The following is a 72089-nucleotide window of genomic DNA, read 5'->3' on the forward strand; positions in this document are numbered from 1 at the left end:
ATCTTGCTGCACGTTGTGCAATATGGTAGGTGACACGTTTGCACAAGCATCTGTGATACATCATCGTAGATCCTGCAATATTGGTGGAGGGGTCGCATACACCTGCTGCTTGATGTGATCTCACAGAAAGAAGTCCAATGGGGTCAGGTCAGGTGAGGAATATCAGCGAGGTACAGGGCAAACAGGAGAGGAGCCAGCACTGATCCCTGGGCCAGTCCGTTGTTTAAAGATTTCTTAGGGTATGTGCGCACGTTGCTTTTTACCTGCTTTTTACCTGCTTTTTTGCTGCTTTTTCTTCTGCGCTGTTTAATGCCAAAATGGATGTGTTCTTCTATTCAAGCAAAGTCTATGGGAATTTGGGTTTCTTGTTCACACTATGTTGTTCAAAATGCTGCCTTTTTGTGGCAGAACTTTGGTCAAAAACTCAGCTTTTCAAAGAAGCAACATGTCAATTGTTTTTGCCATTTGGGTTTTGCACTGCAAAGCTGAGTTTTTGACCAAAGTTCTGCCACAAAAAGGCAGCATTTTGAACAACATAGTGTGAACAAGAAACCCAAATTCCCATAGACTTTGCTTGAATAGAAGAACACATCCATTTTGGCATTAAACAGCGCAGAAGAAAAAGCAGCAAAAAAGCAGGTAAAAAGCAGGTAAAAAGCAACGTGCGCACATACCCTTACGACTGGTTGAATCGCCCATAATAAGATGAAAGGTTCGATTTGCAATCACATTAAGAAATACATCTTTTTCTTACATGGAATCATTTTCAAAAATGTATATAAAAGTCCTTCCCTCCGCACAGTATCATATGTGGCAGAGAGATCGATAAACGCCACTGAAACTTTCTTGTTCTTCTGGAATTCAGCTTCAATGAGAGTTGTCAAAGCTAAAACTTGGTCACTACAGTTTCGAGCAGGTCTGAAGCCAGCTTGCTCTATAGGCATTGAGTCGAAAATCTTTAAACTGATCTTGGTATATATTAAGCGTTCTAAGAGCTTATATAAGCAACTCAATAAGGCTATAAAGGAAGGATAGAACCAGCGAGCCAGGCTTGTGATGAATAAAAAATCTTTTTCTTTATTTCAAATATAGATTAACCCCTTTACGACCGCCGATACGCCTTTTAACGGCGGTAAATAAGGGTACTTTTTCCGATCCGCCGCTTTTTAACGGCGGTCGGAAAAAAGGGTCTAGCGCCCCCCAGAGTCAGAAAATTTCCGGGGTCTCAGCTGCCGGGGGTAGCTGAGACCCTGGAGATCATGATTCGGGCCGGTTTTTCCGGTCCCCGCTCACCTGATGACCGGTATACACCGTATACCGATCATCAAGTTATAGTAAATGACCGCGCCGGTAAAAAATGATTTATCTCCCATCTGGCATGATCAAACATGCCAGATGGGAGATAAATCTTTTTCCCGGTTCCCTCCGGTCCCTCGGTGTCCCCAAAGTGCCCCCCCCGACCCCCAACCCCCTCCCGAAAATCCAAGATGGCCGCGCGCACCGGCGATCACAGCAGCGCGCCGGCCGCATTTACAGTGTTCCTATGGTTTCTGTCGTATGTGCCATAACACATACGACAGAAACCTGCTCCCCAGGCCCTGCCGGGATCCCCCCTACCCCCCCCCCTGGTGTTCCCCGGTGTCCCCCGGTGTCATACATACCTGTCGCAGCTCTGATCCCCCGCGGCCCCCTCCTCCGGCTCCTTCTCAGCAGACTCCGGTCACATGAGCAGAGCGCAGCTGTCAGCTTCCTGTGTTCAGAGAGCTGTGCTGCTGCACGGAGTCTGCAGCTGTGACCCAGGGAGGGTGGGTGCAGATTCTTTGCACCCACTCTCCTCAAATGGAGGGTCTGCCCTCCTAGAAAATGGGGGATACGTTCCCTGAACGTGTCCCCCATATTCTAGAAGGTCCAGAGGCGACGTAGGACATCCAAATGGATTATTGTGGATTTTTTTTTTCTTTTCAATAAATTGGTCAATCAGGGAATGTTTGGGGGAGTGTTTTTTCAAATAAATTTTTTTTTGTTGTCAATTTTTTTTTTATTACTGTCAATTAGTTATGTCGGGTATCTGATAGACGCCGTGACATAACTAATTGCTGGGCTTGATGCCAGGTGACATTACACACCTGGTATCAACCCCATTCATTACCCCGTTAGCCAACGCACCAGGGCGCGGGATGAGCTGGGGCGAAGCGCCAGAATTGGCGCATCTAATGGATGCGCCACTTCTGGGGCGGCTGCGGCCTGCTATTTTTAGGCTGGGAAGAGTCCAATAACCGTGGCTCTTCCCATCCTGAGAATACCAGACCCCAGCTGTCAGCTTCACCTTGGCTGGTGATCTAATTTGGGGGGACCCCACGTTTGTTTTTTTTTTTAATTATTTATTTATAAATAATTAAAAAAAAAAAAACAGCTTGGGGAGCCCTCCAAATTGATCACCAGACAAGATGAAGCTGTCAGCTGTGGTTTGCAGGCTACAGCTGTCTGCTTTACCCTAGCTGGCTATCAAAAATAGGGGGGACCCCACGTCATTTATTTTAATTCTTTTTTTTTTTTTGGGCTAAATACAAGGCTAGGCACCCTTTAGTGTCACATGAAAGGCACTAAAGGGCACCAGCTTAGAATATGCAGGGGGGTGGGACGTTATATATGTTTGACATCTATCCATTCATCCATTGTAGCATTTTACGCTGTGTGCCCACAATCAGGGTTTGCAACGTTTTGGGCGCAGAGTGTTTTCCCTGCGTCCATAACGCTGCGTTGTGCAGTAGAAGCACAGTGGCAGGATTTTTAGAAATCCCGTGCCCACTGTGTTTCTTTTCTCCGCAGCATAAATCGACCTGTGGCGCAGCTTCCCGAGCCTCAGGATGTCAATTTATGCTGCGGAGATGAGTGTTCTTTGCAGGTAGAATAGAACTAAAGTCCACAGCAGCCTGAACCCAAATCGTGGGCATGGGCAGCTGCGTTCTCCCGTGGACAACACTCACATTTCTGCAGGAGGCTGACACTGGGTACTAGACGCCGTGTCGCTGGATCATGGCCACATAGCCTAAAGGCTACTTTACACGCTGCGATATCGGTCCCGATATCGCTAGCGTGGGCACCCGCCCCCATCTGTTGTGCGACACGGGCAATCGCTGCCCGTGCCGCACAACATCGCGCAGATGCGTCACACATACTTACCTGCCCGGCGACGTCGCTGTGACCGGCAAACCGCCTCCTTTCTAAGGGGGCGGTCCGTGTGGCGTCACAGTGACGTCACTGAGCGGCCGCCCAATAGAAGCGGAGGGGCGGAGATGAGTGGCCGGAACATCCCGCCCACCTCCTTCCTTCCTCATAGCGGCCGGGAGGCAGGTAAGGAGAGGTTCCTCGTTCCTGCAGCGTCACACATAGCGATGTGTGCTGCCGCAGGAGCGACGAACTACATCGTTACTGCTGCAGTAACGATAATCGAGAATGGACCCCCATGTCACCGATGAGCGATTTTGCACGTTTTTGCAACGATGCAAAATCGCTCATCGGTGTCACACGCAGCAACATCGCTAATGCGGCCGGATGTGCGTCACCAATTCCGTGACCCTAACGACTCCGCATTAGCGATGTCGCAGCGTGTAAAGCCCCCTTAACAGTGAGAAATTTTTTGCTACAGCAACAGTTTTGTGAAGTACCTGTGGATTCAAAATGTTTACTATACTCCTGAATAAAATCCTTGAGGGGTCCAGTTTCCAAAATGAGGTCACTTGTGGGGGGTTTCTGATGTATAGGTGCCCAAGGGGCCCTGCTAATGTGACATGGTGCGCGCAATTTACTTCAACTTTTCCAAAATTCAAATGGTGCTCCTTCCATTCCAAGCCCTCCCATTTATCCAAACAAAGGTTTTTGGCCACATGTGTGGTATCCCTGCGCTCACAAGAAATTAGATAACAACCTGTGGGGTACACGTTTTGTTGTTGCCTCTTGAAAAAGTGAAAAATGTGTCGCTAAATCAACATTTTTGTGAAAAAAATGAAAATTTCAATATGGCAACCTAAGCTTATCAAATTCTGTGAAGTATTCGTGGATTCAAAATGCTCAATATACACCTAGATTAAAGCCTTGAGGGGTCTTATTTCCAGAATGGGGTCACTTGTGGGGGACCTCCACTGTTTAGGCACCTCAGGGGCTCTCCTAATGCAACATGGCGTCCGCTATTGATTCCAGCCAATTTTGCAGTCAAATTGCACTCCTTCTCTTCTGAGCCCTGTAGTGTGCCCAAACAGTTGATTTCCACCACATACAAGATATCAACAAACTCAGGAGAAATTGCGCAATAAATTTCATGGTGATTTTTTTCCTGTTACCCTTGTGAAAAAAAAAGCTACCTGGTTGAAGTAACAATTTTGTGGTAAAATTTTATTTTTTTATTTTCATGGCTCAACGTTATAAACTTCTGTAAAGCACCTGGGGGTTCAGGGTACTCACCAAACATCAAGATAAATTCCCTGAGGGGCCTAGTTTCCAATATGGGGTCACTTGTGGTGTTTTTTTGCTGTTTACGTACCTTAGGGGTCCTCCAAATGCGACATGGTGCCCGCAATCTTTTTCAGCCAAATTTCCTTTCCAAAATTCAAATATTGCTCCTTCCGTTCCAAGCCCTCCCATTTCTCCAAACAAAGGTTTCAGACCACAAGTGAGGTATCACCGCGCTCATAAAAAAGTGGGTAACAAACATTGGGGTCACATTTTTGGAATTACCTCTTGAAAAAGTGAAAAAATTGATGCTAAAGCAACATTTTTGAGAAAAAAATGAAAATTTTCAATGTGACAACGTAACGTTATCAAAATCTGTGAAGTACCTGTGGATCCAAAATGCTCACTATACCCCTAGATAGAAGCCTTAAGGGGTCTAGTTTCCAAAATGGTGTCACTTGTAATGGGTTTCTGCTGTTTAGGTACCTTGGCGGACATGTAAATGCAACATGGTGCCCGCAATCTATTTCAGCCAAATTTGCTTTCCAAAATTCAAATATTGCTCCTTCTGTTCCGAGCCCTCCCATTTGTCCAAACAAAGGTTTCTGACCACATGTGGGGTATTGGCGCGTTCATAAGAAAGTGGGTAACAAGTTTTGGGGTTCATTTTGTTGTGTTATTTCTTCTAAAAGTGAATAAATTTGGGGTAGAGCAACATTTTAGGTAAAATTTTATTTTTTGCTTTTTTTCATTCCACTTTGCTTTAGTTCCTGTGAAGCACCTGAAGGGTTAATAAACTTCTTGGATGTGGTTTTGAGTACCTTGAGGGGTGCAGTTTTTAGAATGGGGTCACTTTTGGGTATTTTCTGTCACCTAGGCCTCTCAAAGTCACTTCAAATGTGATGTGGTCCCTAAAAAAATGGTTTTGTGAATTTTGTTGAAAAAATGGGAAATTGCTGATGAACTTTGACCCCTTCTAACTTCCTAACCCCAAAACATTTTGTTTCAGAAATTGCGCTAATGTAAAGTAGACATGTGGGAAATGTTATTTATTAACTGTTTTGTGTGACATAACTCTCTGGGTTAAGGGCATAAAAATTAAAAGTTTGAAAATTGCAAAATTTTCAAAATTTTCATCAAATTTCCGATTTTTTCACAAATAAAAGCAAAAAATATCGTTCTAAATTTATAACTATCATGAAGTACAATATGTCACGAAAAAACAATGTCAGAATCACCGGGATCCGTTGAAGCGTTCCAGAGTTATGACCTCATAAAGTGACACTGGTCAGAATTGCAAAAAATGGCCTGGTCATTAAGTACAAAACTGGCTTCGTCCTTAAGGGGTTAAAAATCTTTTCAAAGCAGCATAATTCAAATAAAGGCAGAGGTGAAAAATTACTGCTGTAGAGCGCACGGCAAGACGCGTTTCGGCTAAACCTTTATCATTGCCATGATGATGCCAATCGGGCGGAAGAAACGCAGCATGTAACTTTTTTTGAGCAGCGCAATCCGTAGGATTTTACTGCGCATGCTCTTTTTTTTTTTGAAATCACAAACTTTATTTTGTCTCTCGGTGGCCGAACGTTCAGCTGAGCGCCCGCCCGCCGACATGTGAGAACGCTCAGCTGAGCGCCCGGCCGCCGACATGTGAGAACGCTCAGCTGAGCGCCCGGCCGCCGACATGTGAGAACGTTCAGCTGAGCGCCCGCCCGCCGACATGTGAGAACGTTCAGCTGAGCGCCCGCGCGCCGACATGTGAGAACGCTCAGCTGAGCGCCCGGCCGCCGACATGTGAGAACGCTCAGCTGAGCGCCCGGCCGCCGACATGTGAGAACGTTCAGCTGAGCGCCCGCCCGCCAACATGTGAGAACGTTCAGCTGAGCGCCCGCCCGCCGACATGTGAGAACGCTCAGCTGAACGCCCGGCCGCCGACATGTGAGAACGCTCAGCTGAGCGCCCGGCCGCCGACATGTGAGAACGTTCAGCTGAGCGCCCAGCCGCCGACATGTGAGAACGTTCAGCTGAGCGCTCGGCCGCCGACATGTGAGAACGTTCAGCTGAGTGCCCGCCTGCCGACATGTGAGAACGTTCAGCTGAGTGCCCGCCTGCCGACATGTGAGAACGTTCAGCTGAGTGCCCGCCTGCCGACATGTGAGAACGTTCAGCTGAGCGCCCGCCCGCCGACATGTGAGAACGCTCAGCTGAGCGCCCGGCCGCCAGCTATTGAGAGTGATCAGCTGATCGTTCACAATAGTCTTCTGCCGGTAAAACTGTAAAGAAAAAAAAAAAAAAGCTTCCGTTGTTTTGTACGATCCGTTGCATCCGTCACACAACGCAGTGCTACGGAAGCCGTCCAACGCAAGTGTGAAAGTAGCCTAATGCAGAGAGGAGATGTTATCACACACTGCGCATTCTACAGCACCTGACCCATTCCTCCAGATGGCTATGTTCACACATCGCAGTTTTCTTCTGCATTTTTTATGCTTTTTTTGTTGCATTTTTGCTCTGTCATTTGTCTATAGTATATGTATAAACAGTTTCATTCACCACAAACCTACAAAACCATAGCAAAAAACGCAGCTGTGGTTTTGAATTTTTTCATTGCTCTCAATGGTGAAAAAAAAACAGCAAAAAAGCTGAAAGAGTTGACATGCTGCTTCATTCAAAAACACAGCAGTTTTCCATGTCAGTCAGTAAAGAGTATGCCTGTGTGCATGAGAATACTGATGTCACCTGTTTTGCCGGTTCTGTAAAAAGCATCTTTTTTGCATTTAGTTGCATAAAACCATTGAAAAAGAAATGCAAACAGAGCACAAAAAATCCGCGTGTGAACATCGCCCAACATCACTCAGATCGCTGAGTCACACATGTGTACACCGTATTCTGCAGGGTGGAAATCCCCCATAAAGCATTCGCACCAATTTCAGTGAAGATGGATGAGGCCTATGACAATCGCTGAGAACGATCTGTAAACCTTGGTGCACTTTGCACTGTGTGAACTCTGCCCGAGGCCGCATCAGCCAGACAGCACCTGTAGATGACACAGCCGCGCCAAGCAGAAACAATAACAGGAGTCCGGGGCCCCTCCCCCGCTGTCATCCAGCCCCTGCACAGCCTATCAGAAGCAGCACATTGCCTACACGTCCACGGGCAGCGACTCATCGCCACTTCCGGGTGTGCCTCGCGGTGCATCCTGGATGTTGTATTTCCCCGACTGCTCAATACGTGGCGTAGAGGCAAATGTAAAACTACAACCACCGTGATGCTCGGCGCGGGAAATGGGCGTGGTTTCTGGTAAAAGGGGCAGTTACGTCTGTCAACGGCTCCGACGCAGAAGGGGCGGAGCTTTAGCTGGCGGTGATCGGGGGTAGTGCTTCCGCATTGGAGACCGTTGCTTGTGGAGGGGCCGCCGGAGGATGAGCCAGCGGTGAGCGGGGTGCAGCCATGTCTCAGCAGCCGCCTCAGTCCCCGGCGCAGGCGCAGCAGAGGAGGAGAGATCGCCGCATCTTTTCAGGGACCTGTCCGGAGCCCAAGTGCAGGGCCCGGCTCTTCTTCCCGGCTCAGGGCTCCGCCAGTATCGAGTGCACCGACTGCGGCCAGAGACATGAGCAGAGGCAGCTGCTGGAGGTGGAGGAGGTGACGGAGCCGGACGTGGTGCTCCACAACCTGCTGAGGAACGCCCTGCTGGGGGTGGCAGGGACCCCCCGGAGGAACACTGACATGGTAAAAGTCATGGGGCTGTCCAACTACCACTGCAAGCTGCTGGCCCCCATCCTGGCCCGCTATGGCATGGACAAGCAGACGGGCAAGGCCAAGCTACTGCGGGACATGAACCAGGGGGACGTGTTTGACTGCGCCCTGCTGGGGGACCGGGCCTTCCTGATCGAGCCAGAGCATGTGGACACGGTGGGTTATGGGAAGGACCGCTCCGGAAGCCTGCTCTACCTGCACGACACCCTGGAGGACATCAAGAGGGCCAACTGCAACCTGGACTGCTTCATCCCCGTGCACGTCGATGGCGACGGCCACTGCCTGGTGCACGCCGTGTCCCGGGCGCTGGTGGGCAGGGAGCTCTTCTGGCACGCCTTACGGGAGAATCTGAAGAAACACCTGAAGGAAAACCTGGACCGATACAAAGCCCTCTTCCATGACTTCATTGACGTGGCCGAATGGGAAGACATCATAAACGAATGTGATCCATTGTTCGTGCCCCCAGAAGGCGTCCCTCTAGGTTTACGTAACATCCACATATTTGGACTTGCCAATGTCCTTCATCGACCCATTATATTGCTGGACTCCTTGAGCGGCATGCGCAGTTCTGGGGATTATTCGGCCACTTTCCTTCCTGGATTAATCCCGGTGGAAAATTGCAAAGGCAAAGACGGGCACCTGAACAAGCCAATCTGCATCGCCTGGAGCAGCTCCGGACGCAATCATTACATCCCTTTAGTTGGTATCAAAGGCGGTCCATTGCCAAAGTTACCCTTAAAATTGCTCCCCAAAGCATGGGGGGTGCCACAGGATTTAATCCGAAAATATGTAAAGTTGGAGGAGGATGGGAGTTGTGTTATTGGAGGAGACAGGAGTCTACAAGACAAGTATCTACTGCGACTGGTTGCTGCTATGGAGGAGGTGTTCATGGACAAGCACGGCATCCACCCCAGTTTGGTAGCTGACGTGCACCAATATTTCTACAGACGGACTGGAGTCATTGGCATCCAACCTGAAGAAGTCACCGCTGCCGCAAAGAAGGCAGTGCTGGAAAATCGCCTTCACAAATGCCTCATATGTGGGGCACTATCAGAACTACTGGTTCCTCCAGAGTGGCTGGCACCGGGTGGCAAGCTCTATAACCTGGCCAAGACCACACATGGCCATTTGAAGCCAGATAAGAATTACAGTTTTCCTCTAAATAACATTGTTTGCTCTTATGATGCCGTAAATGATCTTTTAGTACCTGACTTTACCTTGAGCAATTTAACCAGTTGCAATTGGTGTCGAGGGAACTCCGTGCGCAGAGTGAGGAGTGATTCATCCACCGTGTATCTGGATGGAGACAGAACTAACACTAGGTCTTACGGGGGCAAATGTGGTTGTGGCTTTAAACATTATTGGGATGGTAAGGAATATGACAACTTGCCCGAAGCCTTCCCTATAACACTAGAGTGGGGTGGAAGAGTCGTACGTGAAACGGTCTACTGGTTCCAGTATGAAAGTGACGCCAGCTTGAACAGTAATGTCTATGATGTTGCAATGAAACTAGTCACTAAGCACTTCCCAGGGGAGTTCGGCAGCGAAATTCTTGTACAGAAGGTGGTGAACACAATATTACACCAGACGGCCAAGAAGAATCCTGACGACTACACCCCTGTGGCTATAGACGGGGCTCACGTTCAGCGGATGGAAGATATCAAACCGGAACTGGATGCGGAATCCCAGTTACCAACAAAAATAATTATTACTGGTCAAAAGGCCAAAACTTTGCACAAAGAAGAGTTAAACATGAGCAAAACCGAAAGGAAAATTCAACAAAATATTTCAGAACAAGCGTCTGTAATGCAAAAACGCAAATCCGACAAGATTAAACAGGAACAGAAAGGACAAGTAAGATCATCCTCTCCTGGAGCGGTCAGAGATAGTCCTACATCAGGGCCTTCAACCCCCACAAGAACGCCTTACTCCCCAACCTCCTCCAAAGAAAAGAAAATCCGTATCACCACCAATGATGGCCGCCAGGCGATGCTTACCCTAAAGTTCTCAACAACGTTCGCCGAGCTGCAGGAAGGGATAGCCAAAGAGTTGGACATCCCTCCTTATTTACAGAGCATTCGCTATGGGTTTCCTCCAAAGGAGCTTCTACCTCCAACGGATGGCATGGAGAACGAACCTGTGCCTCTACAACATGGCGACAGAGTGACCGTGGAGATATTAAAGGCCAAAGAAAAACCTGTCCAGCACACATCTGCGCACTCGGCCCATTCTGTCACCGAGGAGGATTCGGCTGTGTCTGTGAAGTCTGTTTCTAAGGAGCTTCAAGACCAGATTGATAAGGAGATGTACTCCTTGTGTTTGCTGGCAACCCTTATGGGTAAGGAAATGTAAGGTTTTCTTGCATGATTTACCCCTTTTCACGTTTCTCTGTGATATCTGGGTACTTTCTTGTACAGGACATGTTAGATGTGCAGTGTTACGTCTCCCCGCTGCCATCGCCTGAAATGCACCCTACGTTCTCTGGCTTTAGCTCAGATCCTTTACCAGCCACAGCCGAGGGTCCTACATAAGTTCATGGGTTTGCTTCTCGGCTCTAGCTTTCTATTTTGGCTGAGGCATTTCCTCTTACTTTGTTTTAGGACAGAGGATCTGCTTTCGTGTTTCCAAGTGAAGTATGCATTGTTGAGGAATTAAATATGAGCTGCGGTTTTTTTTTTTTTTTTCCCCACCGCTGCCAACTGATATAAAATCGCAACTAATTTATTAATAGAGCACTCCCTCAAAACGTATGCTATTGGTTAAACCTGTGTAAATGTATAGTATGTAGGGTCAGTGTGGTAATATACTCACCGATCACAGTATTTCCAGTTTTCCAGCACCGCAACCAGACCTCTTCAGGGTCAAATGACTTCTGTTCTGACTTACCAGACACACTGGGGTTTTGTGAGCAGGTAGCTTTTATACTGTAAGTCTATGGAGCCTTGTTCTAACGCTCCATAGACTTGCATTGTAAAATCAACTTTCGGCTCACAAGAAGACCCCAGTGTGATATGGCAAGTCGGAATGGAAGTCGACTGGAGCTGTGCTAGAAACTGAAAGATGGCAACTGGTGAGAAGAATACTGCACTTACTCTACAAACAATTACATTTATATAAGTTTAGGCAATAAAAACTTTCATGGTAGTGGGAACCTGTCACGAGATTTGTCCCTTTGCAGCTGCGGCCACCACCAGTGATCTTATATACAGTATTCTAGAATGCTGTATATAAGAGCCCAGACCGCTCTGTATAACATCTGGCGCCTCCTCTCTGCTGCGATCGCAGTCCCCCCTTCCTCTCAGCCCTGTGTGTATGATGCGTCCTACGTCATCCTCACAGGCCGGCATATTGCAGTCCTGCGCAGGCGCATTTTGATCTGCTGAGGACAGATCAAAGTACTGTAATGCGCAGGCGCGAGCAAAGGTCAAAGACTGCCTGCACATCCGCACTGCAGTACTTTGATCTGCCCTCACTAGGGCTGATCAAAGTGTGCCTGCGCAGGACCGCAATGCCGGCCAGTGTGTATGACGTAGGACGTGTTATTCATATGGGGCTGAGGAGGACGGTGATCACGGCAGAGAGGAGGCGCCGGACCGAGACCAGTGACACCCACTGGACCGGTCTGCCCCCTATGTGAGTATAATAAAGGAGTTTTTTTTATGTTATACAGATTGGCAAGGGCTTATTAGTGGTGGCCACAGCTTATAGGGGAAGAAGCAGGTGACAGCCAGGTTTGACGGCAAAGTAATATTCATTCTAAATCCCAATCTATCTAGTCTAAACTATTTTCTAATGTTTGCTTTAAAAAAAAATTCCTATCCTTGCCTAACTACTTTGCTATTCTATTTTTTTCCAATTTCCGTTTTGATGACACCTTGTTTGAGAATCCCAGTGAATGCTGGGATACTCAAATGAGGTGACATCAGGGGCAGAGGCTGCAATTACTGCCGCAGTCTCTGCCCCCCCCCCCCCCCCCCCGCCCTTTGAAACAAAGCGTCATCAGTAACGCTCGTATCATGGGTTGGGCTACTACCAGCGCACTGTGTGCTATGCACAACAACAGCATGCTCTATTGCCAGCTCAGATTAGCAGTAACGAGCTGGCAACAGAGTGGTGTCAGCATACCCAGAGTGCAGAGACCAGCACCGCCTCTCAAAATGTCACTGATCTCTGCACACTGGGTATTCTGAGACAACTGTTTTCAGCTGGTTACTGCTGATCTGTTGCTGGTTTCAGCTCAGAGAATGTGCTGTCGTTGTGCAGATCAGTGACTGCAGCCTCTACCCCCTGGTGACGCTTTGTTTGAATATTCCAGCATACACTGGGGTTCTCAAATGAAGCATCAGACAGGAAGTAGGGGAAAAGATACTATAAGTTAGGATAATTAGGGAATTTTTAATTCAATTAGATTAGAAAATAGTTTAGGTTATACTCACCAAATAGGGATTTCGAATGAAAATTACTTTGGCCTTCGGACCATCCCTCTTAAGAAGAGTACACCTTTCAAATGGATTGTCCAGCATTATTTATTTATTTATTTTTTTGTTGGCATGGTTTGTTATAACATGACAAAGCAGGTATACTCTCCCTCCTGTCATCCCGATGGATCCAGCACAGGCCTCCGATAGTTGGTGAATAAAGAATTTAAAGGAGCACATGTGAAGGGTCTGGGATATAGCGGTGAGGAGGAGAAAAAAAATCTGCTCACCTGATGTGGTTGTGCAGCCCTCGCACAACCACGGTATAAGACGGGAGTGTGGTGTCTGTAATCTTCTAACCTGTTAGCCCACGATATCCATCCAGGGAAGCGAGTTCCTGGAAAGCTGGTCAAGTGACAGATCACTGGGTGTCTCTGGTAATCTGACCTCCATACCAAGCAGCTCTTGCTGTGAACCCACAGAGGGGAAAATCAGCAGTGAAGAATGGAAGCACTGTCTGATAGAGCGCTAAGGAGGCCACAGTATTGGATTAATTTTTGTAGAATTTATTGTTTTCTATGAGCCATGGTGGCTGATAGAAAACAATATATTCTACAAAAATGAATCTAATACTGTGGCCTCCTTAGCGCTCTATCAGACCGTGCTTCCATTCTTCACTCTCCGATAGTTGGTGTCTGTTCTGAAGGCCATGTCTGGATGTCACAGGACCGCAGAAGCCTGAAATTGTTATTTCATAGTGTGGCTTGGGCTCTATCCACATTTTAGAGGAGGGCAGTATATCTTCATGAGTTTAAGTGGCTGCTCACGCTTTTGCGTTAAGCTATTATTTTTAAGATTCATGAATTTTCCCTGGTCACATGATGGGGCAGTAGAAAAATCAGTGCTCAGTCTTGGAAGGGGCCGTGCAGAGGTCTTGATTTTAAGGAGGACTTGTTACCAGAAAAATGTAGAATATCCCCTAATCATACAGTTCTGATCATTGACCTGTGTAGACGTACCAGTGCTAGCCGATTAATGAGCAATATTGCAGTCGTTAGGTGGGCCCTGAAATTGTTGCCAAAATGCTGAAACCCCCATCACCAGTCTAAGGCTGCCCTCTTCATTTAACAAGGGAGTAAGCAGCCTCAATAAGGTGATCATTCCAAGTAGCACCCATTACCTCATGTGGTCACAGTACCCCCTTAAAATAACCAACTTTGGAGTAAGAGTCAGGTGTGAATTTTTGGTTTTTGGAAACCCACAACCATCGGTGGTCATCCTCTTTTGAACGAACAAGATTTCACCTGCTATCTTGATATTTTGCTTAGTGCACTGACCCAGGGCTGCTGCGTTCTTTTGTTAGTGCTGACCAAAAGATGACATCAGTGGAGCTGTTAATGTTCGGTACCCACTTAAGTGCCTGGCAGTGCTGGATTAGTGCAGATCTCGTGGTAACACGTGAAATATCTAACAGCAAGGAGGGGATGCTAGGGTTATGGGATCCCACTTTGGTTGCTGCAATCCCACAACCCTGAAGTTTGGACCAGACTTGCAATGAAGCTGGGCCTTTTTAAGGGGGCATCAGTGACACTTGACACGGATGCTTATTACTCGTGAGATGTCTCTGGTAGCAAAGTATGTCTGCAGTTTTCCTGAGTGAAAGCTGCTCTTCTGTTGTTCTCTGCTCTGGGAAAAAGTGTATTTTGGTTCCATCAAGCATCGATGGGATAGATGATCTTTACTAGATCGGTGGGGTTCTTGCTACAAAGACTCCAACAAAACACCAAACGTGGGTCCGTGAGAATGCTGCTCCATTCAGTCATGGTGGTCTCCATCAGTCCTATAGGGTCCCTTTTAGGGTATGTGCCCACAATCAGGACTCACTGCGTCCTGAATATAGCAGGTCCTGACCTGCGGGGCCGCGAGTCTCCTCCGCAGGTCAGGGTTCAAGGCGCTGCAGTCTCTCGCTGTGTTCTCCCTACGGAGGACACATGTAATTCCGCAGCAAAAAATTGACATGCTGCGGCTTGGAAAGACACTCCGCAGGTCAGTCAGTGTTTGCTACTTAAAAAAAAAAAACAGCGCAGTGGGCACGGGATTACAAAAAATCCCATTAACTGAGCTTGTACTGTAAAACGCTGCGTTTTGGACGCAGCTGAAGCATGCTGTGTCCAAAACGCCGCAAACACTGATTGTGGGCACATACCCTTAGATGGGCCTGTCCGGGTCACTAAGTGACCACAAATTTGCTATACACAAGCCAATCGGTGCGTTTTACTGTTTTTTTGTCCGTATGATAACGGTTTTGCTCATTTGTCAGTTGATGGTTTAGAAGGGCCAATTGTTTAGAATGAGCGTTCCTACAAACTCTTGTTTCCGAATTATTGGAGCTTGTCTAAATTAGCTGAGACTTTTGGAAGAGTGGTCACAAATGAAGGACGTGCGACTCCCCTTCTGAGTTAGCTGTTATCACCTATCTTATGGAAAATTGAAAACTTAAGAACAAAATATCTCTTTAAAGTGTTGTTCAAGATTAGAAAGTAAAGTCTGCTGGGTTTTTTTTTCCCTACCTCAGGGATAAATAGAAAACCTCTATGCATAAAATAACATCTGACTATGTTTGTGTCTGGGATAAGGAACACATGATAAGAGGTGATATTAACACAGCGGAGATCACATTGGGTCACTGTACACTACTCTATTTTAATGTTGACTCTACTGAAATCCGTAGCATAACCCGCCCCCCCAACATTCAGGGAACTTTGGAACGTTAGAATTCTGCAGCCTCCCCCTAAAATCAGTGAAAAATGAGTTTCTGTACTATCACTACAGGACTGGCATGAATTTATAAACACATTTAATACAGTCAATATTAATACTGGCCAGTGGGATTTTTTTTTTTTTTATACTACTAATAGGAAGAGCTTTCAGCAGTCTCTTTATCATCAGAGGTGCAATGACAGGTAACAGCTCTTTGCAAAGTAACACAGGAACCACCAATCAAAATAAGCGATATCACAGCTTACCCTGCTTCCCCTCCCTTCACGATGACCCTTGCATACACATATTAGACACTTCAATACAAAAGATATTGCTGCTATTGTACATGTAGATTTCCTGAAACAATAAGAAGTCTAGAATAGTCCCGTTGGCAGGTCTGAAAGATTGCTATTTATTTTTTTTGCAAAACAGATTGTGTCATAGTAAAAAAAAGCAAAATATATATATATATATATATATATATATATATATATATATATATATATATATATATATATATATATATATATATATATATATATAATGAGCGAGAGATCCATCAAATATCAAGAGGTCCGGTTGGCATAAAACTATGGATTTATTGGTAGGAAAATAAAAGAATATAACAAAGCTGTGAATAATAAGTTGTAGGAAATAGTGCGTTACGGACAACACGTTTCAGCAGTATAAACCGCCTTTTTCATGGTCCAAGCCAACACTCTCGCATTGTCCGTAATGCACTATTTCCTGCAACGTATTATTCACAGCTTTGTTATATTTTTTAATTTTTCTACCAATAAATCCATAGTTTTATGCCAACCGGACCTCTTGATATTTTCTGGATCCCTTTTCCTTTTCCGCATTGTTCAAGACCTACTCCCTGTCTGGATCCGTGCAAGCAATATTCAGGATAATAGGAGGAATTATTCATACAGAGCTGTCATGGATGAGCTGGTCTACATCCTCATGGCATATACGTATGTATGTATGTATGTATGTATGTATGTATGTATATATATATATATATATATATATATATATATATATATATATATATGTATATGTATATTTATATACATTTTATTTAAAAATGAAGAACCTTTCTTCATCCATGTCACTTTTGTAGGGAAGGCATCCTTTACACACCTCAGTATTAATAGAAATATATGTAATATATCACATCTCCCTTATGGTGTCTGTTCACATTGGTCCCACGATGCAGCCTAGACCCATCATACGTTGGATCCCAGTGTCGGCCCGGTAGGTGTCTGTCCTAACTACACTTTCAGGGCTGGATTTCCCATGCTGTGTTGTTTTCTTCTCTATTCTCTAACAGAAGGGCTCACAGTGAGAAATCTGAGTCTATAGAAGTCTAGAACCACCTGTATTCCCATTGTACGACAGGCTATATGTGAAGGCTATACACAGCACTGGTGTAACAGGCTACGTGGAGGAGTTTTGCAGTGGGCGTCCACAGTGGATGATACTATATAATGCAAACAGTCTGTTATCTACTCCGACTCATGAGAGCAGATGTTGGGACGTGATTAGCAGTCGGTGACTTTGGCGGTCCCTTCGCCTTGTTCATCTGTATTTCTTTCATTTTACTTTTCGGAAAGCTGCTGGTTGTGTTTCATTAGAATAAGAGGATTCATCTCATTTCCCTATGAAGTTTTCTAAGTGGCCGTCGGATAAGTTTCTGTCTGTAATGCCTCAGCGTCCCGAGCCGGTCTGTGAGCCCCCTCCTCACTTGGTGACCTCCTTTTACACTAATTGTGCAGTTCCTTATTTCCCCTGTCCATTAGGAGTCCTCAGGATGACTTTGCAGCTTCTGTGCCTATTCAATCTTATCACCATAATTTGCATTATCCACTTTCAGTTTTTTCTTCTTATTGCAGTAAATGGTGTTACCTTTTGGCAATCTTGGTACTGAGTAGATGACAAAGGCGGATGCACAATGATTCTTCTCCTTTGTCTACATTGTGACTCTTAATTCCTTTTCACATTGCACTAATGGAGGTGATACTGTAGAGAGCGGCTTCAATTATGGCATTTTATGGCCTCCTGGAGGGGCAGGAAGTTCATAGCGTCACAAACCACCGGGGTAATGGCACAGGATCCGATGATGAATGGCAGAATGATGTATTATGTATGATGCTCTAGACTTCCTAATGAAAAGCAGATTAGACTGTCTTATTTTTGAGTTTCTCACTTATCTGAATTTGTGTGTATTTTGTCTTACAGGAGAAGATGTTTGGTCCTACGCTAGAGGCCTTCCTCATCTGTTCCAGCAGGGTGGCGTCTTTTACAATATCATGAAGAAAAACATGGGTGAGACCTTGTTAAAGGAATTTTAAAGGGAACCTGTCACCAGTTTTTGGGGCCTATAAGCCGCGGCCACCACCAGTGGGCTCTTATATATACAGCATGCTAACATGCTGTATATAAGAGCCCAGGCCGCTGTGTAGAACATAAAAATCACTTCATAATACTCAAACGGTCGCTGCGATGGAGTTGGGTCATATGGGTGTCTCCGTTCTCCGGTGCCGGCGCCTCCTCTTTCGGACATCTTTCTCGTCCTTCTTCTGAAGCCTGTGTGCATGACGCGTCCTACGTCATACACGCTCGCCGGCACTGAGATCCTGCACAGGCACACTTTGATCTGCCCTGGGCAGGGCAGACCAAAGTATTGTAGTGTGCCTGTGCAGAACCGGTGAGTGTGGATGACATAGACGTGTCATGCACACAGGCTTCAGAAAGAAGACAAAGATGGCCGAAAGAGGAGGCGGCGGAGAACAGACGCCCATATTACCCAACTCCACCGCAGCGACCATTTAGGTATTATAAAGTGATTTTTACGTTCTACACAGCGGCCTGGACTCTTATATACAGCATGTTTGAATGCTGTATGTAAGAGCCTACTGGTTGTTGCCACAGCGTATAGGCCCCACATCTGCTGACAGGTTCCCTTTAAGACCTGACATTCTTTATTACAGAGCTTACAAAAATAAGAATGAATGGAGATCTGATGTTATGCAGGCGATTACTGACCGGTCTGAGATTGGCTCAGTGGACTGCATCAGAGACTGTTTCCTTTCAGTTAAATACAACCCTGGTAATTTGCATCAGAGCTTGGTGTAAATCACAGCATTCTTTATACCTTGTTGCAGTTTATTGTTGAGGTTCAGGATGTTTGCACTTGGTGTTTTTCACTCAGATTTCATTGTGTATTTTGTGCCGAAATCTGTGTGAAAACTCGACACAATGCCGTTAATGGGAAATCCACATTGTCATCCGCAGATTTGAAGACCACATAAGTGACTTATCTTGGCACATTGTGCTTGGGAAACCATGGTGGATTTAAAGCTGCTGATTTACATGTAGATCTCCAAAAAGTTCAAGATGCAAATTTGTGGCAGAAAATCCCTAGATCGGCTTCAGACTTCTCCCCCCATATCGCATACTTGTGGCCATGTGACCACTATTCCTGGCACTAACATCAGCAAATCCTCGCAGTGCATCCATTGTGAGGATTCAGACGTCTGCAGTCACATAAAGTAACTGCAGATTTGTGTATTTAGCTCATACAACCCTTTTAAGGTTTTAAGAAAAGAACATGTGTAGTATGTGTTTCTTCATCGTTCCTTATGGGAGACCCAAACCATGGGTGTATAGCTTCTGCCTCCGGAGGACACACAAAGTACTACACTCAAACGTGTAGCTCCTCCCTCCGGGCTATATACACCCCCTGGATGACAGTCTAACCAGTTCAATGCTTTGTGTTCAGGAGAGCACACACACATGCATTCTCTGATTTTTTTCATTTTTATTTTTTGATTTTAAAGATATGGAAGAAAAGCGGGTCCAGTCTGGACTCCCGGCATGTCCCTTCTCACCCCACTGTGTCGGCGGTGCTGTTAAGGTTGACTTTATAAGGCTGGAGCCTTCACATGCCGTGCTCCTTCAACATCCTCTGAGAGGCTCTGGTTTGAAGTGGGAGCCGTCTCGGTCCTCTCTGCTTGCAGGAGACCGGTCTCCATCCGCAGCCCTGTCTGGTTCCTGCTGGAAGGAGCGTTTAACCCCCCTCAGGGACTGGCCCTGCGTCTCAAAAGCTAAGTATTGAGACGTTTTTCAGGGGTCCCGGGTACTTTTATTAGGGGGAAAGTATGTTTTTTATCTTTACTGTAAATTCCGGCCGGTTCTGGGGGTTTCCCCTGAGAACCGCGCCGAAGGTGCCTGCTCGTCGGCCGCATGTTAAAATCTAGGCCCCGGCTTCTGTTTGGGCCTAGTTTCGGTTTCATCTTCCTCTGCATGTCATTCATGCAGGGGAATAGAGTGGCGCCGCCCACCGGCCATCCAGCAGAGGGGAGGACACTCCTCTCTGAGGAGATGTTTCCCTCCCCTGCATCTCTCCTTAGCCCTCCGATTTCCCGCTCTTGGGCTAATCTCCACCCCCCCCTCCTCCTCCCAGCGCCATTTTCTCAGCGTTTATCACACTGATCGGCGCTGGCTGCTGAATCTGCTGCTTTCTAGGAAGGCTGACGCTTTACTGGGGGTCCGAGCTGTGGAATCCGGAGGGCACACAGAGAGCGGTCTGGTAAGCCACAACCTCTGGTTGTGGGCTTTATTATACACTCTCAGGACATTCTATACGAGTGTATTCTTACTGCAGAGCTTCCACCTCAGCAGCATGTCTGTCACCCGGAGCAAGGCTGCAAACATGTACGCTATATGCACTGCATGTAAGCTCATTCTGCCAGAGCCAAGCACATACCCACATTGTGATGCCTGTGCGAACATGGTTGTGTCTCAGCCTGCAGCCTCCTCAGGGGTCCCTCCGGCTGCTCCGGCCCCGGTGGCTGAACCCCCGGCTTGGGTAGCATCCTTTTCCAAAGCTATTTCCCAGTCTTTTGCCGACTCCATGGGGCAGCTGTCCCGGACACTGATGACCATGCATCAGCCCTCTTCTCAGGGTGCCTCTGCTGCTCCGAGTTCTGAAGAGCTCTCAGAGCATGTCCTAGGACCCTGTCCCCCTAAACGGAGACGCAGGGACCCTTCTCCTTCCTCGTCCCACGGCTCTGATTCACGAGCCGAGGTGCAGGGCGAGGAGGATTCGTTTACTGTGGGCTCAGACGCTACCTCTATGTACCCCATTGACGTGTCTGAGGGTGATGCGGATGTTAGTGACTTGATTGCATCCATTAACTCCGTACTGAACCTCAATCCACCAGAGTCAGAGGAACAAGCCTCTCTGGTAGAGATACACCAGTTTACCTCACCTAAGAGAGCTAGGAGTATTTTTTTTAACCACTCCAGTTTTCGGACCACTGTTACCAAGCCCAGGGCCTGTCCTGACAAACGTTTTCTGAAGCGTAGTTCTGATGACCGTTTTCCTTTTCCACCAGAGGTGGTTAAGGAATGGGCCCAGTCTCCAAAGGTAGACCCTCCGGTGTCCAGAATCTCAGCCCGCACAGTCGTAGCTGTGGCTGATGGCACTTCTCTTAAGGATCCCACTGACCGCCAGGTTGACCTTCTGGCCAAGTCTGTATATGAGGCGGCAGGAGCCTCGTTCTCCCCGTCTTTTGCGGCAGTGTGGGCTCTTAAGGCAGTCTCTGCCTCTCTGGCAGAGATACATTCCCTCACCAGGGACTCTATGCCTGAGATGGATGCCTTAACTTCTCAAGCTTCGGCTTTTTCATCCTACGCCATGTCTGCCATCCTGGAGGCTTCTCACCGCACGGCGGTGGCCTCCGCTAACTCCCTCGCGATCCGCAGGATCTTGTGGCTTCGAGAGTGGAAAGCAGACGCTTCCTCTAAGAAGTACCTTGCGAGTCTTCCTTTTGCTGGGTCCCGGCTGTTTGGTGAACAACTGGATGAAATAATTAAGGAAGCTACTGGCGGGAAGAGTACTTCCTTGCCACAAACTAAAACCAGGAAACCTGTCCAGGGCAGGAACCAATCGAGGTTTCGTTCCTTTCGTTCCTCTAACTGGTCATCCTCTAAGCCCTCGGCCTCGTCCACTACCGCAGCCAAGGATCGTAAACCCAACTGGCGCGCGAAGCCGCGTCCTCAAAAGACCGGAGGAGCCGCTGCCACTAAGGCAGCCTCCTCTTGACTATCTGGCTGCGCCAGCAACGTCCTTGGTCGGTGTCAGGCTCTCCCACTTTGGCGACGTGTGGTTTCAACACATCTCCGATCAGTGGGTGCGAGATATCATCTCCCACGGCTACAGGATAGAATTTTCTTCCAGCCCGCCAAACAGATTTTTTCTGTCCACCCCCCCCCCCCCCCTGCTCCAAAGCCGCCGCCTTCTCTCAGGCCGTGGCATCCCTGCAGGCCAACGGTGTAATTGTTCCGGTTACCGCCCGGGAACGGTTCAGCGGTTTCTACTCCAACCTCTTTCTAGTCTCCAAGAAGGACGGTTCCTTCCGGCCCATCCTGGATCTCAAGCTTCTCAACAAGCATGTTCAGGTGCGGCACTTTCGCATGGAATCTCTGAGATCGGTCATTGCCTCAATGACCCAAGGAGATTTTCTGGCATCCATCGACATCAGAGATGCCTATCTGCATGTGCCTATTGCGGTTTCACACCAGCGTTGGCTACGCTTTGCAATCGGAGAGGAACATTTCCAATTCGTGGCTCTCCCCTTCGGCTTAGCCACGGCCCCTCGAGTATTCACCAAGGTCATGGCAGCAGTGGTTGCGGTTCTGCACCTCCAGGGGTTGGCAGTGATTCCTTACCTGGACGACCTTCTAGTCAAGGCCTCATCCAGTGCAGACTGCCAGCAGAGTGTCTCACTCACTCTCGCCACGCTCGTTCAGTTCGGGTGGCTTGTCAACCTGCCCAAGTCCACTCTGACCCCGACCCAGGTGCTTCTTTACCTAGGGATGCAATTCGAGACTCTGCCGGCACTTGTCAAGTTGCCCTTAGTCAAACAGCAGTCCCTTCGTCTGGCGGTGCGCTCTCTGCTGAGGCACCGCCGTCATTCCATCAGACACCTCATGCAGGTGCTAGGTCAGATGGTGGCATCAATGGAAGCGGTTCCCTTTGCCCAGTTCCATCTGCGTCCCCTGCAGCTGGACATTCTCCGCTGTTGGGACAAGCGGATCTCTTCCTTGCACAGGCTGGTGGCTCTGTCGTCACAGACCAGGAGCTCCCTTCAGTGGTGGCTTCGGCCCCTCTCTCTGTCTCAGGGACGCTCCTTCCTGACTCCGTCCTGGGTGATCCTCACCACGGATGCCAGCCTCTCCGGTTGGGGAGCAGTATTTCTCCATCACCGAGCACAGGGCACTTGGACTCCGTCCGAATCAGCCCTCTCGATCAATGTGCTGGAGATCAGAGCTGTGTTTCTAGCTCTTTTAGCCTTTCACCACCTGTTGGCGGGCACGCACATTCGAGTTCAGTCGGACAACGCGACAGCGGTTGCCTACATCAATCACCAGGGCGGGACTCACAGCCGTCTGGCGATGTTGGAGGTTCAACGAATCCTCCAGTGGACGGAGGACTCCAAGTCCACCATATCTGCAGTCCACATCCCAGGCGTGGAAAACTGGGAGGCCGATTATCTCAGCCGTCAAACCGTGGACAGCGGCGAGTGGGCCCTGCATCCGTCAGTGTTCAGATCAATCTGCCGCAAGTGGGGCACTCCGGAAGTGGATCTAATGGCATCCCGGCACAACAACAAGGTTCCGGTTTACATGGCTCGCTCCCACGATCCTCAGGCCTTCGCAGCGGACGCACTGGTTCAAGATTGGTCTCAGTTCCGTCTGGCCTATGTGTTTCCCCCTCTAGCTCTCTTGCCCAGGGTTCTGCGCAAGATCGGAATGGAGGGCCGTCGAGTCATAATCATTGCTCCGGACTGGCCCAGGCGAGCTTGGTACCCAGACCTGCTCCGTCTGTCCGTAGGGGTGCCGTGGCACCTCCCGGACCGCCCAGACCTTCTCTCTCAAGGTCCGTTCTTCCGCCAGAATTCTGCGGCTCTCAGATTGACGGCGTGGCTCTTGAGTCCTGGATCCTGACGGCTTCAGGCATTCCCTCTGAGGTCATCTCCACTATGACTCAGGCTCGGAAGTCTTCCTCGGCCAAGATTTACCACAGGACTTGGAGGATTTTCCTGTCCTGGTGTCGCTCTTCCGACCATGCTCCTTGGCCGTTCTCCTTGCCGACCATCCTGTCTTTTCTACAGTCCGGTCTACAGCTAGGACTGTCCCTCAATTCCCTCAAGGGACAGGTGTCGGCTCTGTCGGTATTGTTCCAGCGGCGTATCGCCCGACTGGCTCAGGTGCGCACCTTCATGCAGGGCGCATCTCACATCATTCCTCTTTACCGGCGGCCCTTGGATCCCTGGGACCTTAATCTGGTCCTCACGGCCTTACAGAAACCCCCCTTTGAGCCTCTCAGGGAGGTTCCTTTGTTTAGACTTTCACAGAAACTTGTTTTTCTAGTAGCCATAACTTCTCTCAGGAGAGTTTCTGATTTGGCTGCGCTCTCTTCGGAATCCCCCTTTTTGGTGTTTCACCAAGACAAGGTGGTTCTTCGTCCGACTCCGGACTTTCTCCCTAAGGTGGTGTCTCCTTTCCACCTTAACCAGGACATTTCATTGCCTTCTCTTTGTCCGGCCCCTGTGCATCGCTTTGAGAAGGCGTTGCATTCCTTAGATTCGGAGCGCCCGCACCAAATCTATGTGTCGCGCACCGCCGTTTTTAGGCGGTGCACCTCACTTTTTGTGCTAACCACTGGTCAGCGCAAGGGTCTCGCTGCTTCTAAACCGACCCTAGCTCGTTGGATCAGGTCGGCTATCACTGATGCCTACCAGTGTTCTCAGGTGCCTCCTCCGCCAGGGATTAAGGCGCACTCAACCAGAGCTGTCGGTGCCTCCTGGGCTTTCAGGCACCAGGCTACGGCTCAGCAGGTTTGTCAGGCTGCCACGTGGTCCAGTCTGCACACTTTTTCGAAGCACTACCAAGTGCATGCTCATGCTTCGGCAGATGCGAGCTTGGGCAGATGCATTCTTCAGGCGGCTGTCGCCCATTTGTGAAGTTAGGTTTTGCCTACTTCTCAGTTTGGTTTATTTCCCACCCATGGACTGCTTTGGAACGTCCCATGGTTTGGGTCTCCCATAAGGAACGATGAAGAAAAAGAGAATTTTGTTTACTTACCGTAAATTCTTTTTCTTATAGTTCCGACATGGGAGACCCAGCACCCTCCCTGTTGCCTGTTGGCAGTTTTTTGTTCCGTGTGTTTCACCGGCTGTTGTTAGTAGACAGAGTTCCGGTCTTTCCGAGTTTTACTCTATCTCTACTTATGGGTGGATGTCCTCCTTCAGCTTTTGCACTGAACTGGTTAGATTGTCATCCAGGGGGTGTATATAGCCCGGAGGGAGGAGCTACACGTTTGAGTGTAGTACTTTGTGTGTCCTCCGGAGGCAGAAGCTATACACCCATGGTTTGGGTCTCCCATGTCGGAACTATAAGAAAAAGAATTTACGGTAAGTAAACAAAATTCTCTTTTTTGCATTGGGAATGTAGTGGTGTGGAATCCGCCATCATCCTGCCATCATTTTTCCTCATCTGCATACCAAAATGCAGGTGTAGTAGGAGGTAATCTTATTGCTGTGTTAACTCAATCCAGAATTTCCTTTTGTTAAAGGGTTATGACTAGGGATGATAAAACCCGAATAGTAAAGTTCAGGGTTCGTACCAGTCACCTGGTGTCTGGGGTTCAAACTGTTTGGGGAGACCTCCAGGGGGTCTCTCAGGGTCACAGAGGAGGATTCCAAATCAGATCTGCGCAGATGTATATAAATCAGGAAAAATGACCACACAGAGTCATATCTCTCTCCGGGAGAAGCACAGTGCTCTTCTAACCCGTGTATTGTAAAAAAAAAACCACAGTTATACAGTTCAATCAGTACATCTGTATTGCTGTTAACCAATTATCTAACTTGGTTTCTCTTATTCCCTTATTTGGCTAGAGTTTCCTACATGACTATACTGTCCTTGATAAGGCACCTGGAGATAAGCAAAAGTCTATACTCGTACGTCAGTAGCTTGTTGCTGACACTCAAGGGACCAGTTTGAGGTGGTCTCCTGAATGCCTGCATTTTTCATCTTAGCATAATTAGTTTCAATAATACATTCCAGGATGTGCACTTTAGTATACATAATAGCATTTAAGCAATGGTTATACAAAGACAGACCATCTTATTATATCGGACAATTGATTCATAGCATAGACCTTCACAGTCCCCCCCCCCCCTTAATAAGATTATCTGTCTGCCTTTATGTTAAATCGAGGAATTTCCCAGGGATTTTTCACATTCCACGCTACAGTATATAGGTACGTGCTAGTCACGCTCTCGTGCCTAATTGTCTGGGACCCCCCTTGGGACTGCATCTATATATACATGGGGGTCTTCCAATAGGACATTGTTTGACACAGCTCTACGGGCTCTGGCTCCACCCTTGGATACCTGTTTTATCTGTTCGAGGGTAACTCCATGATTTACGGGGGCTATTAGGATTGGCATTATTTCTTTCATTAGGGCACATTGTCCTGACCAAGGAAACTTGAGTCTAGATCTAATCTTGAGGTCAGCACATAACCAAAAAACATCTGCTACAGATTGTCTGTGGTTCTTTTTCAGATGTTGGATGAGACGGAGGATACTTGGTCGGTGCTAGTCCGTCCAGGACCGACTCGTAAACCTTGGTGATCTGCTCTTGATAAAGAGCCAAAGCGTGATAAGGCTTCATGTGAACAGTTTGAGGCGCTTACTTAGAGAAGCCTTCTGAGATGATGGGTAGAATGGCAGCCGCTCTCTGCTTCAGGTGTTTCAGGTCCATTGGTGTCTGAGGCGAGACGTTAACTCGCGTGTCACTGCCAGTGCTCAGCAGGCTAGGTCGGGGAGACATCAGCAGGGTGGGATGGGCTCTCCCAAAACTTTTCCCGGAATTAGTGTTTACAGCTGGCATTTTGTACTAAGGAAAATCACTGAATATATTTATATATGTGTTATAGTAGAAAACAAAAGCATTCATAAATTTGTATGTTAGGCTACATCAGCTAAACTACATATTTATGTGAAATGGCTGAATTAAGTATTTCAGGTTACTCAATTCTTACCCTCAACAAAACCACTTTTCATGGAAGTCTGTGTACTGTGTTGCTGAATAAAGCTAGTTAAAAGGATGCAGTGCAGCCAATCAACAAGCTTTCGGCATGAAGAAGATGCCTAGACACTGCTGCTAACAAAATAAATCTAAAAAATAAAAAATGTGGGAACCCTCTTATTTTTGATGACAAGCCAAGTTTATGGAGACAACTGCAGGCTGCAGCCCTCAGCTGTTTATTAAAAATAGAGGGGATTCCACGCCGTATTTTAAAAATATTTATAAATAATTTAAGAAAACATTGTGGGGTCCTCCCTATTGTTTGATAACCAGTCAAGGTAAAGCAGACAGCTCGGAGCTGCTATTATCAGGCTGGCAAGTTCCATGATTATTTGGTCCTGCCTAGACTAAAAGTAGCTACCCCCAGCCATCCCTAAAGTGGTGCATTCATTAGATGAACCATTTTTGGTGATTTGCATCGCTCTTCCCGAGTGCCCTGGTGTGGTGGCAATTGGGGTAATATTTTTGGGGTTGATGTCAGCTGTGAATTGACAGCTGACATCAAGCCCAGGGGTTAGTAATGAGGAGGCATCTATCAAATACTCCCATTAATAACCTGGTAAGTATACAGTTAAAAGAAAACAAAACACACACGCTGGAAAAAATAGTTTATTTGAACAAAGACCTCCCCCACATTCCTTGTTCACCAATATATTAATTAAAAAAATCCTCAAAGTTCCGATGTAATCCAATGGTGTATTGTCCTATGATGTCAATCGAATCCTATGAAGCCTCGTTCGGAGAAAAAGGTTCAATAGGTCACTCGCAATCAGTGTCAGGCAGGGAATTTCTCACACGCACAACAAACTCCGTGCCTGCTGCTGACTGAGAGTGACCTATGGAGCTGTATTTTTAGAACCAGGCTCCATAAAATTCGATGGATGTTCTGTGTAGTGATGAGTGAGCGTGTTTGTCACTGCTTGATACTGGATAGAGCATATGGGTACTCAGTTACTCTCGGTGCTCGGCCGAGTATCGCGGTTGCTTGGACACGTCATCCGTGAAACAAGAACACAAAGAACTGGCTTCCTTCACTGAATGATGGGAGCCGCCACCTCAGTTCGAGTCATTTGCAGTGTCTGAATGGCTCTGCCGGGGGATAGAAAGTTTTTGGATGTAGTGTCAAGAAAGAAAACAAACCAACCTGCCCCCACCCACCCACCCAAACACGCAGAATATGCACTGTATATGGCTGGCTGTATGTGAGATCCATAATACTCGTTACTCGAGTTGAGCCCTTGAAGAGTGTCTGACCTGTTTGACTCGAGTAACCAGCACCCGAGCATTTTAGTGCTCTCCCATCTCTAGTTGTGGGACTACTATTGGATTAAAATTCATCCAAAGAAAGAAGTCCGGTACTAAAACCACATTCACTGCTCCTCATCCATTTTTAAGTAACGCAGTGCAACAAATAGGTCATGACAGACTGAAAAAAAGCACCTGTGGTGCAACACTCTCCATTGGAACACATATAATTATTCCGAAATAGAAGAAGAAAGGAGGTGGCACTCACCAAGTAAAAATATTATTTGTTTATTCTTTAAAAATATTGACCTCAAAAGGCAGGGAGGGATGCGGGGTCCGTCAGACGATGGCGGTGGTTTCACACTCACAGGTGCTTCGTCTGGACCCAACAAAGCGCCCGTGAGCGCGAAACGGCCGGCATAGTCTCTTCTGACGCACCTCGCATCCCTCCCTGCCTTTTGATGTCTATATTTTAATGAATAAACGAAGATTTTTGCTTGGTGAGTGCCACCTCCTTTCTTCAATTCTGGAGCTACTATTGGATTGTCGGAACTTTGAGGATTTTTTTTAAATTAATAAATTGGTGAATGAGTGAGTGTGGGGGAATATTCATTCAAATAAACTGCTTTTATTTTCCTGTGTATTTTGTTTTTTTAACCGTATATTTACGGTTTTAATAATGGCGGTGTCTGATAAAGCCCTCTCCATTACTAACATCTGGGCTTGATGCCAGCGGTCAATTCACAGCTGACATCAACCCAAAAAATATTACCTCAATTGCCACTGTACCAGGGCAATCGGTAAGAGTCGGGCAAAGCGCCAGAATTGGCGCATCTAATGGATTTGCCACTTCTGGGGTAACTGCGGGCTATTTTTAGTCTGGGAAGGACCAAATAACCATGGGCCTTCCCAGCCTTATGACAGCCCCCAGCTATTTGCTTAACCGTGGCTAATTATCATAAATAAAATAAAAAAAAAACGGTGTGGGATCCCCTCCATTTTTGTAAAGCAGACACTTGAGGGCTGCAGCTAGCTGCTTTACTTTGTCTGGCTATCAAAAATAGGGGGGACCCCACATTTATTTTCAATTATAATATATCCACACTTGTTTGCAGGGCAATTGTCCTTCTCTTACCCTCATTTTGCTTCATTTTGCAGACCCTAGCTCTTACTATGATCATTTTACAGCATCAAAGTTCGGGTCCCCATTGACTTATATGGGGTTCGAGGTCAGGACCGGATCCCGAACGAAACTTTTAATTATGATCCCGGCGTACCCGAACATCCATGTGTCCTCTCATGCCTAGTTACTACCAACTTAAACTGGTATTGTCAGATAGTGTTGGTAAATACAAGCATTTTTGCTATTTACTGCTTATGAAAATTCTCAGCCATTCTTGAGATTTTATCACTTCTCTTTTGTTTATAATCCATAGCCATGGAGACCGATCACTGCTGGACAGTGCTTACAAGATCTTTTCTGTGGAGCTTTATATGCACTGTTTTTAATCGTGGTTTTGCTTCTTAATCCTGGCCATATTTAGCATAGGGCTTACAGGCTAGATAGCAGAGATGGGCGGTCTTCTAGGCAACAAATTCAATATCTTTAATAAGCAAACAATGTTACAAACACTATCTGATAATATCCATCTATGAACATGTGAATAACCCTTTAGCTTATGACACTATGAACAGATTGACAGGTAGGCATTCTTTCACATAATAGCAAAAAAAATAAAAAAATCACTTCCTGAAGTGAACCATCAGCAGTTTACATCATCCGCAGGAGCCCGCAGCTGCCCATGCCCACGATCCGGGTTTGAGCAGTTGCGGTCTCTCGCTGTAATTCTCCCTGCGGAGGATGTTCGCATCTCCGCACCAAACAACTGAGATTCCGTGGCTCGGAAAGCCGCACCACAGGTCAGCGTTTGCTGCGGAAAAACAAGCCCAGTGAGCGTGGGATTTCTAGAAATCCCATCCATTGTGCTTGTACTGTACAATGCAGCGTTTTGGACGCAGTTGAAGCATACTGCATCCAGAACGCTGTGAAAACTGATCGTGGGCATGTACCTGTATGCGTCAGCCTTGGAGGTGAGTGTTGTTCAGCTGAGAGCTTTTGCTGCTTAATCTTGGTGGAGTCCAATTGATGGAGTCCAGCTGCTGAGAACCCATCTCAAAGGTTTTCACGAAGTTTAAGTAATAACTCTTTGTAAACTTTATTACTGATGTAGAGTGTGCACAAATTGAAGACTTCATGATCATTTTGGCTAAAAAATATTTTTTTTGTTGTTTTTTAGGAGTAGTTGATGGAAAACACTGCACATTTCCATACCTACCCAACAAAACCTTTGTTTACAATGCTGCTGAAGACCGTCTAGAACTGTGTGTGGACGCAGCAGGCCATTTTCCAATTGGGCCAGAGGTTGAAGAACTGGTGAAAGAGGCGATGACTCAAGTGCGTTTTGAGGCATCTTCTCGGAGTAGAGAGTCCAGTCCTTCACATGGGCTGATGAAGCTTGGAAGTGGTGGAGTTGTGAAGAAGAAGTCTGAGCAACAGCACAATGTCACAGTCTTTCAAGGCAAAGGGCATTCTCTAGGAACAGCTTCTACTAGTCCAGAACATAACCAGAGAACCAGAGCTACGTCTAAGCCTAGCTCCACATCCAGCCTGAATAGCACTGCAACTTATACCGATTCCTCATCATTTATGTCTACATCCAACGATGGAGAGCTTATCAGAGTAGCTCCTGGAGTAGTCACTATGAGAGATGGTCGGCAACTTGACCCCAATTTAATTGAGGCCCAGAGGAAAAAATTGCAGGAAATGGTTTCTTCCATTCAGGCCTCTATGGATAAGCACTTACGGGATCAAAATGCAGAACCATTAACAGGATCTGATGCTTCGCCTCGAAAGGGAGAAATGCTTACCTCAAAGCCTGTGGGCAGTCCTTCAAAGGGGAATGTCGACACGACTGTAGCCCCTGCTAGTAATATTGGGGGCTCTATAGTAACATCGATATCTGTTAGACCTAAAGTTCAGTCTGCAGTGTCTACAGAGGATCCAGAAGAGATGGACAGCCAGGACACAGAAATAGCCCATGTAGCTGAGCCTATGGATCATTCATGATTAGCAAAGGGTTTGATCGCGAGGAACATACATAAAATATATATATATATAAATATGTAATAACATGGCTGGGCCACAGTTTGGAATAGTCCTTTAATGAATTCTTGTACATTCAAAAGTATATTAAACGCCTTTTCGCTGCATGAAAATGTGTGTAATTTGGGGGAATAAAAGCTTTTTCATGGTTATTTTAGCTTTTAGAAGATTGAAAATATCTGTAAAATGAAGGGTCTGTGCATTTTTCATTGATCTTGCTGCCTTTAATGCTGATGGGAATGTCCACTGCTGATACGCACAGTCTGAATGTGATGGTGACACTGAGTGGTACTCTGTTGACTTGCCGTCACTTCCCTGTGAGTGTGCCTCCATATTATAGTCTACAGCCATTGTGGAGGAGACTTTTAGAGCCCTGAGTTTATACGCTTGTGCTTTACTGCCTTTGTAACACCAGTTTCTGAGCACATCATTTTGTCTTAAGCGTTGAGTAGTTAGCGCTTTGTTATACTGGCTGTGCTCACACGAGTAAAGAATTATGTAATATAGTAAAAATAAACGTAATGAATCACATCTTCTTGAAAGCTTGAATCACAATCCAGAGTGCCTCAGTTAGCTCAAGTAGGCCTTTACCGGAAAATCAAAGCTTCTGCTGACCAAAGTGAATGCGTCTAGAGACCTTTTTGGGGCAAAATTAGTGGGGTAAGAGGTTCTGTAAGTTCTTTTTAATTGATATGTTGGAAATGTTTATATCTTCTTCAGTTTTTATGGTTGGTATAATTTTTGTAGCTGATAGAATAACAAATGGCGAATGAAATGTAACCTCAACAAGACATTTCATCTAGACACTGTAGTACAAGAAGCAATGGGTCATTGTAAAAATGAGCATCAGCTTTGGAGACCAACTACGTGGCTTGATCACATGTGATTTTTAAAAAAAATCTAAGCTTTAATAAGAGTGTGTAAATTTATGTAGGCTTTCTTGTCCGAGTACCAGAGTTACCATGTGCGCTTGTATGCTTGCTTGAGGTTGAGCAGTGGCCCTGCACACATGCAAGTGGAAACTACCTGAGATGTCCGGCTTGATTTTTAATCAAATACAATCAAATCTAGCTAATGATAGATTACACTTTTTTTTTTAAATAAAATTCTTAATTTTACTATATGGCTGATCTTCTTGAACAACCCATTCTTAAATATTATATTCCCCATTGTAAATATCAAGCATACTCTCTTCTGCATCTGCACCATTCCAGCGATGTTGTCATTGTGTCTCCTGGCGCTTGCGGGACATAATCATCAGTGGTTACGAATAGGCGGCTATTTTCTCGATCAAACCTTGGATGTCTGATGGGAGTGAGACCTAAAGCCTATTAGCGATGACTGGCTGCAGCATTTATGTGCCATAACCATGTCGTGTGAGCGCCGGGAGACATGGTACCATCCTCACTGGAGCATTCGTAGTGTGGGAGGGGAGTATCTTTTTATGTTGGCATATAGTATTTAAGAAGGCTTGTTCAACCCCTTTAAGGAAGGTGTTTATCTCCAATTGCTGTTGGCTGAATGCTCATTTGGCTGATGGCTATTCTCCCCATACAAATGCATGTTTGGACCCAGCAGCAGGTTCAGAAAATGTTAGTATATTGTGTATGGATACCTCTAGGATTTCTCCTATGCACTTTTGTGGGGGGTGAGTTTTGGCGGTTTTCTATCACTTACTGTAAAAAGAGAATGAAATAAAACGATTAATTGATGGACCTGCCATTTTGTCTAGTATTTGGCATTTGTGTAATATCTATTTGCTGAAGTAATGGATTTATTGGACGTGTAGAGATATATCTTGTGTGAGGATTGCCCGGACCGGCCTCCGGCACTCCTGACAGGGAGCATGTCAGTGTCATATATTTCTGTGCAGCTGACCTGCTCCTGTCAGGAGAGCCGGCGGCCATTCCGGGTGATGTGATCCTCTCGTGAGTCATACACGAGTGACTCCAGCCTTAGAACCAGATGCAAGCCTTTTGCAGGCAAATGGTTATTTGTAACTTGAGCCAATTCTTCAGAATCTTCCCATGTTTTCTTATTTTTCTGTTTTGCTGCTTCTGTAGAACTACTAAAGGTTTCTACTCCTCATGACTGCGTCCATACAGCCTAACCTAATTTGGAATTTATCAAAGACTACTTAAAACGGTGTTCCCCAGCGCTAGTCCTCATGGCCCACCAACAGACCATGTTTTACTTGGTATTTTAAAGATAATTCCATCACCTGGCCAATACCAAGAAAATCCTTATCTGCTTTTGCGCCCGGAGTTGACTAACACTGATTTGCAGCGACTTCTCACTAATATCTCATCCGGGTAAAGGTATCAATACATTAGTCTAAATTTCATCTAGATGATTGCTTTTTGGGTGAAATTTAAAGGTGTTTTCCACTTTTCTGTCCCCAAACTATTATATATTAGTGTAAAAAAATAAAAAAATTATTTGGCTGCAGTGATGTCACATAGACAACTTTCATCGCTTGGCAGCTCGTGCAGTCTACAATGTCGGAGGAACTGAGCTCAGTGATCAGCTGCAGCAGTGACGTGCACTGTCAACCTGACATCACCGCTGCAGCCAAAACACAGGTTGTGTAAGGTTATTCATAATGTCCTTTGTAAATGCTGATACATTTTGCATGAATAGTCACTTTCCCCTCTGATCTCTGTTCTTCTGCCTCGTCCCAGTCCAATATGGCCGGCTTAGTAGCAGTGGTAAGTCCAAACCATGCCACCACTGCCTTTCGAGTGCTGAGGAATGGACACGGGCTGATAATATTGAATCGTCACTTTTAGGGATAAGGTGTGGGGGTTGCTGTAATCTGCTTCAATGGTCTTCATAAATTACCGTAGTTGTCACAGCTAGCATTTTACTTTTGGTTTTTATTTTCTTAATAGGCTTTTGATAAATTTAGGTTTCCTGACATGAACTCCTCTGTTTCATAGGCATATATGAGGCTATTGAGTTGGGGTCAGGAGGATCTTAGTCGGTCTAGAAATTGCGGTCTGTATATGGACCATGAAAATCGGACTTTTGAAACGGCCTTACTGATTAGTGTTTCATATAGAACAATGGGTTTTGTGTTTATAGGTTAGCAAATATTTTTGGTAGATCTCAAATGATTACGATTTGATTTGGATTTTATCTAGAGCCCATAATTTTCTTCAGACTGTAGAGTTTCGTTCAGAAATGTAAAGATAATGGTAAAAACATTTACACGTAAGGACACTGTAGGAAATATTAGTCTTGTAACTACCATAATAATTATAAGCCTTTTGTTTTTATTTTGTGGGTTTTTTTTGTTTTTTCCAGCTCCCCAAATCCATTCCATAATAGTAATTTGGAGAACCTATCTGCACATTCCTGAAACCCTTCACATTCCACATCGTTGGAAGTAATGAAAATTGTATTTTTAGGTCTACCGAGATTTTTCTTTTCGGCACAAGTTCGTTTGTTCCTACTTTACTAATCTAGTTAATCAGTATGTTTCAGCCACATCTCAGAAAATTATATATTCCTTCTTTGAGGATGCCTACGTTCTGACAAAGGTTTTTGGATTGTGCCAAGAATGCAGCGTTCAGTAGAACGTAACCTGGTTGGATAGTGAAATATCGCTTTATCATGAATGGTTTTAAAGGAGTAGTGTGAGAAGATCCATTTACAGGGGTTGTCCTATCTTGGATGTTTATGGCATGTCCACTAGATGATACACGTGTCTGGTGGCTTTCTCCAGAACAGGGATCCATCATGTGGCACCAGGAATGATGTAGATAGGACATATGTCCTGGCTGGGAATAACTCTTTAAGCTTGCCACCATTATTTTAGTATTGTGTTCCTGCACGGAGCTGATGTTACCAGCCCTCCTGTCAGAAGAACATCTATGCCTGCCTGACAACACTCCATGCCTCTATGATATTGTGCTACAGGGTTGTCGGAAGGATGCCATGTGTTTATATCTCTTCCAACACTTATGTTGTTTTGTTTTTTTCTGTGCCAAGAGGAAGCATTGATTTTTGGGCTACACCTTGAAGTTGAATGTTGCCTGCACGTGTAAATTACTGTGCACACTTTTGGCTTTGTCCATGTGTCCTATAAGTTAGGAGCAGTTGATGGCGTATAGTGCGACGTGCCCATAGATTTCCATTATCAAAGTGCACAATGCTTATCTTTACAAGGGCATATATTTGTATCTCCGTTGAAATCATTGGCGCACATGTAATTACTGGGTAGGTAAAAATGGGTACACATTCGGCAGCACACTTCATTTTAAGGGCAAAGTTTTATTTTTGTGGAGTTGTCCTTAAGACATTGCCTTTCACGGAATCTTAATTTCCATGTGCCACTTAACATTTGGACATTGTCGCTTGAGAAATTGAAAGTATATATTTTCATTTACATACAGTTCACTGAACAATGGGTTTAATGGTGTGGTATCACGTTTGCAATATTCCCAGAATGTGATCGCTGAAGGTCTGACTGCTGAAATCCTTTCGATTTACAAGAATGGGGTCCTAGTTCTCCTGTTTGAGGAGCGTCAGTGTATGGGTTGAAGTTGCAATCTTGGCACAATAACTGATGTGCTCTTGAGTGACAATTACAGGCAGAATGGCAGGAACAATTTTAGTAATTTTCCTGGTGCAGTAATGGTGTAGGGCTTGCTCCACACCTTCTGTATTTATTGCAGAATGTTAGATGTGGGATCCTCACTGAAAGTAGTAAAGCGTATTACAATGTAACGCAATGAGTTTTTCATGTTCATTTTTCCAAGTTTTTTGGCTTTTTGTGTATGAGGCATTTTGATTCCATGAAGTGTCAAGTTTTTTTAATTTCTTTTATTAATATGGGTATACATGTGGCATGAAGTTGAAATTGGCCATACCTGCATGGATGGATGAGGGCTCATTTGACAAAAATCCTCTCTTATATCTTGTATCTTCCAGGCTATGGGGCGCCTGATGCCTGTAAGATAAGCCGGCCTCATGTCTTAAAAATACAGGATTCCTCCTCCCCTTCTCTTTTCTGGTGTCCTTGTGATGTCCGGTGTGCAGCCGGAAATCCCGCGCCTGCACCTACTGCCTGTCACTCCCTGCACTGTAAGGCCGGGTACACATATCCGGCTTTTCGCCGGTTTGACGGATGCGGTGCACGCCAGTACAGTGTATACAATACACTGGCAGCGCAACAAGCGCCGGTCACATGCTGCCATGTGACCGGAGCATGTGACCCGGAAGTTGCGGTGCAGCCACTGTACTGTATCATACTGCACTGGCGTGCACCGCATCCATCAAACCGGCGAAAAGCCGGATATGTGTACCCGGCCTTAAGAAGCAGTGACTTCCCGGTGCCTGCACACTGCAAAATTGAAGCATGTGCTCACGGAAGGGCAGAACAATGATGCAGGGAGAGATGGCAGTATAATGTGCAGGTGCTAGATTTTCGGCCACGCACCTGATGTCACAGGGACACAAGGGAAGAGAAGGGGAGGAGGATTCCTGTATAATGAAGGCTGGAGGCCGGCTTATCTTCCGGGCAGTGCATGCCCCATAGCCTGGAAGATAGAAGATATAAAAGGATTTTTGCCAAACGACCTCTCATACAGGAGGCATACAGGTATGGCTAATCTCACCTTTGCCACCTGTATACCCATATTAATAACTAAAAAAAAAAAAAAAACACAAAAGGGTGACAGATTTCCTTTTAAGAAAATCCACCTCAAGAATTGACATATTGATTATTCAAAGATTATCTGACACAGATTCTCATGTGGATTCTTGCAAAATTTGCTCTAAAATCCACATGGAAAAAAGGTGAACATACCTGTATATGGGAACCCATATTACTTTAACAAATACTGGCCTGTTGGTCTAATTTATGTAGTTCTCTATGATGCTAATATGAGCACAATCCTGCACCCTTGGTATGCTCATGTGAAACCGGCCGAAGCCCTGTCCAGTCAATTGAGTTGACACATGAATGCTTCCTTGTAAAGTTGCTGATGGAAAGATAATTAAGTTTACATACAATGTAGTGTTCTGCAGAGATCTTGGAGGGAGGCCACCTCGTCAAGCACTTTAATAGACCAAGCACATCATAGATATAAGCTTTAATATTACAACATCCAGCACTTTGGTTACCTGCCAGTCCTGCATATGGCCAGGCACGTGTGCTACAGGTTACTGAATTGCATGCTAGGAAAAGGCAAGTTTGCCCAAAAAATGGGTATTTCAATCTCATACAGGATATGTCCTAAATCTGAAGTAGATATGGAGCCCACCAATAGGACTGGGGCCAGTCATGTGTCGCGGTCAATGGAGAGGTGGTCAGTCTTCACTAATCATCTGTATGGGAATTCTGATCTGCACCTGCTATACATTCATGGCTTATCCTTTGCATCTGTACAAGATGGAAAACCCCTTCAAATAAACGTTACCAATTTCATGTTTGCGGAGAGCAGGGCCCTTTCTCATTCACTGCTATTGATCTCGCGTTATACATAGGGAAATATTTATTTAATACATTGAGGCATGGAAATAGATTTATTAATCTAGGGTTGGAATTTTCTTCTCTGGAGCTACATTGACCTGTCCACCAGTCATACTCGTGTTTCAGTAGAGCACAACAAAATGGAAAGCCACAAGTTGGTTGCTTTTGGTAAGTTGCTCCATATTTTGTTTTAATAGGATTATCACTAGAGATGAGCGGACCCGTTGAAATTTGGTTCGGCGGGTGTAGCTGGACTTCAGATAAAGTTCGATTCTGCACCCGGACTTGATATGAATCCCAATGGAAGTCACTGACTGGGCAGTTTGGCTCACTGCCCACATACAGGAAGCCATAATCGGAGCACTTACTGGGACGACTGGGTGGCGGGCTTTTTCTTCCCCCCTTTTTTTTTTTTTTTCGCCGCACACTGCACCCGATCACGCTCCTGTTACCCCAGTGGGAGCCGTTCAAACACTGCAGGTAGCTCACACTGGGCCGAACGTCGATCGTACCAGAGTACAACTAGTGGTTTGCATACGTAAAGCACCCAAATTCAAACAATTTTTTTTTTTTTGTTTTTTTGTGTAAAGTTTGTGTGCAGTATGAACCCTGAACTTATACTTCAGGCTCGTCCATCTCTAATTGAGTTTTCTGTAATAAGGTAGGTAGTTGCTGTAACTGAAATGTGACTTTTTTTTTTTTTTTGGAGTGTGGGAAATAAAGGGGGCGTCTCCAAAGTAACACATATTATGGCGATAAGTGAACAGAAATATTTTTCAAATTGGGTCTTGATCGAAGTCTTGTTTTAGTGTGTCAATGGACACAACAGAGCTAAACAGCAGCATAAACCTCTTCACCCCTTTTTAAAGGGCCTTTGTCAGCACACACTGACTGTTCAAACCAAACTCCGTGCTTCCTACTTGTGTTTTCCATCTATCTCCGCCCTTCTCAGGAGCTGTCAATCAAAGAGAAGAGGGGGGAGTAGGTAGATGGAAAACGAGCAAGTGGTATGGTGCACTTAAATGCACCGAGTGCCTGTACTTGGTTTGAACAGTCATCCTGTGCTGAGTCCCTATAATAGGAATCCGCACAAATTGACCGTTCAAACCAATCACAGGAGTTTGGTGCAGCCTTGGGAGTCCACTGTGCTTGGTTTCAATGGTAATTTTGTGCTAACACTCTTGGCTGATGGCTCTTGCCTATACGGATGCATCGTAACAAATCTGTCAGCCATGGAAACAGAACTGGTTACATTTCCAGCCATTGATCAGTCAGAGCTCTTAAAATTAGAGGAATTTTAAATTTAAACTACGTTCCTCCGCACTGTATAACTTCCCATTGTGATGATCATAATGATCACCACATCACCGTCGCCTCTTCAACTTTTATGATTTTTAAACAGGTTTATATTCTCTTTCCTGCAGCGTTCATTATGAAATACAGAGTAAATGCGCGCATAAGGTTTGGAAAACAGCGTGAAAATGCCTAAAATTCTCGCCATTGTGGTTTGAAACGCACACGAGTATATGGAATAGTATGGTGACATTGCAGCACTTGTGTGCTGCCGCGATATATGATCCAGATGAAGGGTCATACTGTGAGTAAATTATACAAACCTATATTGCCTCAGATTAGCATAGAGCTGTACATAACATAGGAGAGAAAATGCTTTCAGCCAGTGGAGAGTTTGTACATTGTTGTCGTATGGTGGTTTTCTATTTCATATAAGGAGCACTTTAGAAGGGAATAGCAGAATTACGTGTAGATACGACTGTACATTTCTAGAAGGACCTTCTGGGGGAGTAACCTCTCCATGTAGGATATTAACCATTTTGTTGCACTGGCTTTTTCTTCAGCCTCTATGTTTTTGTGATTGCTGTGTTTATGATTTTTTTTTTATTTGTAATGTAATAATAGTGTATTATAATAGTATATAGTGTACTATATTACACTGACTGTACAGTATTTCAAGTTGGATTGCTATATTAAACAATGTTAAGTCTACAAGACCACTGCTCCGTGTCTGTTATTCACATACTATGTTATTTGCAGTTAGGTCCAGAAATATTTGGATGGTGACACAAGTTTTGGCATTTTAGTGGTTTACCAAAACATATTCAAGATAGTTATATAATCCATATAGGCTTAAAGGGAACCTGTCACCAGATGTCTATAATACTCACCTAACGGTCGGTGCGGAGCAGAATGGTCGGATGGGCGTCTCCGGGTCCACACTTCCTCTTTCAGACATCTTTATCCTCCTTCTTCTGAAGTTAGTATGGATGATGCGTTCTACGTCATCTATACTAGCAGACATTGAGGTCCAGCGCAGGCGCACTACAATACTTTGATCTGCCCTACTCAGGGAAGATCAAAGTGTGCCTGTGCAGAACCTCAATGTTGGCTTGTGTGTATGATGTAGAACGCCCATCTGACCAGTCTGCTCTGCACCAACCGTTAGGTGAGTATTAAACATCTGGTGACAGGTTCCCTTTAAAGTGCATTAAAGTGCAGATTCTCAGTTATAATTTGAGGGTATTCACATCTTAATTGGATTAAGGGTTTAGAAATGACAGCTTCTTAATATGTAGCTGCCTCTTTTTCAACAGCCCAAAAGAAATTGGACAATTATCTCAAAACCTCTTTAATAGGTTGCATGGGTTTTTTCCTCATTAATCCATTATCAAATAAGCAAGTAAAAGTTTTGGAGCAAATTCCAGGTGTGGTTTTTACATTTGGAAACTGTTGTGAACCTACTGGTCAAAGGCGCTCTAAGTGGAGGAAAAATAGACCATCATTAGGCTGGGAAAAAAAAGAAATCTATCTTAGACATAGAGTTGTTAGGAATGACCAAATAATCAGTTTGGTACATTCAGGAAAAAGAAAAGTGCACTAGTGAGTTTTGGAACTCAAAAAGGCCTGGACATCCAAGGAAGGAAGACAACATGGGGTGGATGATTGCATAATTTTACAATGGAAAAGATTATCAGCTCACCTTACCCCTTTGAAGATCTATTGCTGTGGTGCCAAACATTAATTTATAATCAATGAAGGAAGTCCAGCAACCGATATTCTAAAAATCCAAATCCTTTATTATCAAAAAGTTAAAATCATAAGGATGGTAGTACCAACAAACAGAGCCATAGTATCAAAAACAGACGCGTTTCGGAAGTCTATTCCTTAGTCATTGTTCCAGGAACAATGACTGAGGAATAAACTTCCGAAACGCGTCTGTTTTTTGATACTATGGCTCTGGGTTTTTTTTTTTTTTACTACTATCCTTATGATTTTAACTTTTTGATAATAAAGTATTTTGATTTTTAGAAGATCAGTTGCTGGACTTCTTTCATTCTTTTCCATGGTGAACAAAAAAAACCCAAACACCTTCACAACATCCCACCAAAGTGAAGAACAATCTTCAAGAACCAGTTGTTTCAATATCTAAGTCTACGATAAGTAGACCAGATTAGACATTACAAAAAACATCTAAGGCAGCCAGCCCTGTTCTGGAAAGCATTCTTTTGACAGGCGAAATAAAGATCAACTTGTACCAGAATGATAGGAAGAAGAAATTATGTAGAACCTTTGGAATGGATCATGGTCCAAAGCACAGCACATCCTCTGTAAAACATGGTGGAGGCAGTGTGATGGTTGGGCATGCATGGCTTCTTATGGCACTGGGTCACTAATGTGTATTAATGATGTGATTGAAGACAAAAGGAGCTAATCAATTCTGAAGTGTACAGGGCGATACATTCAGCTCAAATTCGACCAGATGCGGCAAGAATTATTGGCTGCCACTTCTTAGTACAGGTGGACAATGACCTAAAACATACTGAGAAAGCAACCCGGGAGTATTTTTATGGCAAAGAAGTGGATTTAATTTTGCAATGGTTGAGTAAATCCCCAGATATCAACTCCCATGGAGCATGCATTTCACATGCATAAGACAAAACTTAAGGCAGAAAGACCCATAAACAAGCAGCAACTGAAGTGAACTGCAGTGAAGGCCGGCAAAGCATCACACAGGCAAAAACCCACTGTTTGGTGACATCCATGGCTTCCAGACTTCAGGCAGTTATTGCCTACAAAACATTCTCTACAAAGTAATGAAAATGAACATTTTCTTTATGGTAAAGTAAACTTGTCCAATTACTTTTAAGCCCCCTGAAAAGAGGAGGCTTTGTAGAAAAATAGTTGTAATTACTGAACATTTCACAGGATATTTTTGTTCAACCCCTTTAATTATACCTGAAAGTCTCCACTTCAATTACAGCTTGTTTCATTTTAAATAAAAATTATTGGCATACAAAGCCCAAATTACAAAGATACAGTCACTGTCCAAATATTTGTGGACCTAACTGTACATGCCCAATATAACTGAAGTGTCGGGAAAATGACAGGCAACTTTGTCTTTGAGGGTAAGGACGCACTTTGCTTTTTACCTGCTTTTTCAACTGCAGCGTTTAATAGCAAAATGGATGTGTTCTGCTTTTCAAGCAAAGTCTATGGGAATTTGGTTTTGTAAACCGCACTATGCAGTTCAAACGGCAGCCTTTTTGTGGCAGAAATTTGGGCAAAAACTCAGCTTTGCAGTGCAAAACCCAAATGGCAAAAACAATTGACATGTCAGTTGTTTTTGCGATTTGAGTTTTGCACTGCAAAGCTGAGTTTTTGCCCAAAGTTCTGCCACAAAAAGGCAAGACTTTGCTTGAAAAGCAGAACACATCCATTTCGGAATAAACACTGCACTTGAAAAAGCAGGTAAAAAGCAAAGTGCGTTCTTACCCTTAAGGCCACGTCACACTAAGCAACATCGCTGCTAAGGAACAACTTTTGTGACGTAGCAGCGATGTTGCTGTGTGTGACATCCAGCAATGACCTGGCCCCTGCTGTGAGGTCGTTGGTTGTTGCTGAATGTCCTGGGCCATTTTTTAGTTGTTGCTCTCCTGCTGTGAAGCACACATTGCTGTGTGTGACAGCGACAGAGCAACAACTAAATGTGCAATGAGCAGGAGCCGGTTTCTGCGGACGCTGGTAACCACGGTAAACATTGGGTAACCAAGAAGCCCTTACCTTGGTTACCCGATGTTTACCTTCGTTACCAGCGTCCGCCGCTCTCAGCTGTCAGTGCTGGCTCCCTGCTCTCTGCACATGTAGCTGGAGTACACATCGGGTAATTAACCCAATGTGTACTGTGGCTAGGAGTGCAGGGAACAGGAGCCGGCATTGACAGCTGAGAGCGGCGGAGGCTGGTAACTAAGGTAAACATCGGGTAACCAAGGTAAGGGCTTCTTGGTTACCCGATGTTTACTGTGGTTACCAGCGTCCGCAGAAGCCGGCTCCTGCTGCCTGCACACGTAGCAGAGTACACATCGGGTAATTAACCCGATGTGTACTGTGGCTAGGAGTGCAGGGAGCCAGCGCTAAGCAGTGTACGCTGGTAACCAAGGTAAATATCGGGTTGGTTATCCGATATTTACCTTAGTTACCAAGCGCAGCATCGCTTCCACGCGGCGCTGGGGGCTGGTCACGGGTTGCTGGTGAGATCTGCCTGTGTGACAAGCGCTCCAGCAATCCCTGCCAGGTCAGGTTGCTGGTGGGATCCCTGGAGCGTCGCTTAGTGTGACATCTCACCAGCGACCTCCTAGCAACTTACCAGCAATCCCTATCAGGTTGTATCGTTGTTGGGATCGCTGGTAAGTTGTTTAGTGTGACTGGGCCTTTAGAGTAAGGGGTACTTCACACACAGCGAGATCACTGCTGAGTCACGTTTTTTGTGACCTCATTAGCGATCTCGCTGTGTATGACACTGAGCAGCGATCTGGCCCTTGCTGTGAGATCGCTGCTCGTTACACACAGTGCTGGTTCGTTTTTTTATTGTTGCTCTCCCGCTGATAAGCACACATCGCTGTGTGTGACAGCGAGAGAGCAACAATCCTGAATGTGAAGGGAGCAGGAGCCGGCGTCTGACAGCCTGCGGTAAGCTGTAACCAAGGTGAACATTGGGTAACCAAGGTGGTTACCGATATTTACCTTCGTTACCAGCCTCCACAGCTCTCACGCTGCCAGTGCCGGCTCCTGCTCCCTGCACACGCTAAGTTAAGCGGTGTGAGCTGGTAACTAAGGTAAACATCGGGTAACCATACCCGATGTTTACCTTAGTTACCAGTGTCCGCAGCTTCCAGACGCCGGCTCCGTGCAAGCGCAGCGTCGCTTGCACGTCGCTGCTGACTGGGGGCTGGTCACTGGTCGCTGGTGAGATCTGCCTGTTTGACAGCTCACCAGCGACCATGTAGCAATGCAGCAGCGATCTTGACCAGGTCAGATCGCTGGTCGGATCGCTGCTGCATCTCTAAAGTGTGAAGGTACCCTAAAGGCTTTGCAGATGACCCAAGATTCTCTTATCCGAGTCCATTGTTTTCAATGAACCTATTCACTTGCATGGTTGGCAGTGTGATCAAACTCTGGACATGCAGGGTCCCTTCCCCCCACCCTGTCTAAAGAAAACTCGCACACATACACAGCCACGTAGACCTAACATTGTTTTGAGTGCGATCCAATGATTTGTCGGATCACACCCTGACTGAAAATATGGTCAAGAGAACCTGGCCTAAGAGTGCATGATTATAGTTGAAGGGAATGTGTCAACGGTTTTCGCTCCCCCATCTGAGAGCAGCAGAATGTAAAGACAGAGACCCTGATTCCAGAGATGTTTAATGTACTGAGCTGTTTGTTTATTTTTTTATAAAATCAATGTTTTCTCTGCTGCAGATGTAGCAGTTATACAGAGCTGATGAATATGCTGGACTACCTGGCAGCACGCCCACGATTGAGTCTGTGTGGGATTACATGAAGAGAAGTGTTTGCCCCCTTCCTGATCTCTTATTCTTTTCCATGTTTGTCACATGTAAATGTTTCAGATCACCAAACAAATTTAAATATTAGACAAAGATATCACATGTAAACACAAACTGCAGTTTATAAATTAAGGTCTTTACAATTAAGGGAAAAACAAATCCAAACCTACATGACCCTGTGTGAAAAAGTGATTGTCCTTCCCGCCCCCATAAACATAAATTAAGTCTGGTTTATCATATTTTCAGGAAGTTGAGTTCAATCAATCCCTAGCCACACCCAGGCCTGATTACTGACACACGTGTTATCAATCAAGAAATCACTTAATTAGGACCTGCCCGACTAAGTAATGTAGACCAAAAGATCCTCAAAAGCTAGACTTCATGCTGCGATCAAAAGAAGTTCAGAAACAAATGGGAAACATAGTAATTGAGATCGATCAGTCTGGAAAAGGTTATAAAGCCATTTCTAAAGCTCTACGACACCAGTGAACCAGAGTGGGAGCCATTATCCACAAATGGCGAAAACATGTAACATTGGTGAGCTTTCCTAGGAGTGGCCAGTCGACCAAAATTACCCCAAGAGCACAGCAGCGACTCATCTAAGAGGTCACAAAAGACCCCACAACAACATCTAAAGAACTGCAAGCCTCAGTTAAGGTCAGTGTTCATGACTCCACAATAAGAAAGAGACGGGGCAAAAATGGCCTGCATGGCAGAGCTCCAAGGCAAAAAACACTGCTGAGCAAAAAGAACACAAAGGCTACTCTCAGTTTTGCCAGAAAACATCTTCATGATCCACAATAATTTTGGGAGAATACCCTATGGGTGGGTGAGACAAAAGTTTAACTTTTTGAAAGGTGTATATCATATTAGATCTGGCATAAAAATAACAGAGCATTTCAGAAAAGGAACATCAGACCAACAGTAAAATATGGTGGTGGTTAGTGTGATGGTCTGGGGCTGTTTTGCTGCTTTAGGACCTGGAAGACTTAGTGTGGTAAATGGAACTATAAATTCTGCTATCTACCAAAAAAAATCCTAAAGGAGAATATCTGGCCATCTCTTCGTGACCTCAAGGTGAAGTGCACTTGGGTTATGCAGCAGGACAATGATGCAAACACCAGTAAGTCCACCTCTGAATGGCTTAAGAAAAACAAAATTAAGACTTTGGAGTGGCCTGGTCAGTCCTGAGCGATTGAGATGCTGTACATGCTTGGAAACCCTTAAATGTAGCTGAATTACAACAATTCTGCAAAGATGAATGGGCCAATATTCCTCAAGAGTGTTGTAAGAGACTCATTGCCAGTTATCGCAAATGCTTGATTGCAGTTGTTGCTGCTAAGGGTGGCCCAACCAGTTATTGGGTTTAAGGGCAATCATTTGTCACACAGGGCCCTATAGGTTTGGATTTCTTTTCCCTTAAAGGGAATCTGTTACCTTTTTTGAGTTTTTCTGGTTATTAATATGTTCATACAGGTAGCATAGAGGTGAAATTAGCCATACTTTTATGCCTCCTAGTTGAGGGGTCATTTGGCAAAAATCCTCTTTTGTATTGTCTATCTTCCGGGCTATGGGGTGTGTGCTGTCCGGAAGATAACCCTACCTCCAGTCTTCATTATACAGGATTCTTCCTTCTCTTCTCTTCTCTTGTGGCCCTGTGAAATCAGATGCACGGCCGGAAATCTTGCGCCAGCGCATTATGCCTGCCATTACTCCCTGCAGTCTTCTGTGGGCACAGGCTTCACTTTTGCTGTGCGAAGGCACCGGGGAGTTACTGTTACTTCACAGTTCAGGGGAGAGAAGGCAGGCAGAATACGCAGGTGCAGGATTTCCATCTGGGCACCTGATGTACTGAGGGACAGTGAAGAGAAGGGGAAGAAAAATCCTGTAGAATGAAGACAGGAGGCCGGCTTATCTTCCAGGGAGCCCACGCCCCGTAGCCCGGAAGATACAACATATAAAAGAGGATTTTTTTGCAAAACAACCCTTCATCCAGCATGTATATAATTTTGGTTCCTAATTGACCTAAAACAGGAAAGGTTTATTCTGATTTCATGTGAGAAAAACATGAATATGTGTCTTTTTAGATAGTGTATGTAAACTTCTGGTTTCAACTGTATGTAATGAATTTATATTTGTATGTCCCGCTATATATTCACATTTTCCCCTTTATAAAATTATTCTTTTGTATTTATATGTCCTATCACATAATGGGTCTGCGATCTTTCCTTTCAGCTGTAATTTTTTCTTCCTATTATAATATATATGGCCTCCTTATATTTCATGTTATACTACTCTATTTGCCATCTTTCCCATGTCTCCTCTGTATTGCAATGGTGCGCATGCGTGCTGCCTGGCTGGTACTCTGCAATTCGGACAGTATCTATTTGAGAACGCTGGTGAGTGTTGCCATGGTGACACCTCCCTGCGCATTCTGACGCCTCATGGATCGCTGACTTCCAATCCGGGTTGATGTTTCATGCGTCTATCCACATTACCAATACATGGACACACTTCCTAACGTCACCTGACCCCTTTTTGATTGGCTGGTATCCTGCACTTATGAGCCTCATTTAATGCAGTATGCCACTCCCTCAGGAAGAAGGCACACTAGCCAAAATGTGTGCTGGGAAAGGGTACCACTGCAGCTATTCAGGTACATTGTCATTATTTCTATGTCTCTACTTCTGCACTAGTATTATTTTGCTCCTAGTTGTTTAGAAGTTGCAGCATTCCCTACCATTTATTTCTCTATACATCGTTATCTCTACCGGGGGCGGCACGGTGGCTCAGTGGTTAGCACTACAGTCTTGCAGCGCTGGGGTCTTGGGTTCAAATCCCACCAAGGACACCATCTGCAGGAGCTTGTACGTCTCCCTGTGTTTGCGTGGGTTTCCTCCGGGTACTCCGGTTTCCTCCCACACTCCAAAGACATACAGATAGGGACTCTAGATTGTGAGCCCAATGGGGACAGTGCTGCCAATGTATGTAAAGTGCTATGGAATTAATAGCGCTATATAAATGAATAAAATTATTATTATTATTATCTCTATGCTAGTTCAGTACATACATGTTACTGTTACCTGTGGTGTTCTGGTGCCATCTACTGGCCATTACTATACACTACTTCACTCCATAGTTATATGGTATTTTTATATGCATTTTCACTATACTTTTATAGTGTATCTTATAAAACTATTTTTAAAATATCTATAGTCTTATGCACTCTGTTTCTAGTATATGGTAAGCGGTAAAAATGCTGCATTTTTGCGGCATTTGTCAGGTGGATTTCATATTTTATTTATCCACAGTAAGTGTTAATATAGTTAGTTTTATTCCCCAAAAATGCTGCAAAAAAGCAGTTATGTGATGCACTGTTTACATTGTTTTTGCACCTTCTCATTGATTTATAGGGGGGAGGTGCCGGGAAGCTGAACTTGAAAGAGCTGTCGTGCTTCAGATTATCAAATACAGAATAAAAAGCAGTATGTGTGTGAAGAGGTAAGAAAAAAGATATAGCCAAATTACCTATCCGTAATATTCTGAATTGACTTCACAGAGTCCCTGGGGGTGCTCACACGGACAAGGTAGGCGCTCACCACACTTAAACTACCCTAAACGTTTAGACAACGAAACGCATTGGGATATTTTTTCTTTATGAAGTGAGGCTTAGCTTTTTTGTTTGTCCTTTTGTGTTTAATAAACTAGTTCTTGGTATCAGGAAATCATCATTGGGCAGTCAGTTGACTTTAGGTTTTAAAATATTATACAATAAAGGTTAAGTTTTAATATCCTACACAGTGAGATTAAACTACACAGAATGCAGAAGCGAAGTCCAGCAAAAATCCACCAATCCAGGAATTTATAAAACTTCACTTTTATTTCATCAGTTTAAAATCCAGAAAGATACCGAACAGACAGTGTCAACAAGCATTCATGGACTAGACTTCGTGTTTCGGCTAATTAAGCCTTCATCATGGTCTTGAAAGAGGTGGACAGGCTGTCTCATTGCCCTCTGAAGACACCAATCATATTTGTGTAATGTTTGTATTTCTGCAGTGTTTTCCTGTGATGTGTTAATTTCCTTGTGGGCTGCAGTACTATCCACTGGCCACATGAGGCTACTGTCTTCCTTTTTACGTTTATATAGACTCTTGTTTTGAAAGGATAGAGTTAACTGTAAGGGCTGGCCCATGGTAGGGAGGAGTGTTAGAGATTAGTCAGTTTCTGTTTTAAGGTCAGTTAGGAAGTGTTTGGTGAACCATGAGGGAGTAAGGACACCATCAGAAGAAGGAAAACAACTTTCAGTGTGTATGTGTCAGAAGAATCAGGGAGCAAGCATCAACTAGGAATCTACAGTGGTGGCAGTATTCTCTGAAGCAGGTGGGTGGGGGCACTCTGGGACTTAAACAGCTGTAATGCAGCAGTTCTGCACTGGAGTCTGGGGAACACCCATGAATAGAAGGTGGCTTTAGACAGACCAGTGTTACATTCAGTAGGGTGGAAGCTAACAAGAATAAAATCCCCCCCCTGTTGCCATGCTGTCCATCTGTAATTTTCCTTGCAAGAACTGATTCACTGTCTGGGACCGTTGAAGAGTGCCTCTGTATAGTACAGGAGTGAATGGCAAGTTCACTACATGTAAATCCCTGTGCATCAGAGTGGTTGTTAGTAAAAAGAACTTTGTTTTCACAAGCTAGTGTGGTTTCCTCGTCATGGGATCTCAGGGAGCTGGCACGCACAAAGCATGGCAGAAGTGAACATGAGGGTCTCTCAACCGAATCACCATAATATACACACACCCAGGACCCCCATATTTCTGTAGCATGCCAGGATGTGGAAAGTGAGTACTGCACCCAAGGCTACCACGCCGAGCCATGTTACATGTGCATGAGATTTCTGATCTTCATAACTTTTGTTGGTACTGTAAAATACAACTGCTTTTCTGCAGTGAAAAATACTGCAAAAATGCCCCATAACCTTAGGGTATGCACATGTTGAATATTTTCGGCAGATTTTTTTGCTCCAAAAACCAGAGTTTTGGCAGGAAGAAGCTGAATAAAATATGCGCTTTTTGTATGTGTTTTTGATTAATTTTTACTTGTGTTCTCCCCATTCATTTGAATAGGTAAAAAGTGATGAGAGAATTGACATGCTGGAGTTTGGGAAAAAAAAAAGTACTTGGCTCGAATAAGGAAAAAATAAGCAGAATATGTATTAGATTTCATAAATCTCATTTACTTAGCTGGTAGTATAAAACACTGAGTTTTTTTCTATGGCAATAACGCAAAGTGTGAATAAGCCTTTACCTAGAAAGCATGACACAAGTCAAACCCCAACAAACATTGGATGTACTTGATTATTAGCTAGATATTTGCGTTGCCGGTATCCAGGGTATTTGAGTTGGACCTTTTTGCTTGGGTCACAGGTCCTATGAATTTTAACTTTGAGAGGTTTTTTAGTCTATTGATGAATTAAAGATTTTTTGCGGCTTTGCACTTAGTTTTTGTACTGGCTCTAATTTATGTCTTTGTGTCATTATTGTGAGCAATAACCTTTACTGTATTTGCACTTTGTGTTTCCAACTTGGTTTTCTAACGACCACTTGGTGGCACCATAATACAGGCACTGACAATGACCACTGTAAGGACACTACAAATGTTTCATTACATGATCCTCACACTATGGCTGTAGTTAATGCAATAAGTGCAGTTATATCTGTGTTTGGAACCTTTTTTGCAGATGCTACCGTATCATATTTTCCATCATAATGATACACACCAGACGCACCCATCCGACCCCATTCACTTTCACTTTGTCTGTTGGGCTCCACTGAGGCGTTTGTTGACATGTACAGGTATGTGCAAAATAATAGAAGTCTAGCATCACTATTGTGTCTGTATTTGGCAGAAAAGATCATACAACAAGGGAAAAAATTATGATTAAGTGTAGGCAAGTAATGGGCAACCAACAAAATGAACAGTCATGACATGCTCGATGCTAATTGTCTGTAATTAACTCATTTAGTGAAATGGGGTGTTCTAATTAATACCATAGCAGTGCAGAGTTCACTAAGTGAGGTCATTTATTCTGTAAAGAAACAAGTGTCAATTATGGCCCTTATTTAAAGAAGGAGGACAGCAAATGTTGTACCTTCTGGTTTTTAGCTCTTGCTCAATGAGTAAAATGGGTAATTCTAGACTGTGCCAAAAAGAGAAAGAACTTTGATCAAGAAGTTGATTGGAGAGGGGAAACCAAGAATTGCAAAAAATATTTGGCTGCTTGGATAAAAATATTTTCAGTGCTTAAAAATGGCAAACCTAACACGTGGTAGGAAAATAAATACTACCATCTGTGACGACTCGGTGTCAATCTGGCCACGTGTGGGTGGTGAACTATTCTTAATTATGCTAGGCGTGTTGTTCTTTTGTTTGGTAAATCAAGGGACATTAGCCATTGTTTCATGTCAAACTGTTTGGTGCATCATTCTGTATGTTAATTTGTGTAATGTCTGCTGATTATGGATTGCACCAGCACTCTGTGGTGTACTAGTCTGCATTTGAAAGATAATTACATAGGGTAATTTAATTAGCAAACAATGAAGGCATAGCCATGATTGTATCCCCCCAAATCCTGTAAGACACAATACTCTGAAATGGAACCTGAGAGATATAAAAACGGTCTTGCTCCAGTCACCGGTGTCATTCTACAGTACTTCAGCCTAGGGTCCATGGTTTCAGCTGGAGGATTACAGAATTGCTCCACTGCTTAACACTAAGCCAATAAATTAGGCCGGAGAACCCAGGTTGGGGCAATCTGGTCACATGGCTACATACCTCGATGAGCTTGGTCAGCTAATTAAGCTTGCTATGTTCTCTCAGTGGGTGCCCTCCAAAAGCGGGATGTTGCTGGCTAGGAAAGTCGGCCCTGGATGTCTCTAAGATTGTAATCTCTGGTGGGACAGCGGAAGGGTGAGATTCTGTTGCTTGTACCATCATGTGTTCTTGCTGGGAATTTACTATATGCTGTTAACGTTTGGAGACCCATTAAAGACTTAAGGCCACTTTACACACAGAGATAAATCTTTGGCAGATCTGTGGTTGCAGTGAAATCATGGACATATTGTTCCATTTGTACACAGCCACAAACCTGGCACTGATTGTCCACAATTTCACTGCAACCACAGATCTGCCGCAGATTTATCTCTGTGTGTAAAGTGGCCTTTACTGGAGTGCGGTACTTTCACCCTGTGTTTTCTGTGTAGTGTTCTGCCCACAAGAAAGGAGTACGGATGTGTAGTGTGATGAGCCCTGGTCCGTGTGGTCTTTTTAAAGACAGCAAGACTGGCTGACAAGAGCAACCACTAAACCTCGTGTCTCAACAACTGGTGGCTTATTCAGGGAAGCTGCAGGGGCACTGTTGTGCAAGTAGCACTGGACACAGTCCAAGGACTTCACAACTAGAGAGGCATATAGGCATACCTAGCAGGACATTGATGAAGCATACACAGTAGGTTTCAGACACCACCATCTCCAACCCAATCAGCTTGGCCTTGGGAAGAAGACGAGTGGATATACCGCCGCAATAAGAAATGGCAAATACAGGAGCAGTGCCAGTATCGCCAGATCGAATACCAGGCCAAAAAAAAGTTGTCAGATTTGATCCAGGAAGTTCTCCGTTGTGATGCCCAGAATGTCATGGAGGAAACAAAAATCTAGCCGATGTGTCAGCTGAATTAAACTGTGTGCCTGATCAAGGATGGAATCAACAACCCAGTCCCAAACAGCCCAAATCCAGGAGTTGTTGGCTCCATTGGGGCCCAAAGCCTCAAGCGAGGAGAGGGCTTGTGTTATGGAATCAGATTTAGGAGTTCCAATTCCCCTTCCGCTGGTGCCAGCCCCTACCTCCATGATGGTCCACCAACCAGGAAATCTTCTACAGGGACATGCCAGTGTTTAACCCCTTCACTCCCGGGCGATTTTCCGTTTTTGTTTTTTGCTCCCCCTCTTCTGAGAGCCATAACTTTTTTATTTTTCTGTCAGTCTTGCCATATGATGGCTTGTTTTTTGCGGGACGAGTTATACTTTTAAATGAAACCATGAGTTTTACCATATAGTGTACTGGAAAATAGAAAAAAAAAATCAAGTGCAGACAAATTGCAGTAAAAGTGTGACTGCACAATTATTTTGGGGTATTTTATTCACCGTGTTCACTATATGGTAAAACTGATGTGTTATGTGATGCCTGAGGTTGGTACGAGTTCAAAGATACCAAACATGTATATATTTACTTTTATCTAAGGGGTTAAAAAAAGCAGACGTTTGTCCAGAAAAAGTGGCATACTTTTTGCGCCATTTTCCACGACCCGCAGTGTTCTCAATTTTCGTGATATGGGGTTCAGTTCGGGCTTATTTTTTGTGTCTCTAGCTGACGTTTTTAATGGTATATTTTTTGCGCAGATGCTATGTTTTGATCGGCTGCTATTGCATTTTGTACAAAATTTGTGACGACCAAAAACCATAATTTTGTAGTTGGAATTTTTTGCCTCTAAGCCATTTAGATAAATCAGGCATTTCTGAATGCGGCGATACCAAATATGTGTAGATTTTTATTTTTTTAACCCTTTAATTTTCAATGGGGCGAATGTGGGATTATTTGAACTTTAAGGGTTTTTTTTAATTTTACTAGTCCCCCCTAGGGGACTGTAAGGATCAGCAGTCTGATCGCTCATTCATTTCTGTTGATGAGAGCAGTACATGTCTGATCAGCAGAAATGATGCGTTCTTGTTACAGCCCCTGCTCTGCTAGCTGTAAAAAGGCACTATATCATGATAGCGACAGGTGTCATCACATGACCCGTCACTACCATGGCAACCATCGGCTCCCCATGATCATGTCATGGGGTCTCCGATGGTAGTGGGGAAAGGCAATTTCCACGCTGCGGCCATTTAAATCGTGCTGTAATATTTTGACAGCGAGATCTAAGAGGTTAACAGGCGTGGGTGGATCGCGGACCCACCTGCACCTGCGAGGCACACATGTCTGCTGTTCAAATCAACAGATATATGGAAGGCTCACTGCAGCGACTTAAGACATACCTAGGCTGTGAAGGGGTTAATGAGTCCAGCACTCCCTGAGGTTGATGCAAAGTTTTAAGACAGTGATGCTAATGTACCAGATGCCCACAGCTGCTTGGGCCAAATACCTGTGGACTAGTTTAACTAGCTGAGCCCTGGATGCTGTCTGATAACTTGGGCCTTAGGACTGCCTGGGCTAGATGACAATTAAGGACACCCTGTTAGCCCTTTTTGCTATCAACCCCATGAGATATCACACTAAGTTCCGGACTTTGTCTTGCCAAGTGGCCTAGTATGTAGAATTTAGCAAACAACTCCAAAGCACTGCAGCTGCTGGTTTGATGGTTGGGCTGCCCACTCTGCTAATGCCCTCTGAGACATGATCATGGTTGAGGGACTCAAGAAGAAGATGGCCTCAGAAATACAAGAGTGGGTAACCGACCACAAGCCCTACACCCCAGAGCAAGCAGCCTGATTGGCAGATGAGTTTACAGCCAATTGACCCTGCTGGAGACCCAATATGCCCACTGATCCCAGGAGAATAGAAAATGCTTCGGCACTGAAACGGGAAAAAGAAAAAGGAAATTCCTTTTCTATAATGCTTTTATTTTCGTGTTCAAAAGAAAACAAAATTTTTGAAACGTGTCGTACATCCTGTCCGACGTTTCAGCTTTAAATATCAGCCGTTTTCAATTATTACATATCTGTAGTAAAACAATACGATAGCAAAACAATATATTAAAACATTGTTTTAATATATTGTTTTAATATACACTGCTCAAAAAAATAAAGGGAACACTTAACCAACCTAATATAACTCCAAGTTAATCAAACTTCTGTGAAATCAAACTGTCCACTTAGGAAGCAACACTGATTGACAATCATTTTCACATGCTGTTGTGTAAATGGAAAAGACATCAGATGAAAATTATTGCCAATTATCATGACACACTCGATAAAGGAGTGTTTCTGCAGGTAGGGACCACAGACCACATCTCAGTACCAATGCTGTCTGGTTGACGTTTTGGTCACTTTTGAATGTTGGTTGTGCTCTCACACTCGTGGTAGCATGAGACGGACTCTACAACCCACACAAGTGGCACAGGTACTGCAGCTCATCCAGGATGGCACATCAATGCGAGCTGTGGCAAGAAGGTTTGCGGTGTCTGTCAGCATAGTGTCCAAAGGATGGAGGTGCTACCAGGAGACAGGCCAGTACACCAGGAGAGGTGGAGAGGGCCGTAGGAGGGCAAGAACCTAGCAGCAGGACCGCTACCTCCGCCTTTGTGCAAGGAGGAACAGGAGGAGCACTGCCAGAGCCCTGCAAAATGACCTCCAGCAGGCCACAAATGTGCATGTGTCTGCACAAACGATTAGAAACCAACTCTATGAAGAAGGCATGAGGGCCCGACGTCCACAGATGGAGGTTGTGCTCATTGCCCAACACCATGCAGGATGCTTGGCATTTCCCACAGAAAACCAGGCTTGGCAACCTCGTCACTGGCGACCTGTGCTCTTCACAGATGAAAGCAGGTTCACACTGAGCACATGTGACAGACGTGACAGCTATTGGAGACGCCGTGGAGAGCGATCTGCTGCCTGCAACATCCTTCAGCATGTCCGGTTTGGCAGTGGGTCAGTAATGGTGTAGGGTGGCATTTCTTTGGAGGGCCGCACAGCACTACATGTGCTCGCCAGAGGTAGCCTTACTGCCATTAGGTACCGAGATGAGATCCTCAGACCCCTTGTGAGACTATATGCTGGTATGGTTGGCCCTGGGTTCCTCCTAATGCAGGACAATGCCAGACCTCATGTGGCTGTAGTGTGTGAGCAGTTCCTGCAAGATGAAGACATTGAAGCTGTGGACTGGCCCGCCCCGTTTCCCAGACCTGAATCTGATTGAGCATATCTGGGACATCATGTCTTGCTACATCCACCAACGTCACATTGCACCACAGACTGTCCAGGAGTTGACGGATGCTTTAGTCCAGATCTGGGAGGAGATTCCTCAGGAGACAATCCACAACCTCATCAGGAGCATGCCAAAGCGTTGTAGGGAGGTCATACAGGCATGTGGAGGCCACACACAATACTGAGCCTCATTTTGACTTGTTTCCTCTTTAATTTTGTCTTGTTTTGATTTTCATTATGACTTGTTTCCACTTTCATTTTGTGTGTGTCTTCAAATCCAGGCCTCCATTGGTTAAAACATTTGATTTCCATTCATGATTTTTGTGTGATTTTGTTGTCAGCACATTAAACTTAGTACAGAACAAATTATTCAATGAGAATATTTCATTCATTCATTCATTCATTCAGATCTAGGATGTGTTATTTGAGTGTTCCCTTTAATTTTTTGAGCAGTGTATTAATATATTGTTTTGTTATCATATTGTTTTACCACAGACATGTAATCCTTGAAAAAGGCTGATATTTAAAGCCGAAACATCACAGGATGTACGACACGTTTCAAAATTATTTTTTTCTTTTCAACACTAAAATAAAAGCATTATAGAAAAGGAATTCCCTTTATCTTTTTTCTTTTTCCCGTTTGAGTGCCAAAGCATTTTCTATTCTACAATTGCTATTTTGGCTTTAGAGCACCACATTACTGACCTTGTGAGCGAGGCATATCCTACTATTCACTGATCCCAGGAGACTTCTCAACCAGTGACGAGCAGCCACCAGCCACTTGAGCAGGACTATCGTGCTACTCAGCAGAAGGCCCACCTGGACAAACAGGACCCATGACTTACCCACTTCACGGTGCTGTTATACATGTGGGCAGCTTGGACACATGGCCAAAGATTTTCTCGAGAGCTGGGTCCCCAAGCTTGGAGCCCATCTGCTGGCCCAGCTGGTCAACGTCTGCTGAGACAAGCCATTGGGGTCTGAGGGACGCTCCTACCCTGGGATATACCAGCATCAGAAGAAGTGAGGTACCTTGTCCACACCCTACCTCGGGCTGGCCAATCTACACCAGCCAACCTCCATCGCCACATCCAGCTGGTCCAGGCCAGTGACCTCCATGCACAGGGACTTCCGGACAATGGGTCTTTCATTACCTTTGTCAGCCCAAATATTGTCCCCTCAGCGCACCATTTACTTGGCCGCCAAGTGAGCATCTCCTTAGCTGGGGGTCAACGCTTGGACATCCTTCTGGCATGTGTGCAGTTGGACTGGGGGCCTGCCAGAGAGGGGTCAATGTGGGGCTCATGGACGGTATCTCCACACTTGTTATTTTGGGGAACAACCTAGGACAAGGGCTGTCCAGCTAGTTTGTCCCTACCATCCTGAAACTATGGGTTGTGTTAGCATTTCATTCAGAAAGCTCATACAGTTTATAAGCCAGAAATTAGAGTCTGAGTTCCGACTTGGAGAAAAACCTGCAGCAGCTCTTCGCTTACCGGGAATTGCCGCATGATTATTTTTTGTTCTCTCACTTCGAATTGCTGTGCGGCCAAAAAGTACGAGGGCCTTTAGAAATGGTACAAAAGAGTTGGGGGGGCACCTTCACCATAGAAGAGGTTCCCATTCTGGATTATGTCCAAACGTTTAGGGAAAGGATGAGGTACCTCATGGCCTTAGCCCATGGGAATTTGGAAGTAGCTCAGAAAAGGCAACAAAGATGTTACAGCCATACTGCCTGACTCATGTGGACAGAATTTGCCAGTGGACAGAAGGTTCAAGTACTAGTACCAGTATACAAAAACAAGCTGCAAGCCATATGGCCAAGTTCGTTCACCATTACCAGGAAATGCAGGAATACTGACTACACCATGGCCCTATATTGCACTTTCAATTGTATTGGCATCGCAGTTGCTGATACAATTGAAAACAATGATGAGAGAGGGAGCAGCGCGCTCCCTCTCATCATTCTCCCTCTGTCTGTTGGCGCTCTGACAGCTCTGCAGCAGAGCGCGGAGATGTCAACACTGCGCGCCTGCAGTGAGGTCAGAGCGACAGCAGTGGACGCGCCGAGGAGACCGGAGCAGCAGGGAACGCGAAGTGAATGTATTGATCACTGTGGCCAGACAACCATTGGGGCTGTATTCTACATGAAGGTGCCCATGTGGGGGTCTTGGTTTATATCTACCCTCAATTTGAGCAAGGGATACTGGCATATCCCACTCGTGAAAGAGGCTCAAGAAAAGTCGTTAATCACACCTTTTGGCCTGTATAAGTTCACCAGTATGCCATTTGGGAAGAATGCTTCAGCCACCTTCTAAAGAATGGTGGACCAGTTACTAGAAAGATGTCAGGGGTATGTCCAGGCCTACCTGGATGACATAACTATCTTCAGCTGGGAAGAGGATCTTGAGTACATGCCCCAGGTGCTGCAGAGGGTAGCCAAAGCCCAGCTCACATCTGACCTGACAAGTTCCAAATGGGGATGGCTAAGGTGCTATACCTGGGACATTGGGTGGAAAGTGGATGCATTTGTCAAGAGCCAGTGAAAATAGATGCCATTACCCAGTGGCCTTGCCCAGTCAACCAAAAACAGGTCCACACATTCTTAGGTACCTCAAATTATAATCAAAAATGTATCCACAATTATAGTACTGTAGCAAAACCCCTCACTGACCTCACCATCAAAATATATGCCTGTAGTGTCATCTGGACCCCAGAATGCCAGTCCGCATTCTTCCAGCTGAAAACCCAGCTAGCACAAAGCCCAGTCCCGACTTCTGCCACTTGTTCATTGTTTAAACACACACATCCGACACCATTTTTTCCATTATTCACTAATTAGTTCTCCTCTTTTTTATTCTTTCTTTTTGCAGGTCTTCTCATATATATTTTACACTAATACACAATTTCTTCTCCCTTCCTTTGGATTCCTCGGCGTACTCTTCTGATGTACTCTGGATCGATAATCATATGAGAATCCACACCTATTCTACCTGCATTGTTTATAATCTTTGTGTCCTATAATGCTGTTTTTATAAATCTCACATTGGCGTTCATGTGTTTTACACCCCCTTCTATGTATCCTCTTGAGGAGATCCCTGATTATGGGGGGTGCGCGCGCGCTGACCTGCGGATGTTTGGGCGGCGGGGACGTCTTGCGTCGCCATGTGCGCATGCCTGGGAGCTATAGTGACGCGTCCCTATCTCCTGGGCGTGTGCCCGAGTGACGGCGCTTTTGATCTCCCCGCCTCCCGTCCCTCTGCGATCCGCACGTGCGCCGTATCACCCTCTAATTATTTGATCTGTTACATGTGTGCCACCACTATTTAAGAGGCACTTTCCTTCATACCATCATACCGCCCTTGGAAAAAGCGCTCCTGCGAAACGATCGTTAGGGGGACCCCTCTCCTGCTCTCTGCGACCCCTTATCATCTATAGGTAAATATTGGAACTTCACACTGTTAGGGTACCTTCACACTTAGCGATGCAGCAGCGATCCGACCAGCGATCTGACCTGGTCAGGATCGCTGCTGCATCGCTACATGGTCGCTGGTGAGCTGTCAAACAGGCAGATCTCACCAGCGACCAGTGAACAGCCCCCAGCCAGCAGCGACGTGCAAGCGACGCTGCGCTTGCACGGAGCTGCCGTCTGGAAGCTGCGGAGACTGGTAACTAAGGTAAACATCGGGTATGGTTACCCGATGTTTACATTAGTTACCAGCGCACAGCTGTGTGTGCAGGGAGCAGGGAGCCGCGCACACTGAGCGCTGGCTCCTTGCTCTCCTACCATAGCTACAGTACACATCGGGTTAATTAACCCGATGTGTAATGCAGCTACATGTGCAGAGAGCAGGGAGCCGCGCACACTGCTTAGCGCTGGCTCCTTGCTCTCCTAGCTGCTGTACACATCGGGTTAATTAACCCGATGTGTACAGCAGCTACATGTGCAGAGAGCCGGAGCCGGCAGCACAGGCAGCGTGAGAGCTGCAGAGGCTGGTAACTAAGGTAAATATCGGGTAACCACCTTGGTTACCCGATGTTTATCTTGGATACAGCTTACCTCAGCTGTCAGACGCCGGCTCCTGCTCCCTGCTCGCTTCATTTGTCGCTCTCTTGCTGTCACACACAGCGATCTGTGTGTCACAGCAGGAGAGCGGCTTTGAAGAAAACGAACCAGGGCTGTGTGTAACGAGCAGCGATCTCGCAGCAGGGGCCAGATCGCTGCTCAGTGTCACACACAGCGAGATCGCTAATGAGGTCACTGCTGCGTCACAAAAAGCGTGACTCAGCAGCGATCTCGGCAGCGAGCTCGCTGTGTGTGAAGCACCCCTTAGCCTATCTTTAATACCGATTCTATTGCCTCCCTCTGCCCCCTGCTGCTGCAGTGCGGCGAACTTTGATCTGCCTTGCAACACCATAGAACTGACATTTTCAGCAGGCAGTAGCAGAAGTGAGGCCTCCGTATCCCACGGCAGTCGGAGTTCACTGCTTGCTGTCAGTGGATGGGGCATTTTCATCCTAGACTATCATCAGCCGTTCTCATATTGACTATTTTTGCCCCCTAGTGCATGGATCAGGAATTCACCCGTGAAATAGATACATGCATCAATTCATTTATAGTATGGTATGATAATTTCTGATCCATGTACTATCCTACTATATTTATCTATTTACATATATTTTCCCATTCATTGAGATTTTATACTAGAACGGACTGTTGATTCTTTCCTTATTATTCTACTACCTATTACAACGGGTCGCATTGCCTGGGGGAGGGGTCCTTTTTATGCTTGTCAGATTGTGTGCAGTTTACCCTTGTATTGTTACCCCATCCCTTGTATCTGATCTTAAATATCCTTTCATGTCCTATGAACATTTTTGCAATTCAATAAAATAAAATATTTATTCTTCACCTTCAATTTTTTCTGGTTTTGTTCTTCTTTTCCTCCGGTTTTCTCATGTTTCTTGTAGAACATACCCACCGAGGTGTCACTATTTAGTGACACCCCGGTGTACATTGAATCTTGATATGGCCAGTTTTTTTCTGTGTCTAACACATCCGACACCAGCCTGGGAGCCGCACTCAGCCAAGTGAGAGAAAGATGGTCAGGAACATCCGACAGCCTATCTCTCCTGGAAGCTGTAAGGGCTGCATTGGGCAAATGTGGCGCCCCTGAGGCTCAGTCGCCACAGGGCATTGCATCTGACTTAAGGTGCAATACTCATCCCGGGTAAGGAAGAGGTTAACCCCTGATTTTCACTTACACAACACACACAGCTCAGGTGCTTTCCCGTTGGAACTGGGCTAAAGGTGGTCACCATAACAACGGGTTTTACCCAGCCACCAGTGAGTCATCAGGAAGGTGGGGGCAGCACAGGGGAAGTGAGAAAACACACAGTTTTTACCTCAGAATAGTCTGAGACTCAGAACAACATAGTCGCTGTGGAGAGTGCTTCAGAGAATCCACAGTTAGGACCGGGCAGACTGGAAGGAACAGGAGATGACCAGTGGAGCTGTGGGACACAAGAGCAACAGGGTGGCTGGAGGTAGAGCTCAATAGTTCCCTCAGCACCGGCGCAGTTTAGGATGCAGAGCCCTAGGGTGGCGCACACTCTACGTTGCGCCACCAGATTCTGCAGGACAGGGGGATTTCATGTCTCTCCGGCCACCAAAGATCCCGGGGCACAGCAGCACAAACAGTCAGGAGTCAGGACCACGGTCGGGCCCATGTTTGACTCACGCTGCCTGCAAACAGGACAGGAACTTTAACACCTATCAGGGGTCCCCAAGCACTTCAGGTCATGGGGATCCACATATAAAGAGCAAGGAAAGAAAGTCTTATACTCCACAATACCGGTGGTGGCTTCTGAGGTACCCGGGATCAGCTGGGGCCCATCACGGTGGAAACCGGCACTCCAAGGGTGACAACTGAACTGTGAGTAAAAGACCTGAAACCGCAACTACTGTCAGCCCTTAATTTCCGTCACCGTCACCCCGCGCTTTGGCGCCCACGGCCACTACTACCTCCATCATCCTTCCTGGGGCCTAGCTTTACCTGTGGGAAGCTGCGACCCCATCCGCCCCAGAGGACAGCGACCACAGCGGTGGCTAATCCCTGGCCGCATACTGCAGGTGGCATCACGAAACAAGATTACTCCCAACATCTCCAATCCTCAACATCCTCATCCCATCCTTCAATTCCCCTTTTGGTGTACACCTCGGGGCCAAGAAGCCGGGCAGTGCCACCCGTGACATCCCAGACCCGACATCCCCGGCCCGGCGTCGAGTATATCAATCCCTGCCCTGTGGGTGCTACACATACACCACAATAGAAGATGAATACCTGGCCAAAGTCTGGGCCCTAAAAGAAATTGCAGCTATACCGCTATGGCAAGCAGTTCATGGTCCTAAGCGACAATCCGTTAAGTTGGCTAAATCAGACATTTACTCAGATAGAATTTGGCCTTACAGTCCTATAATTTTTTCTGTCTCACATAAAAAGGACAAAGATTATGGAAATACCGATCTACTGTCCCGACAAGTGGAGGATGATTGGAAACCTATTACATCTGGAAGTCTCATCTATAATGTCCCTCGCCAGGACCCAGCAATCTCCGGGACTAATTAAAAAAGTGGAGAAATGTCATGACTCCGTGCATGAATATGGTGTAAACATTTCATAACCAAATTTGCATCTCTTGGCCCAAAAATACAAAAAACGATTTTGATGCTGTTTCAGTGCGGTTTTCTGCCAGATGTCTGTACCAGATTTCAGCACACAGTTTGCACCCCCTGGCAGAAAACTGCACTGAAATGGCGTGAAAACTGTTTTTTGCATTTTTGGGTAGATGCAAATTCGGTAATAAAATTTTTACACCATATTCTTGCACCCAATCTACACCTCCTGGCAAAACAAAATCGCATCAGTACCGCATGTGGTTGTAATGTGGTGTTTTTTTGTCCAGTAGGTGTAGATTGGGTGCATGCTGTTGAAATTTCAGCATCAAATCTGCATCTCTTGGCAAAAAAACCCCACGGTTTTCTGCCAGGAGTTGCAGGTCTGTGAACCAGTAAAGTCAGTGACCTCGCCTCAGGTAAGGTCACTGACTTTACTGAGGTCACCTGAGGTCAGGTTACCTGTGATTACAGGTGAAGGACTATGGGAACCTGCAGCTGTGACCGCAAATAATCTGAGTGCTGTTACCACTGATCGTGTGGCTCATTCATTCTCTGCCTGAAGCTCACAGCGGGCGGTCATTGTTTCATGGCCACCCCCTGTCACTTCAGATGTAGCAGAGCTGGAATCGTTGTGGGACCTCGTGTGGATTATGTTGGACCTGGGTCTTTTGGGAGTTAATAAATTGGTGAAAGAGTGTGGATTTGTACTATTTTATGTCAAATAAAGGATGTTTTCGGTGTTTTTATTTATTCATTTTCACTTACAGATTAGTAATGGGGGGGCTCTGAAATATGTCTCCCTGTACTAATCTAGGGCTTAGTGGTAGCTGTGGGCTGTTATTAACCGTTATTACCCCGATTGCCACTGCACCAGGGCAATCGGAAAGAGTCGAATAAAGTTCCTGGATTGTCACATCTAATGAATACAACAATCCTGAGTGGCTGCAGGCTGCTATTTTTAGGCTGGGAGGGTCCAATAAGCCTGGGTCTCCCCAACCTCAGAATACCAGCCTCCAGATGTTGGGCTTTATCATGGCTGGGTATAAAAATTGGGGGGACCGCACAGTGTTTTTAAAATTATTTACATAATTTAAATAAAAAAGTGCATGTGGTCCCCTTTATTTTGATACACAGCCAAGATAAGCATCCTGTAGCCATATGATTTATCTGTGCTGAGTATCACAATATGGGGGTTCCCTATGCCAATTTTTTTATTTTTATACCATGTAAGTGACCCGCAGACAGGGTCTGATCGAAAGCAGTCAGACGCTGTCACACAGGCTGCAGGTGCGTCAGACTGCAACCAATCACAGACACCAGGACTGCTGATGGGCGGGGAAGCAGTGAATATTAAAGCAGCCTCGGAATAAGAGTGAGCGGCCCAGAAGCAGTTACAGCCGCACCGTAGACTCAGTAACTACTGTATAGTGCACTTGCTTTTTTTTTATTCATTTATTTCCCGGGTTGCCGAGCCCTGATCCTTAGCCGGAATTCCCTGAGAACTCTGGGCCCGGCCGCATGATACTTTTGAAATCGCATGAATTCAGACTTTTACAGTTCGGGTCCACCTATTACTAGTAATGGATCCAGTTCTATTGATGTGGAACAACGCCATTCTGAATTCCTCTGGACACTAATGAGGATAGTTCATCAATCTCACATGTCCGGACAACCCCTTTACAGGGTTTGTCCACTATTAGGACAACCCCTTCTCATTCCCTATGTTTGGCCCCATTAAAATAAAACAGCTTATACTCACCTCCTGTGCTGGAATGGCTCCAGCTGCAGCTTTTGCTTGCTGTTGATAACTCACGCATTTGAAGGTGGGGAGAGAGAAGCCGGCAGTGATTGGGCACAGGCTCGTGTGATGTTACAACCTCACATAAGCACCGTGAGAGCGAGTGCCAGCACAGGAGGGGGGTATAAGCTTCTTTTTTTTTTTTTTTTTAGTGGGGATGAAAAGGGGTTGTCAAAGAAGTGGACAAACTCTTTTAAGCAGGGCTGTGGAGTTGGAGTCGTCATGGAGTCGGTGTCCATCTTGGTGGAGTTGGAATTGCAGTCGGTATAAAATGGACCGACTCAAACTCCTAAAATATATAATAAATTGGATACGGCAGTTCAATGCAGAATGTGCTGAATATTTTTTCATGAGAATTTGGGAAAGTTATGAAATGTCCTATAAAATGTCTGTTCTATTCCTGATCAAATAATCTAAGCTTTTAGTTGAGATGAATCTGTGCTGCACTTCAGCTACATGCTATGAGCAGTGATTTTACCATTTTACTACAGTAAATTTATCACAAACATGAGTCATGTACAGTTGAAATCTGAAGTTTACATCCACTATCTATAAAGACACATATGCAGGTTTTTCTCACTATCTGACATGAAATCAGAATAAACCATTCCCGTTTTAGGTCAATTAGGAACAAATTATTTATATTTGCCAAATGCCAGAATAATGAGAGAGAGATTGTTTTAAGGCATTTTTATTACTTTCTCCAAAGTCAAAGATTTACATACACTAAAGGGGGCTTTACACGGTAGCGATATCGCTAGCAATTTGTAGCGATAGCGAGCGTGTAAGTACCCGCCCCCATCGCGCATGCAATTGTTTGTGATCGCTGCCGTAGCGAACATTATTGCTACGGCAGCGTCACATGTACTTACCTGGTCGGCGGCGTCGCTGGGACTGCCGAACAATCCCTCCTTCAAGGGGGAGGGACGTTTGGCATCACAGCAACGTCACCGCAACGTCACTAAGCGGCCGGCCAATCAAAGCGAAGGGGCGGAGATGAGCAGGACGTAACATCCAGCCCACCTCCTTCCTTCCGCATTGTGGCCGGCGGCAGGTAAGGAGACGTTTCTCGCTCCTACGGTGTCACACATAGCGATGTATGTTGCCGCATGAGCGATGAACCACCTGGATAAACAACCCTTACCGATTTTTAAGTTTGGGACGACCTCTCCATGGTGAACAATTTTCACCATTTTTGAGGTCGCTTAAGGTCGCTGGTCAGTGTCACACGCTGCGATATCGTTAATGACGCCGGATGTGCGTCACTAACAACTTGACCCCGACGACAAAACATTAACGATATCGTAGCGTAAAAAGCCCCCTTAAGGCTACATGCGCACGCTGCTTTTTTTTCCTACTTTTTTGCTGCTTTTTTGGCTGCAGTTTTGTCAGGAGAACTTTCTGACATCTGACTTCCCAGCAAAGTCTATGAGAAGTCAGATTTGTCATGCGCACGTTGCAGTTTATTTGTCAGCGTTTTTTTGTCAAAAGTTTGTGACAAAAAAAATGCAGCATGTTCATTCTTCCTGCGTTTTTGTCAACATTTGTCACCCATTGAAATCAATGAGGGCATCAAAAACGCAGGAAAAATGCATGCTAATCAAAAGTGGTGCATTTTACCTGCCTTTTACCTGCGTTTTTGCTAGCAAAAACGCAGGTGATTTGTCAGGAAGTGAGGTCAGGCAAGTGGTCCCGTCCCGTCCTCCATGTGTTCCCCGAAGTACCGCTGTCCCCAGGGGAGATGATGTGGAGGACGGGACTATCAGCAGCGGCAGCGAGAGAGGGATGGACATTGGCAGCTGAAAACATTGATTTTTCCCTCTCGCTGCCGCCGCTGATAGTCCCGTCCTCCACGTGTTCCCCGAAGTACCACTGTCCCCAGCGTGCACGCACAGGGGAGATGATGTGGAGGATAGGACTATCAGCAGCGGCGGCAGCGAGAGGGAAAAATCAATGTTTTCAGCTGCCAACGTCCATCCCCCTCTCGCTGCCGCCGCTGATAGTCCCGTCCTCCATGTGTTCCCCGAAGTACCACTGTCCCAGCGTGCACGCACAGGGGAGATGATGGACCCCTCTCACTGCCACCGCCGCTGAAAGTCCCGTCCTCCACGCTCCTGCCGGCTCCACGCTCCTGCCGGCTCCACGCTGTAGCGCGATCAGCTGAGCTGTCACTGAGGTTACTCGCGGCCACCGCTGGATTCAGCGGTGGCCGCGGGTAACCTCGGTGACAGCTCAGCTGATCGCGCGGCTGTCTTCATTAGCTGCATGGAGGTGACCGGAGCGGCGGTGGGTGCTGCTTCTCCGGTCACCTCCATGCAGCAGAGCTGGATGCGACGCTGGAGCATGCTGGATTACGCCGGACATGGAGGGCTTTGTCGGGGTTAATAAATTGGTAATGAGGGAATGTGTTTGTGTTTTTTATTTCTAATAAAGGATTTTTCGGGCGTGTGTGTTTATTTACTGTAATTTACAGATTAATCATGGAGGGTGTCTCATAGACGCCTGACATGATTAATCTAGGATTTAGTGACAGCTATGGGCTGCCAATAACTCCTTATTACCCCGATTTGCCAACGCACCAGGGCAAATCGGGAAGAGCCGGGTACAGTCCCAGAACAGCCGCATCTAATGGATGCGGCCATTCTGGGCGGCTGCTGACTGATATTGTTAGGGTGGGGGGCTCCCCATAACGTGGGGCTCCCCATCCTGAGAATACCAGCCTTCAGCCGTATGGCTTTATCTGGCTGGCATTAAAATTGGGGGGGACTGCACGCCAGTTTTTTTTAATTATTTATTTATTTCTAATTTTTTTTTCAATTCAACAAGCTTTATGGGCTTGTTTGAACTGAAAAATACATGAAACAATTGTTGACAAAACTGCAGCCAAAAACGCACCAAAAAAGCAGCAAAAATGCACCAAAAAAGCACCTACATTTTTTGTGACATTTCCAGGCTCTCTCTGACAAGGTGCAGTTTTGGCTGCAGTTTGTGAACACGAAAAAGAAGCAGCGTGCGCATGTAGCCTAAGAGTACTATGCCTTTTAACAATATAGGACAGCCCATATGATGATGTCATGTCTTTGGAAGCTTCTGATAGGTTTATAGGCAACATCTGAGTTATTTAGAGACACAGCTGTGGATGTATTTTAATGCACACCTGAAACACACTGCTTCTTTGTGTAGCATCATGGGAAAGTCAAAAGACATAAGCCAAGATCTCAGGAAGAGAATTGTGGACTTGCACAAGTCTGGTTCATCCTTGGGTGCAATTTCCAGATACCTGAAGGTTCCTTGTTCATCTGTCCAAACAATTATACACAAGTACAAACAAGGTGGGAATGTCCAACCATCATATTGCTCAGGAAGGAGACGGGATCTGTGTACCAGAGATGAACGTGCTTTGGTCAGAGACGTGCATATCAACCCAAGAACAAAAACAAAAGACCTAGTGAAGATGCTGGCGGAAGCTGGTAAGATTGTGTCACTATCCACAGTGAAATGAGTACAGTATCAGCAAAGACCGAAAGGCCACTCTGCCAGGAAGAAGCCATTACTCCAAACGAAACCTAAAAAAAGCCAAATTTGTTTGCAAATGTGCACAGGAGCAAAAAAGTAAAACTTTGGAGACATGTCCTGTGGTCTAGTGAAATTAAAATCGTTACATTTGGAGGAAAAATTGAGAAGCTTTAAAGCCTAATAACACCATCCCAACTGTGAAACACAGGGATGGCAGCATCATGTTGGGGGGTTGTTTTTCAGGAGGGACTGATCACCTTCACAAAATAGATGGCATTATGAGGAAAGAAGATTATGTAGCAACTAGAAGGTGGCCCGATTCTACGCATCGGGTATTCTAGAATTTACGTATTGTGTAGTTCATGTATGATTTTTGTTATATATATAGATGTTGTTGTGTGTAGTTACCAAGTGTTTGTGTAGGGCGCTGTACATGTTCTGAGTGTCGCGGGGGGTGAGAGCGGTGTTGTATGTGTGTTGCGTGTGTTGCGTTGTTTGTGGAGCGCTGTGTGTCTGTAGCGTTGTGTGTGTGTGTGTGTTGTGCGGTTTGTGTGGGTGTGGTGTGTTTTGGGGGGAGGTATGTTTTGAGCAATGTGTGTGTTGTGCAGTATGTGCGTATATTTGTGTGTGCAGCGTTGTCTGTGTGGGTGTCTGTGTAGGGCGTTGTTTGTGATTCCTAGTGTGTGTGTGTTGTGCAGTGCGCGTGTGTGTGTGTGTTGGGGGGAGGTGTGCACCTCCCATCGTGCTCCATCCCCCATGCTGCGCACCCCCCATCGTGCTGCATCCCCCATGCTGCGCACTCCCAAACGTGCTCCATCCGCCATGCTGCGCACTCCCAAACGTGGTCCATCCGCCATGCTGCGCACTCCCAAACGTGCTCCATCCGCCATACTGCGCACTCCCCATCGTGCTGCATCCCCCATGCTGCGCACTCCCAAACGTGCTCCATCCGCCATGCTGCGCACTCCCCATCGTGCTCTATCCGCCATGCTGCACACTCCCAAACGTGCTTCATCCGCCATGCTGCGCACTCCCAAACGTGCTCCATCCGCCATGCTGCGCACCCCCTATCATGCTCCATCCGCCATGCTGCGCACTCCCAAACGTGCACCATCCGGCATGCTGCGCACTCCCAAACGTGCTCCATCCGCCATGCTGCGCACTCCCAAACGTGCTCCATCCGCCATGCTGCGCACTTCCAAACGTGCTCCATCCGCCATGCTGCGCACTCCCAAACGTGCTCCATCCGCCATGCTGCGCGCTCCCAAACGTGGTCCATCCGCCATGCTGCGCACTCCCAAACGTGCTCCATCCGCCATGCTGCGCACTCCGAAACGTGCTCCATCCGCCATACTGCGCACTCCCAAACGTGCTCCATCCGCCATACTGTGCACTCCCCATCGTGCTCTATCCGCCATGCTGCACACTCCCAAACGTGCTCCATCCGCCATGCTGCGCACTCCCAAACGTGCTCCATCCGCCATGCTGCGCACCCCCTATCATGCTCCATCCGCCATGCTGCGCACTCCCAAACGTGCTCCACCCGCCATGCTGCGCACTCCCAAACGTGCTCCATCCGCCATGCTGCGCACTCCCAAACGTGCTCCATCCGCCATGCTGCGCACTCCCAAACGTGGTCCATCCGCCATGCTGCGCACTCCCAAACGTGCTCCATCCGCCATGCTGCGCACTCCCAAACGTGCTCCATCCGCCATACTGCGCACTCCCCATCGTGCACCATCCGGCATGCTGCGCACTCCCAAACGTGCTCCATCCGCCATGCTGCGCACTCCCAAACGTGCTCCATCCGCCATGCTGCGCACTTCCAAACGTGCTCCATCCGCCATGCTGCGCACTCCCAAACGTGCTCCATCCGCCATGCTGCGCGCTCCCAAACGTGGTCCATCCGCCATGCTGCGCACTCCCAAACGTGCTCCATCCGCCATGCTGCGCACTCCCAAACGTGCTCCATCCGCCATGCTGCGCACTCCGAAACGTGCTCCAACCGCCATACTGCGCACTCCCAAACGTGCTCCATCCGCCATACTGCGCACTCCCCATCGTGCACCATCCGGCATGCTGCGCACTCCCAAACATGCTCCATCCGTCATGCTGCGCACTCCCAAACGTGCTCCATCCGTCATGCTGCGCACTCCCAAACGTGCTCCATCCGCCATGCTGCGCACTCCCAAACGTGCTCCATCCGCCATGCTGCGCACCCCCCATCATGCTCCATCCGCTTAGGAGTGCGCAGCATGCCGGATGGTGCACGATGGTGAGTGCGCAGTATGGCGGATGGAGCACGTTTGGGAGTGCGCAGCATGGCGGATGGAGCACGTTTGGGAGTGCGCAGCATGGCGGATGGACCACGTTTGGGAGTGCGCAGCATGGCGGATGGACCACGTTTGGGAGTGCGCAGCATGGCGGATGGACCACGTTTGGGAGTGCGCAGCATGGGGGATGCAGCACGATGGGGAGTGCGCAGTATGGCGGATGGAGCACGTTTGCTCAGCCTCTCTCCTTCCAGCCTCCCTCAGCATCAGCCCCCCCCTCCCAGCCTTCCCCAAGATCAGCCTCTCTGCTCCCAGCCTCCTCCAGCACGCCGTGCTCCTCTGCCGACACTCACCCACACCCGATCGCATCCACTCACCTACACAACCGATCGCATCCACTCACCCACACAACCGATCGCATCCACTCACACACACAACCGATCGCATCCACTCACACACACACCCGATCGCATCCACTCACACACACACCCGATCGCATACACTCACACACACACCCGATCGCATACACTCACACACACACCCGATCGCATACACTCACACACACACCCGATCGCATACACTCACACACACCCGATCGCATACACTCACACACACCCGATCGCATACACTCACACACACAGACACTGACGATATTGCACATACGCGCTGATACTCACAACATCCGGGGATATCACATGCTTCTGGCCATGTGATCCTCCGTCAGGTCCTGGAAGCTCACAGCACAATATCGCCGCCGAGAAGCAAGCGATATCCCAGGATGTTGTGAGTATGTGGATGCGATGTGATGTGTGTATGTGAGTGAGTGTGATCTGATTTGTGTGTGTGTGTGTGTATGTGTGTGTGTGTGTGCTGTTATGTGTCTGTATGTTCTGCAGCTGCAGGACCTTGATGTGTGGATGCGATGTGATGTGTGTGTGAGCCGGTGTACACTGGTAACTATGATACACATCGGGTAACTAAGGGACCTTAGTTACCCGATGTGTATAATGGTTACCAGCGTTCACGGCCTCCGTTAAGATCCCAGCATCGCAAGGTTATGTCTGGCGCTGCCGGGATCCTGACGGAGCCGGTGTAGAAGCAAGTGATATCCCAGCATGTTGTGAGTGTGTGGATGTGATGTGTGAGAGTGAGTGTGAGAGTGAGTGTGATCTGATGTGTGTGTACTCACCTGGGAATCGGAGCCCCGTGTCAGTTGGGCCACAGCGAGCGTGCATTGCGTGAGGGGGCGGGGCCTGCAGAGAGCCGGGGCGAGAGGCCAATCCGTGTGGGGGGGCGGGGCCATGGCGAGCCCAGCGGCCAATCAGCTTTGTGTCACCGTAAGGACACAATTTCGGAGCATGACAGACAGACAGATAGACAGACAGACAGACAGACAGACAGACAGACAGACAGACAGAATAAGGCAATTATATATATAGATACTGAAGCAACATCTCAAGACATCAACTAGGAGCTTAAAGCTTGGTTGGGAATGGATCTTCCAAATGGACAATGACCTGAACTACACAGCCAAACTGGTTATAAAGTAGCTTAAAGATAACAAAGTCAATCTTTTGGAGCAGCCATCATAAAGCCCTGACTGTTGATATATGTAAAGTGCTATGGAATTAATAGCACTATATAAGTGAATAAATATATATTATTATCTCAATCCTATTGAAAATTTATGGATAAAGCTGAAAAGGTCGATGGGAGCAAGACGACCTACAAACATGGCTCAGTTACAACCAGTTCTGTCAGGAGGAATGGGCCCAAATTTCTACCAACTATTGTGAGAAGCTTGTGGAAGGAGATCCAAAATGTTTGACCCAAGTCACCAAGTTTAAGGGCAATGGTACCAAATACTTATGAAATAGATGGAAACCTTTCACTTTGCACAAAGTAATAAAAATTCCTGAAAACATTCTCTCTCTCTCTCATTATTTTGGCATTTGGCAAATATAAATAATTGTGGTTCCTAATTGACCTAAAACGGGAAAGGTTTATTCTAATTTCATGTCAGATAGTGAGGAAAACCTGCAGATGTGTCTTTATAGAGAGTGGAGGGAAACTCCTGGTTTCCACTGTATGAGGGAGTCGGAAGTGGAGTCGGCATCAGGGAAATTGAGGAGTCAGAGCTGGAATCGGAGGTTTGGCTTAGGCTAGTTTCACACTTGCGTTGGGTTGAATTCGCTGGGTCCATTGCTGCGTCGTTTTGACGCATCCGTTATTTTTGAGGTGTCAACGGATGCAACGGGTCCGTTATTTCACAGGAATCCGTTAGCTGATTCCTGTGAAATAACGGACCGTTGCATCCGTTTGGCGTCCGTTAGGCGTCTGTCTAACGGAATCCGTCGGCTGTTTTATTTCTTTTTTTATTTTTTTTCATTCTGGGCAGGCTCAGAATAAATTAGCGGAATCCATCAGCGGATTCCGTTGTTAAGCACTTAGCAACGGAATCCGCTACCATAGGGAACCATTATAAATTTTAACGGAACCAACGGAATCCGTTGGTTGGCGTCATTTTGACACAAGCA

General features: G+C 45.9%; 1 protein-coding gene and 1 long non-coding RNA gene across 2 annotated transcripts; both read left to right on the plus strand.

The window, feature by feature from the left end:
- The first annotated feature begins 7782 nt into the window (after positions 1–7782).
- Positions 7783–36186, plus strand: VCPIP1 (valosin containing protein interacting protein 1). The gene is made up of 3 exons (XM_075353216.1): positions 7783–10540; positions 17625–17711; positions 30095–36186. Exons 1-3 carry the CDS (start codon positions 7897–7899, stop codon positions 30922–30924), a joined length of 3561 nt encoding a protein of 1186 aa, XP_075209331.1. The 5' UTR covers positions 7783–7896; the 3' UTR covers positions 30925–36186.
- Positions 36187–47717: 11531 nt separating this feature from the next.
- On the plus strand, positions 47718–58201 carry LOC142244123 (uncharacterized). The gene is made up of 3 exons (XR_012724445.1): positions 47718–47799; positions 50041–50155; positions 58160–58201. It is a non-coding gene; the product is annotated as an uncharacterized LOC142244123 (long non-coding RNA).
- The last annotated feature ends 13888 nt before the right edge of the window (positions 58202–72089 follow it).

Source organism: Anomaloglossus baeobatrachus, chromosome 6 (genome assembly GCF_048569485.1).
Source record: "Anomaloglossus baeobatrachus isolate aAnoBae1 chromosome 6, aAnoBae1.hap1, whole genome shotgun sequence".
Taxonomy (NCBI): Eukaryota; Metazoa; Chordata; class Amphibia; order Anura; family Aromobatidae; genus Anomaloglossus; species Anomaloglossus baeobatrachus.

Coding starts and splice junctions, on each gene's coding strand:
- VCPIP1 (XM_075353216.1), top strand. CDS start 7,897: ATGTCTCAGCAGCCGCCTCAGTCCCCGGCGCAGGCGCAGCAGAGGAGG. Junction 10,541..17,624: donor TTTGCTGGCAACCCTTATGG/GTAAGGAAATGT, acceptor TTTGTCTTACAG/GAGAAGATGTTTGGTCCTAC. Junction 17,712..30,094: donor TATCATGAAGAAAAACATGG/GTGAGACCTTGT, acceptor GTTGTTTTTTAG/GAGTAGTTGATGGAAAACAC.